Below are 56,061 nucleotides of genomic sequence, written 5' to 3' on the forward strand. Positions count from 1 at the left end.
ATTTTATTTATATTGTTATTATAATTCATTTATTGATTGTTTATTTAGTCATTAAGTGTGTTAAAATAATTCAATTTTATATAAGAATGAATTTAATAATTTTTAAATTAATATTTATATTAAAATTTATAAAGTGTCAATTAAAATAATAAATGTATATAAATTTCAATATAAATATTTAATTTAAAAGATATTAGACTCACTTTACACAAAATCAAATTTATTATAATTGCACCCTTAACCATTTACTTTAAACTTACATTTTAATTTTATAAATTAATTTGATTATATTGTGCTTATTATTTAAAAATAAAATAAAATTACATTCTTTTTTAACTCTACCAACCGAGGACCACTCTTTAAAAAGGGAAAACACGCATTTAGAAAGTGGACCTCAAATAAGTCCACTTGACATGAAGGCCATTGTTATTAATTGCAAAAAATATTAAAAAATATTTTAAATTAAATTTAATAAATTTTAATTATAATAATATTAAAATAATAAAACCATTTTTATGAAATTGTATTTTTAACATCATTTACAATATTTTTTCTTAAAAAATAATTTTAAATCCAAATTTTATAATTTTAAAAATAATTTTAATATAATTAATTTTAATTAAATTTTTATTTCGTGATTTTATAGTTTTAAAATAAAGGCAAGAAAGAGACAAGGGAAGGATGGACGGACCGACATTAACAAGGTGGTTGAAAGTTGTGTAAAATAAAAGGAAATAATAAAGTTTCATTTAGTATTGAGATTCTTTTTAAAATTACATTTAAAAAAAAATATATCATTATAGATGATATTAAAAAATTATTTTATATTTATGATATAATAAATTTAATTTTAACTTAATTTTTTATATTTTTTATTATTTTTTTTAACAAAAATTAAAAAAAAATACCAAACAAATCCCAAGGAGACAAGGTCAGTCCAGGGACAAGCACGTTATGTTGTTTCTTGTTTGAAAGTCTAGTAACAGTTACTTTTCACGAGCATCCTTTTCGAGGGGGCCAATGCCAATGGTGTAGCAGATTAGGTTGTGCTCATGCCCCGCGGTACCCGTACACTTGTGAAATTTACATTATACTTCAATTGTATTTATACTTATAAAATTTTAATTATTTTAGAAGATATAAAACATAAGTCTCATGTATATATATAAGAAATTAATTATTAATTAAATTAATAAGAAATTTTATACCTATTACCATTTACACAACAATTAATGAAAATCTCCACCTATAAGAAATTAATTTTCTTATATTAATATTAAGAGAAATTATTTTCTTTAATTGGTTTTATATATAGATGTGATTATTTAAAGATTATCTTATTTACTTTTTTTTAATTATTTTTCTTTTGTTAATATGAAGACAGACCAACTATTACTTGAAATGATATTCTCCTCTGCTTATATTATTTTTAAATAAAAATTTAAATTATCTATATTTATATTTTTTTTCTTATGAAAATATTATATTATACTTACCTTAAGATTTTTATTAATAATTGTCAAATTTTTTATAAAGAAGAAAATTAATTTCATGCATCTATAAGGATTATTATATATTAAAATTAACCTAAAATTAATTTAAAATTTAATCATTCCTTCTCAAAAGATTAATTTATAATTTTACTATTTTTATGATTATTTTTATAATATCTATATGCATTAATTAATAAAGTTAATTTCTAGTCCAAAGATCAAAGTCTTTAAAATTTTGGCGAGTAGTCAATTCAGTCTCTAATGTTCATATTCTTGAAAATTCAATTTTGGACTAAATTTCTATATGCATTAATCCATGTAGAATTCTTCTATTTTCTTCTTTCATGATTTTCCTTCATACTCTTAGTTTCATTCCTTCAATGTTGAAATCTAATAGGATAAAACAAATTTTGTTTTTTTTATTCCCTTCATTTCCCTCACTCAAATAAATGATAAAATCTTTTCACTTTTATTATACCTTTAAGTAGTTTGGTTTAGAGACGGCAATAGGTCAATTATTTTTTAGTACTAGTCCAATCAAATCTCCTCAGGACTGCTTCAAGTAATATATAATTAAGTTTAGTTTTGATAAAAAAAAAAAAAAAAAAAAAAAAAAAAAAAAAAAACTCACGTGGACCTTGAGTTTTATATATTAAATATTTATTACTTAAAATTATTTATATAAATATTTAATTAAATTTAATATATATTTATTTTTAATAATATTTTTAAATATATATATGTTACTCAAAATCATTTATATAAATATTTAATTAAATTTAATATATATTTATTTTTAATAATATTTTAAATTTATATATATTATATTTTAAACAAATAGAATTTAAATATTTATAGAAATATTAAAATTTTAAATTATAAATTATTAATTAAAAAATATATTTTATGCATATTATTAATTAAAATAAATAAAATTAAATGTGTTTATATATTATTTGGATAACAATAATCAGGTTTGGAACGAATTCAAATAATTTAATACAAATTTTAATTGAGTTAATATATTAAAAATAATAATTAGATTCGGATTTGAATTTTAATTTAAGATACGATGATTTTTCATGTATTCTATCCGTTTTCATTGATAGTTTGATTAAAATGATGCAGCATTTTATTGGTTGATCTTATAATCTAATTTCCTCTATTCTCTTATTAATTAAATATAACACCCCAAATGGGCCTTAGAGTTAGGTTAATGAACAGTTAGGCTTACTACGGGCATCGGGGGCTTTAGGCTGGCCCAGGTCCTAGTGCCGGTCTGGCCCATAGGTTGGGTCGTGACAAATGTGGTATCAGAGCTTAGGCTCCAGATTCTTAGGGAATGTTTGTGTAAAGTGTTGGGAAGAGTCTACTAGGAGTCACATGCGGAAAAATAGGGTCCACATTCGTCTTGCATTATCGTCTTTGCTTTTAGTTTCTGCTTCATATATTGTGTGTAAATATGAGTCTATAGAGCTGTGTAATGTGCAGTTTTGAATTTTGTGGGCTAATGCTGCTGAATTTCAGGAAAATGCGTAGAAGGTGAGAGCCGCATCGCACTAGAGCCGGATGTGCTGACGAGGTGTCAAGACAGATGAGGCGCCCGCCAGGAGGCGGGGTAGGAGGCCTAGAGCTGCTCAAGTAGAGGAGCAGCCACCCCCAGTACAGGATCAGTCCTTTATGGCACAGGGTCCCATGGACCCAATGGCAGCTACTCTAGCTGGGTTACAGAGAACCATCGACATGATGGCGTAGTATATGGTCCACCCTCCACAGCAGCAGCAGTCCACCGCACCAAGAGGGGAACCTTATAAATAGATAATTAATTTCAAGAAGTTAGTGCCTGGAACTTATGATGTGTCAGACGATGCATATCGGTTTTTAGATTCCTGCAGATAGGCAGGAACAGAATTACAGTTGACTGATAGAAGACTGATAGAGTGTATGCAGCATGTCATGGGGTCTATGCCTAGACAATGGATGAATGACTACGTGTTACCCCGGATGGAGGGTTTGTCGTGGGCTCAGTTTGTGGAACTGTTTATCAATCGGTTTGTGCCAGAAAGCTTCAGATATCAGAAACAGTGGGCCTTTGAGGCCTTAAGACAGAATGGCAGGTCTGTAGATGAATATGCTATAGAATTTCTGGAATTGAGCAGATATGCCCCTGCAGCAGTAGCTACAGAAACTATGAAGGTGAAGAGATTCCTAAAGGGGCTTGACAGGAGGTATGCAAACCTAGCCATGATGTCTGATCAGTCTTTTGACGTGGTGGTTGATCGAGCCAGACAGATTAAGATTAGCTATGCTGCGGATGACAACGGGAGAGCAAAGAAAAACAGAGCAGAGGGTTCCTCAGGTGTCCCTTCCATGGGTACTCCGGACAGTGGTGGCCAGAGTAATTACAGAAGAAAAAGTAGGAACAAGAAGAGTGGTTTTAGACACAAACCTCGAGGATTCAGACCAGGGTACGGATCCAGCAGTGGTCACAGTTCAGGGTACAGTAGTTCTGGGTCTGGTTCAGGATCCTCCTTGGCACCTTGTGCACAGTGTGGAAGAGGACATTCAGGACCTTGTTTGATGGGTTCAGGAGTATGTTTCAGGTGTGGCCAACCAGGTCACTTTGCTAGGGAATGCCCCGTGTTCAGTGAGCCATAGATGGGGTCACAGGGTTCTGTTGCAAATGTTCCTCGCCAGTTGTATCCGGGTGCTTCCAACATGGCAGGCAGTCAGTTCAGTGGCCAACAAGGCCGAGGACAAGGGGGACGTGGATTTGGAGGCAGATCAGGAGGTAGAAGTCAGTATCAGGGTTCTGCCACTCAGGGTAGGGGTCAAGCTCGGGTTTTCACCCTGACCCACTAGGATGCTCAGGCTTCCAATGCAGTTGTGGCAGGTATTCTTCTGGTCTGTTCTTATGAGGCTCGTGTTTTGATAGATCCGGGTGCTACGCACTCATTTGTCTCCCCTGTGTTTGCCATGAGGTTGGGTAGAAACCCTACAACCTTAGGATGTCCTTTGTCGGTAGCTACCCCACTTAGCGACGACATAGAGGTAGATATGGTTTTTCCGGGTAGTCCAGTAGTAGTGGATGGAAAGATCCTCCCAGCAGACTTGGTTCCTCTACCAGTAATGGATTTCGATGTAATCTTGGGGATGGATTGGTTGGTAACTCATTATGCTACCTTAGACTGCAGGAACAAAAAGGTGTATTTCCACATACCTGGTGTGGAAGAGTTTAGCTTTGATGGTGACAGGAGCGTGGCTCCATTTAATTTGGTGTCAGCAATTAGTGCTAGAAAAATGTTGAGGCGTGGATGCCAAGGGTATTTGGCATTGGTGAGAGATACATCTGTAGAAGGTGTCAGCATGAAAAATGTTCCTATTATCAGAGAATTTATGGATGTCTTCCCAGAGGAGCTTCCAGGGTTGCCACCAAAAAGGGGAATAGAGTTCTGCATTGATGTTGTTCCGGGTACAAACCCCATATCAATGCCACCTTACAGGATGGCACCAACAGAATTGAAAGAGCTGAAGGAGAAACTACAGGAGCTTTTGGACAAGGGTTTCATACGTCCGAGCACTTCACCTTGGGGCGCTCCTGTTCTATTTGTGAGAAAGAAGGATGGGTCATTGAGGTTGTGTATCGACTACAGACAGCTGAACATGGTGACTGTGAAGAACAAGTATCCACTTCCTCGGATCGATGATTTGTTTGATCAGCTCCAAGGAGCTAGATTCTTTTCCAAGATAGACCTGCGATCAGGCTACCATCAGTTGAGAATCAGGAATGAGGACGTGTCCAAAACGGCTTTCAGGACAAGATATGGTCATTATGAGTTCTTGGTGATGTCTTTTGGACTCACTAATGCACCAGCAGCCTTCATGGACTTGATGAACAGTGTGTTCAAGCCATTTTTGGACCGTTTTGTCATCGTATTCATAGATGACATTTTGGTGTACTCTCGGACCGAGGAAGAACACGTGTGGCACTTGAGGATGGTGTTGCAGACGTTGAGGGAGCACCAACTATATGCCAAATTTTCAAAATGTGAATTTTGGCTAGAAATAATCAGAATCTTTGTACACGTGGTTTCTAGTGACGGCATTCAATTGGATCCCAAGAAAAATGAAGTCAGAATCGATTGGCTTAGGCCTACAACAGTCACTGAGGTGCGAAGTTTTCTGGGTCTAGCTGGCTATTATAGGCGTTTTGTGCAAGATTTCTCCAGGATAGCGGCTCCCCTAACTAAGTTGACCAGGAAGAATGTTCCATTCATTTGGACAGATGACTGTGAGGAGAGTTTCCAGAAGCTTAAGGAGTGTCTAACCACTGCCCCTGTGTTGACACTACCTGTGAGTGGTGAAGGATACATCGTGTATTGTGACGCCTCCAGAGTTGGCCTAGGGTGTGTTTTGATGCAGAAGGGAAAGGTAGTGGCTTATGCTTCCAGGCAGCTGAAGAGGCATGAGCAGAACTACCCCACCCATGATTTGGAAATGGCGGCTGTAGTCTTTGCACTTAAAATCTAGAGACACTACCTGTATGGTGAAGTGTGCGAGATATACACCGACCACAAGAGTTTGAAGTATATCTTCCAACAGAAGGATTTAAACTTGAGACAGAGGAGATGGATGGAGCTTCTGAAAGACTATGATTGCACCATCCAGTACCACCCTGGGAAGGCCAATGTAGTAGCAGATGCTTTGAGCAGAAAATCTTCTGGTAGTTTGGCGCACATTTCAGCAGAGAAAAGACCGTTGATTTAGGAAGTACATGAGTTGATGGATCAAGGTTTAATCCTAGATCTTTCAGATGAGGGGGTTGTAACAACCCAGAAAACGAAAAAAAAAAAAAAAAAATTTGAAAACCAAAAACGTAGCAGACCCCCCCCCCCCATTTTCACCTCCCTCACTCTCTTTCTCTCACCTCTCCCTACCTCTTCCCTTCTTTTTCCGGCGAACCACCACTGCCGGCGACACCCACCAACACGGCACAACTCCGGCGACCCTCCGGCGACGTCCAGGACCACCAGAAACGGCGGCAAGAGAGGGAGAGGAGAGAGAAACGCGCACGCAAGGGGCGGCTTTCCGGCGATTCCGCCGTCCGACGTCCGATCGAGGTGATTCTCGTGGCGTTAGAAAGCTTGTTCCGAGCTTTCTTTTGCCAGCAATTTGGCAGCAATTGGAGGTCGGATGAGTGAGTTATGTAGGAGAGAAGTCTTGGGTTTTTCAAGCGTTTTCGTCAGATCACCGACGATCCGACAGTTGGATCGACGATCCGATAACACATATTGAATGAGGAAGAGGAGAGAAACATGGTGGTATGATCAGATTCGGCAAATGTCGCCGGCATCGCCGGCCACCACCGTGGCGGTGGTGCCGTGATGGTCTCCGTGAGCTATGGAGATGGTTCAACTTCCGAAGCTTCCTCATAAATTTTTGGAATTTTGAGACACAGATAAACTTCTGTAAGACAATTTTTATTATTTCTCCATCTGTGGAGCATAAATACGATGTTTCTTAAACAGGAAAAATTGGAGAAAAATTCTAAGAAAAATATATGATGAAAGTAAAATTATTTGGAGATATTCTATGGTGTTAGTTGAATTTTTGGGTGATCGTAGAATATTTTTGAGAAATATGGATGGATTTTAGTTATATTTTTAGCATGTGGGCATATAAGATTAATTGAAATTAAGATAATTAAATTTTATATAATTGGTTGAAGCTTGAGGATGGAGGTTTAAATATGTGAATATTTAATTGGGTTGAATTAGGAATATGTTAGCTGTTGGAAACTTATGGAATTGAGTAAAATTCTTGAATAAAATATTCATGGGTGACTAGAAAATTACAATTCATTTTGCAATAGCCTTATAATATTATTAAGGACCGCGGGGCAAAATTTTAGAATTTTTAGAGCTTGTTTGAGTGGATTTTTGAAAAATGTCAATTATAGGGACTAAAACGTAATTTTTAAGATTTTGAGTATTATCTGATTTGGAGGGCCTAGGAGGGGCCATGTGACATTGATGAGATGTGATTGTGAAAATTGAGAATCTAGAAGTGTTATTTGAGCCTTTTTGCAGGTTGGGTAGGTCCCAGGTATAGGGAAATTCACTGGATTTTCGGCATGAATTAGGCTGTCTATTGCCTCTTTAGAGTTTTATCTTAACTTAGTACTAATAAATTTATAATTTAATTATTAGGTGATTGAGGTCAGCTATTTTCTGCATCCAGCAGCCACAATAGTCATCGGTGTACTGTGAGTAGAATATTAATTTTAATTGTAATTTCGATATTATTATATGTTCAAGCATGCCCATGCATCACTTATATGCATATATTTATGTAGTTAAACTCTAGGCACGATTTATGTTGCATTCATAACTGTTGATGTGCCATGGATGTTGTTGTGGTAATTTGGAGCCGTTGGCGTGCGTGTGATGTGGTGTGGACTATGGATAGGGCCAGGCGACACGCTTGAGTAATTCTGGGACCCGATCCTTCGAGGGGTAGTCACGGCTTGAGTAATTTGGGACCTCGATTTGGTTATTAAGTGGAAGTCCGAGCTTGAGTAATTCACGGCACCAAAGTTGGATTTAAGAGAGCTGTATAGGGGATCAGCTCCCATATGTTATGATTGATACTACAGGGTGTGTGAGTGCTCCAAATTACCTTTTTGATGCTATGATGTGAATTTATTGCTGATGTTGCACTTCATTTCACATGTTGCATTAGTTTTAGATAGTTATAGAGATTATGGTTAAAATTGATATTTTACTCTCTGAGTCGAACGCTCACTCCTGTTCAAAAATTTTTTTCCAGGCCACAGGAGGAGTTATTTTACAGAACAACCTGTTTTCTTCCTCGCAGGTTTAATGTCAATTATTTAATTGTTTTACTATCTTTTATAAATTAAAAATCTAGAACTCCGCATGTGTTAGAAATAGTGTGGACCTTGGTAGAGGTTGTGTTAACTTAAATTTTTAAGATTAATAAATGAAGATTTGTATGGTATTTAAACAGTTTGTAAATGAGGTAACAGGGTTGAGCTGGGCTCCCCTGATTTTAGTTTCTAAAAATTTCTGGGCTAAGTTGGCCCGAAATGAAATTATAACAGTTTGATTTAAATTATTTTATATGCATATTGGGCCTAAATTGTGGGCCTGGTTATGGATTTGAGGAATAGTTAGGCTTACTACGGGCCTCGGGGGCTTTAAGCTGGCCCAGGTCCTAGTGCCAGTCCGGCCCATAGGTTGGGTCGTGACAAAGTTGGTATCAGAGCTTAGGCTCTAGATTCATGGGAAATAAAATACTTAGGAGTGTAAAAGGAGTCTTGTTAGGATGTTACATGCGGAGTATAGGATTCTGTTTTGTCTTTTTCTGTAATTCCTTGCTTCTAGATTCTGCGTTATACCTCGGGAAATATAAAAGTTCCTCATTTAGCGTCTTGATTTTCGTGGAGTACATAGAAATGTGAAATAGAGTTAGTAGACATGTGAGGTCTATCATGAGGATACGTACTCCAAGAAATGCTATGTTTCTGTCTGTATGGCTTTAAATAGTGTGCCCATTTCGTGCAAGGCACGAGTACATAAAAGTAAGTCCTGAAAGTACAGTTGCCCTAGATAAGGATGAGGATACCACTGCTGGCAATCATCAGTAGATGACCCAGTCAGAATAAGTTTTTGATAATAGAAGATTCAAGAGAGATAAGAAATTGGGAGACCTAGTCTGTCAGGACGTATCGTAGTAACTATACAATGTTCTCGATATCCTGCTCAGAAGTCGCAGACACAAAGACCGACATGGGATTATTGTGTAGAGCTGCGTACTTCCCTGTAGTGCTTATGATGAGGATGTTGCAGGCAGTCTTTCTTTTGGTACAGTAATACCAGAACAGAGTTCTATATCTGCAGAGGAGTTGGAAACTCTTGATTAGGGGTCTAGAGTTAGAATATTGAAAGGTCACAGTTGGGTGATAACTAGAGTCAGTGACTCAGTTGCCCTAGCATGAGCTAGAGTTACAGTAAGAGTTGCCATCAGACCAGAGGCTTCGGACTAGTTGCAAAGTAAAGGTGACACCTATAGAGTGAGATCATCTAGTCATCAGTATGGAATTTTGGATCATTTTTGTAGTACGACAGACGTTTTGCTTAGAGCTTAGTGAGAATAGTATATCTTGTGGGTATCAGTATGGAATAAAGTACAACCCTATTACTTAGAGAAGGTCGAAACTATGAATTGATGATTTACAGAGCTATGATATGATAAAGGAGACATTAATTTGACATGGTTTTGGGCAAGGTGGTAAATGTAGTACCTTTGTTGCAGCAAGTTAGGGTATAGTCCTATCTTTTCAGAAGGGATCGAAAGTTATTACTAATAATGGTGACCAACAAAATAGTGCCCCAGATAGGACTGTAGAGTGTGGTAGAGAATAGTTGGCTCGGGTATCCTGCAGAGGATACAAGTTTCATTATAGGAATCATATATAATCAGATCACAATGGATGTAAATCCTTTGAATTGGATGACGGGTTTGGGTGCCCGGAATCTTAAGTTTTGGCTAATTGAGTAAACATGGAAAATAATAATAATGATAATAACATTTACAAATAAATAAAATTGCTGCAGAATCAGTTCTCGAGGTAGTAAGGGTATTATGTAAGCTAAAGGATAAGAATAGAAATCATACAATAAAAGTATGACTGTAATTTCCTGAGTTCCCTTCTAACTTTATATTGTTCAAAACAATAGTATAATCTAATTATAACAGTGTTAAGAGAAATAAATTAGCGAAGATAAGTTATAGAAGGCCAATGGATAGAGGAAGTGCAGAATGAAGGTTTGGATAATTGATTACAGATGCAATATAATCTAAATGCCAGTGGAAGTACTAGCTAGAGTGGTCAAAGGACCAAATCTGAGTAGCACAGATATGTGATAACGTGGTAGAGATTCTGAAAGATATAGTTAGCAGGTACAGCTGTCATGTTAGGAAGAAGAATGGAACCAGGGATAGAATAGTTAAGTTCTATTTTGGATAAGAAAAAAGAAAATAAACGGAAGGACAACCTGAAGGGCGCATAATAAAAGGAACAAAGTTAAGATGTAGGGTAGGCTAAGTGTTATTCTTGGCAAGGTGAATGACAAGGATGGAAAACCCAAAATGGGACCACATTAGTGAGAATAGTGATGGAGGTATGGGATAACATAATAATGAGTAAATGCTAGAAGGTGTGCGATGGTATTGCGGACTACCTAATTAGGTAGAGAAGAAGAAGTTAGTAAGTAGTAAGTTTAATAAAAGTTAATCTAAGGGATCAAAAAGGTATGATGAGAGGAAAAGAATGATAGATAATGACACAGAGGCTTTAAGTTAGACTTTTGAGATAGTGACAAGGTAGTTAGAGGTTCATTATGAATGTCAGGCAAACATTTTTAGTGTGATCAACAGAATCACTTTGTAGTGAAGCAATAATGACATGACAACAGTAGGGGTAGAACGAGAAGTGACAAGTCTGGGTGGTTATAAATCACTAGAAAGTTCAAGGATCAAACTAATGACTATAGATAAGATTAGAATTAGTGTTGGAAGAATCTATTAGTAAGAGAAATCTTTCAGGAATCAACAAAAGTTAAGGCACAATATAAACGATGATGGATATGAATCAGAGGTCGAGTATAAGTAAAGTTAATAAATTATAAAATATTATGTCAGGAAGGACAATGGTTCGGTAAAGAGTTCATGCAGATGACATCTTATAGGTAGAGCACAATTGTGCTAGGAGATGATGAAATTTGAAGAGAAAGACTAAGAAACATAGGTTAAACGTTATTATATGGACAATTGGGCGTAGTTGAATATAAGAGGATATTTTTCTTTCTTTTCAAGTTTAGCTTGTGCTTTTGATTCTAAAAGGTTATATAAGGAACAGAGACTGAGTCAAGGAGACCTAGTTATTTGAGAGTTTAGTAGGCATCAATTCATATACAATTTCCTAATATGAGAATGACAGTAAGTGCATACCTAGTGTTAAGTATGAAAGGACGATCAGAGTAATGACAGGAGTTAAATTGAGTTAGCTACTAAGGCTTGCGACTGTTTTAAACCATGAGCTAGATAAAGTACTATTTATGGATGAGTTTCAATAGATGAAATTGTTGCTGATGGGTAATTTGAGGTTGAAGTTTAGAAAGCTATAGGCAGTATATGTGATTATATTAAGGAGAATGAACACATGAAGTATTTTGTTTAGAATTAAGGCATGGCACACATTTCCCATAGCCGTGTTAGTTTAGATGGAACTTATAGTTCTGGGGCTCATATCCATCCAGGATAAGTAATTTCCTACTAAGGCTGGTAGGGAATAATAATGTTCTGATAGTTAAGTTGGAAAAATGGGATACAAGGAAAATTTTCTATGGTTAATTACAAGTGTTACATAAGGTGAAGAATGTGCTGGTAGGAGTAAATCGTAAGGTTAGAATTCCTGAAGTAATAGAACTAGTAATCAAGATAAGACTAAGAAACAAAATGAAAGTTAAAGTTGATGATGGGATAGACATCCTTGAAGGAAAAATGTGTAAGGTTGAAATAGGATTAAGATTAAGGAATAAGTGCAGCGGGTTGAAAAGATATCAATAATAGCAGAAATAGGAAAAGGAAGAGGATAAGATCCAAAGAATAGGAAGAAAGCTTGTAAAGCTAGTTATAATGATGAGGATAAGGAGGAATAGGTATGCTAGGAACATACTAAGAGATGTTTAAAACAAGTTATTATGAGATGATAGATTAAAGGAGTAGTAGAGCCTCGATCTGAGTGCTAATGTGTCAGAAGTAGGCCACATACTAAGAAGCTATAGGAAGAAGTCTAGATATTTATATTCCAGAGAAGGAGTGAGAATTGATAAGTCGCATGGGTTGAGTTGTCAGAGAATATAAACACTTTTGTTACCTAGAAGGAGAGACCCAGTTTACTTTCCAATATTGATAAATGATACACTTGGCCCTTGGAGGGGACTCTACCTGACTAGTTACATAAGATGGACAGAGGTTGGTCTGAGTACCTTAGTAATGACACAAAAGAGATTAAAAATTTGAGGTATCATGAAGGTAAAAAGATGCATAGGTGTTGGCTATTAAGGTCATAAGACAAGTAAAGATTTCGAACAAGATGCCTAGATTAGGTGCTATAGGAAAGCTACTCATAGGATACCATAGAATAAGGAACATAAGTTATGTCATTGGGGAAAAAGAGATTATTGAAACAAAGGAGTGAGGACTGAAGTCACCAAGAGACACGTTAGGGCGTAATAAAAGTGGGGTAAGCCCCAAAGTTGATTGAGGTTATGAGATATCAAGTTAAGAACAGTGAGGTGTAGCGAATACTTGAAATGTCAGAAAAATGGTCAATGAATAGTTACAAGATAAAAGCCCTCTAAAAAGAGATAATGACAAATAGGACACTATAGTAGAATCAGAGAACAGTAGAATGTCATATATAATATACGAAGAGTTCGAAAAAATAAATGTTTTACCAATATCTGCATAGCTGGAGGAGTAATGATTGTGCTTGTTCTAATAATCTTCTTTTCCATATCTCTTGTTTATTCGAAAATTCGAGGACAAATTTTTCTTAAGGGGGGAAGAATGTAACAACCCAGAAAACGAAAAAAAAAAAAAAAAAAAAAATTTGAAAACCAAAAACGTAGCAGACCCCCCCCCCCCATTTTCACCTCCCTCACTCTCTTTCTCTCACCTCTCCCTACCTCTTCCCTTCTTTTTCCGGCGAACCACCACTGCCGGCGACACCCACCAACACGGCACAACTCCGGCGACGTCCAGGACCACCAGAAACGGCGGCAAGAGAGGGAGAGGAGAGAGAAAACGCGCGCACAGTGGGCAGCGGCTTTCCGGCGCGATTCCGGCTTCGTCCGACGTCCGATCGAGGTGATTCCTGTGGCGTTGGAAAGCTTGTTCCGAGAGCTTTCTTTTGACACCAATTTTGAAGCAAATGGAGGTCGGATGAGTGAGATATGGAGGAGAGAAATTTCGGGTTTTTCAAGCTTCTTCGTCAGATCTACAACGATCCGACCGTTGGATCGACGATCCGAGACCACATATGGACTGAGGAAGAGGAGAGAAACATGGTGGTATGATCAGATTCGGCAAATGTCGCCGGCGACCGGCGGCCGGCCACCGTGCGCGGTGGTGCCGGCGGTGGCTCCGGTGAGCTATGGAGATGGTTCAACTTCCAGAAGCTTCCTCATAAATTTTTGGAATTTTTGAGACACAGATAAACTTCGGGTAAGACAATTTTTATTATTTCTCTGTCTGTGGAGCATAAATACAGTGTTTCTTAAACAGGAAAAATTGGAGAAAAATTCTAAGAAAAATATATGATGAAAGTAAAATTATTTGGAGATATTCTATGGTGTTAGTTGAATTTTTGGGTGATCGTAGAATATTTTTGAGAAATATGGATGGATTTTAGTTATATTTTTAGCATGTGGGCATATAAGATTAATTGAAATTAAGATAATTAAATTTTATATAATTGGTTGAAGCTTGAGGATGGAGGTTTAAATATGTGAATATTTAATTGGGTTGAATTAGGAATATGTTAGCTGTTGGAAACTTATGGAATTGAGTAAAATTCTTGAATAAAATATTCATGGGTGACTAGAAAATTACAATTCATTTTGCAATAGCCTTATAATATTATTAAGGACCGCGGGGCAAAATTTTAGAATTTTTAGAGCTTGTTTGAGTGGATTTTTGAAAAATGTCAATTATAGGGACTAAAACGTAATTTTTAAGATTTTGAGTATTATCTGATTTGGAGGGCCTAGGAGGGGCCATGTGACATTGATGAGATGTGATTGTGAAAATTGAGAATCTAGAAGTGTTATTTGAGCTTTTGCGAGTTGGGTAGGTCCTGTATAGGGAAACTCACTGATTTTCTGCATGAATTAGGTTGTCTTTTGCCTTTTTAGAGTTTTATCTTAACTTAGTACTAATAAATTTATAATTTAATTATTAGGTGATTGAGGTCACTATTTTACGCATCCAAAGACCACATTAGTCATCGGTGTACTGTGAGTAGAATATTAATTTTAATTGTAATTTCGATATTATTATATGTTCAAGCATGCCCATGCATCACTTATATGCATATATTTATGTAGTTAAACTCTAGGCACGATTTATGTTGCATTCATAACTGTTGATGTGCCATGGATGTTGTTGTGGTAATTTGGAGCAAGCAGCGTGCGTTGGCGTGCGTGTGATGTGGTGTGGACTATGGATAGGACCAGGCGATCCACGCTTGAGTAATTCAGGGACCCGATCCTTCGAGGGGTAGTCACGGCTTGAGTAATTCATTGACCCTCGATTTGGTTATTAAGTGGAAGTCCGAGCTTGAGTAATTCACCGCACCAAAGTTGGATTTAAGAGAGCTGTATAGGGGATCAGCTCCCATATGTTATGATTGATACTACAGGGTGTGTGAGTGCTCCAAATTACCTTTTTGATGCTATGATGTGAATTTATTGCTGATGTTGCACTTCATTTCACATGTTGCATTAGTTTTAGATAGTTATAGAGATTATGGTTAAAATTGATATTTTACTCTCTGAGTCGAACGCTCACTCCTGTTCAAAAATTTTTTCCGTGCCACAGAGGAGTTATATTACAGAACAACCTGTTTTCTTCCTCGCAGGTTTAACGTCAATTATTTAATTGTTTTACTATCTTTTATAAATTAAAAATCTAGAACTCCGCATGTGTTAGAAATAGTGTGGACCTTGGTAGAGGTTGTGTTAACTTAAATTTTTAAGATTAATAAATGAAGATTTGTATGGTATTTAAACAGTTTGTAAATGAGGTAACAGGGTTGAGCTGGGCTCCCCTGATTTTAGTTTCTAAAAATTTCTGGGCTAAGTTGGCCCGAAATGAAATTATAACAGTTTGATTTAAATTATTTTATATGCATATTGGGCCTAAATTGTGGGCCTGGTTATGGATTTGAGGAATAGTTAGGCTTACTACGGGCCTCGGGGGCTTTAAGCTGGCCCAGGTCCTAGTGCCGGTCCGGCCCATAGGTTGGGTCGTGACAGGGGTATTGTTGGCTCATTTTTCAGTGAGGCCAGACTTGAGGGACAGAGTTAGAGTTTCCCAGCACAGAGACCAACAATTGATAAAGATCATAGAAAAAGTACAGCAAGGTGAAGGTGGTGAGTTTGGATTTTCCAATGATGGCGCCCTAGTGCAAGGTTCTAGGATATGTGTGCCCGATGTGGACAACCTCAGGAATGAAATCATGCGAGAGGCACACTACACACTGTACAATGTCCACCCAGGTTCCACCAAGATGTACCATGATGTGAAAGATAGCTATTGGTGGAATGGCATGAAGAGAGACATAGCAGACTTTGTGTCCAAGTGCTTGACTTGTCAGAAGGTGAAGTTTGAACACCGAGACCGTCGTGAAGCTGCAAGAGCTCCCTATCCCGTAATGGAAGTGGGAAATGATCACTATGGATTTTGTGGATCAAGTTACCTCGTACCACGCGAGGATATGATTCGATATGGGTAATTGTAGACCGCTTGACCAAATCACTCACTTCTTGCTCAGAAGACTACATACTCTGTGACACAGTATGCCCGGCTCTACATTCGAGAAATAGTCAGATTGCATGGAGTTCCGGCTTCCATAATATCTGACAGAGGGCCCCAGTTCACTTCTCGATTTTGGAGAAAGTTGCAGGAGGCACTTGGCACACAGTTGAACTTCAGTACGGCTTTCCACCCTCAGACAGACGGATAGTCCGAAAGGACAATCCAAACACTGGAAGACATGCTTCGCATGAGTGTCTTGGATTTTGGAGGTCAATGGGATGAGCAGCTAGCTTTGGTGGAGTTTGCCTACAACAACAGTTACCATTCCAGCATAGGGATGGCACCCTATGAGGCACTATATGGAAGAAAGTGTAGGTCTCCTCTGTGTTGGACAGAAATGGGGGAAGCAAAGGTGCATGATGTAGACCTAGTGCAGTACACTTCAGAGGTAGTTCCTTTAATCAGGGAACGACTGAGGACAAATTTTCAAGAGATGTAAGAGTTATGCAGACCCCAAACGGAGGGATGTGGAGTTTGCAGTAGGCGACTATGTATTCTTGAAGGTTTCTCCAATGAAGGGAGTCATGAGATTTGGAAAGAAGGGCAAGTTGGCACCTCGGTATATTGGACCTTTTGAGGTTACTGATAGAGTTGGAGCAGTTGCCTACCGGTTGGAGCTACCATCCAACCTTTCTCACGTTCATCCCGTGTTTCATATCTCCATGCTCAGGAAATACATTCTAGATCCTTCTCATGTACTACAGCCGGATGTGATAGAGCTAAAAGAGAACTTGACATTTGAGGAGCAGCCTGTAGCCATAGTGGACTACCAAGTGAGACAGCTGAGATCAAAACAGATCCCTATGGTTAAGGTTTTGTGGAGGAGTCAGTCAGTGGAAGAGTGCACCTGGGAGTCAGAACGAGACATGCGTAGCAAGTACCCTTATTTGTTCAATGTATAATCATGTGCTTTATTCTGCCTTGTGTAAAAATTCGAGGACGAATTTTCTGTAAGGGGGGAAGAATGTAACACCCCAAATGGGCCTTAGAGTTGGGTTAATGAACAGTTAGGCTTACTACGGGCCTCGGGGGCTTTAGGCTGGCCCAGGTCCTAGTGTCGGTCCGGCCCATAGGTTGGGTCGTGACAAAAACATATCAAATTAAATGTGTTTAGATATTATTCAAGTAATAATAATCAAATTTAAAACGAGTTTGAATAATTTAGTATAAATTTTAATTGAGTTAATGTATTAAAAATAATAATTAAATTCGAATTCAAATTTAAGATAGGATGGTTTTTGCATGCATTCTACCATTGTCATTGATAGTTTGATTAAAATATTGTCCACCTCACAATCTAATTTCCTCTATCTCCCTCCACCACCACCCCTCTCTTTTTCCTTCTATCATGTCAATTGCATTTAAATAAAACAATAATAAAAACAATTTAATTGACTTAAAAAATATTAACAATTAAATTTCTATTCACAACTTTATAAACTTTTTTTTTCTTATTATAAATCTTTTGACCCAAAAATTAAACTCAACTCTGTGTACTAATGAATGTAAAACCTCAAATTCAAGCTTTTACACACTAATCACATTTCCTAATTAAGCCCATGAATGGTTGGCATTCACTATTGAATAAGTGAGGCTCTTCCATTCTATGAAAACTGAAATGGACCCTTAACAAACTCGAAATGGACCCTTAACAAACTCCATCATCCAATAGAAAAAAGAGAAAAGACAATATGATTTCGTGCACTTTCTTATATACTACTAAGAGACAAATTTAAATCCACTATCTAAGGCTCATCTAACTCCATTGTATGGTAGGAATAGTCTTTGGGTGGGGCCACCTCTTTTTCTTTTTCTTTTTTTAGTTCTATTTTATAAATATTATATAGTAACGTCTCTTTTGCCTTTTTTTTTTTTAATGCAGTATTGCATTAAAAGCCTTTAAAGGCAGGAGATTACAATTTGGACTATTAAAAACGTGCAAATAAAAAGAAAGCCCACGCAAAGAGGTAGAAGCCAACCAACAACTCAACCCACAATACAAACCCATCCCTAACCTGAAAACCCTAGGAAATTAGGAAATTCAACTAACCTGCGTCGACCACTCAGTTTATTAATAGGGATATTAAGCTTAGCTTTTCATAGACAAGAATCTAGCACTAGCAGCCAAATGCGATGACCTTATTAGCCGTGGTGTAGAAGCAAATCCCGAAGATGTTGACTAGCTGGAGCAAATAGAGACCTCTTGGTGAGAAGCTTCAAAATAATGCCCTCTCACTAAATAAAAAACCTGCATGCAAGCTAAGCCAAGCATAACACACAAACCCGTATATAAACTAACTAGTTGGGTGAGGGCTAACCCTCAAAACCAAACCAAAGAAACACAAAGGAAAAATTAAAAGCTTTCAGGCAGAGGAAGGCAAGGATCAAAGGAAATGACCTCGGCAAGCCCGAGAGAAGTAAGTACAGTAGAACCTCTGAGTTGAGAGAAAAAGTCACTCAAAAGCAAGCTATCATCTCTTTTACATGGTGATATTGCTCAAATATGACAATCTCTCACCATGTCACTATTTTTTTTTTTTTAAGATAAAGGCAATTTAGATTAATCATTTATAAAGCATTATAGGCTGAAGCCTCCAAGATAACAATATTAAAAATTAAAAGGCCCAGCAATACCCAACTCATAAAACAAAGTCTAAACCACAAAATAAATGAAAGATTAGGGATCGAAGCTTGGTAGCACATTAGCAACACTCATCTAGCATGCTACTAAACTTCCACCATTGGAGCTGTAGCATTGATTGAGAAAGGGAAAGACAAAGGCACTTACAATCTAAAAGCTATATGTGAGTAAGTAAGCCTTTCCAAAATGAGCAACTGAAGTTCTTTTCTTAGCTAGCCATTAAAACTCAAGAAGACTAAACTTACAGAGCCATTAAAGGCAGTCAACAGAGGGTGATGAAAATAGAGCTCAATAGGCTTTCACTCTCTTACAGCCTTGGAGGTCGGCCACTTACAAACCAGCAGACACATATACCCTAGAGTTGCTTCCTACTACTACTTCACCCATAAATCCTTACAAAAACCCAAATACAAACCAACCATGTTTACTATACTATTTTGTTGACCATGATATGGAGCTATACCATAGGTCTTCTAGAGTTTATCCTCACCATTACCCATCTAGACCTATAGCCAAAAAAAAAAAAAAATCACATACAAAAATATTTACATTCCAACTTTGAGATGGGGAAGGCTCGTTCACTCTCTTGGCCAAGAGGGAACCTTCTCCTGCTCAGAAGAGTCAAGAGAAGGCTATTGCAACAGAAGTAAGGGACTAAGCCTCGAAAAAGCAAGAGCCAAAAGAAGAAAAAGTTTCTCACTCTCACTAGAATCCTAGAGAAACTATATATATATATATATATATATATATATATATATATATATATATTTTTTTTTTTGTCTTTTTTTTTTTGAATTCCTCAATATACTATTGTTCATTCTAAAGGTTTAATGACTTCTTATTCATAAAAAAAATACCATGTGTAATAATTGATTAATTAGGATTTTTTTTCATATTTTCTCTTATTCTTTTTCCTTTTTTTTCCTTAATTTATCTTTTGAGTGGTCACAGGTAAGTTTTTCATCGATGACTCCTCCCTTTTTTTGTGTGTGTGTTTTCTTCAAATAATTCTCATATATGTATTCATTTAGATTAGATCTTAACTTTAGTTCCTTTTATCTATCCTTATTGATATATCTAAAGTGTTTAGTTTCCCCTCAATGGAGCTTTGTTGGTGTTTTAATTCTTTCATTGAGGTTTCTCTCCTTTGTGGAGTTTGTTTTGTTTGGTCTCTTTACTAACTCTCAAATCTATTTCCGTTTAGAATGGATATTGGTTATCTCTTTGTTGTAGGGTTTCTTTGTAATTTTGGTTGTGTTATTTTATTAGTAAGACAGGATTGCAGTAAAAGGTGCATAACTTGTCTCCATTAGGAAATTTGATTTTGAAAGTCCTTTGATTAAACTTATAGAAAGACTTCAAAAAATATAAAATATCCTAAAGTGGTTTACCATTGAGTGGAATGCATTTCCCGCCGTTTGATCTAAGTAAAAGTTTTATGTTTTGTCAACTCAATCAAAATCATCAAATTATCTTCTATATTATTTTTTTAAGCAGTTAGTATTATTTATATAAAAATATAATATATCTATTTACAATTAATGAAATAGTCTTTTTTTTCTTAAAAAAAAAAATTGATTAACTACGATTGTTCATTTGTATGAATAAAATTTCATTGAATAAGGGAGAAACTTTTTCAAACAGGTTTGGGACACTCTATTCACTCTAATAAGTTTCCCATTTTAAATTAACAATATTTTGAAATATTTAATTTTACAAGTTGATAGAAATCTGAAGTTATTATAATATCCCTAATGATCAATTATTATTGACATATAATTTTATTTGAAAAATTTTAAATATCAAATTAAAATATCAATAAATAAGACTGTAATTGTGTATAATAAATTATATTTTTTTTAATTTCTAATTAAACAAAATTATTTTGATTCTGAAAATTTTCCTAATTTTAACTAACTAATTGTAATTTTATTTAATTAAATGAAATTGATGTAAAAAAATATGAAATGAAATATAAATTAATATAAAAAACAAAATCCATCTTTATCTATTTTTATGTCATTTTTATTATAATATATATATAAAGCAGGAAAATGTTTTTCAAAGACTGATATGTGGTATTGTCCTCCATGATATTGCCACATGACATTTTCTATAGTATTGCCACATAGATTTTGTATTTAACTAGTATAATGCCCATGCTTTGTATAGATAATTTATAATTTTTATTTTTTAATTTAATTTTTAATTACCTTTTAAATAAGATAAATTATTATTATTAAATTAATGCTCATGCTATACAAGAGCAATTTATAATTTTTATTTTTTAATTTAATTTATAATTACTTTTTAAATAAGATAAATTATTATTATTAAATTAAACTTAAATTACAAATTTTCTTTTATTTAATTTAATTTAATAAAATTTTAATTGTTATAATAATAAATTTTTAATTGGTTTATGATGTAATTAATTAAAATACCTATTTAATTTTTTTATGCATATATTAATAGTAGCCTCCATGATTATTTCATTAAAAATGTAATAAAAAAATTTTATTGAAAAAATAATTTAAATTTTATAAAATTTTTATATTTTATCTCATAATTTATGTAAATTTTTGTTATAAATTATAGAAAATACAATAAATTAATGAGAAAATAATAGTATTTTTAAAATATATAAATATAATTTTTTTGGTATTAATATAATAAAAAAATTAAATTACTAATAATGAATTAAATTATTTAATTTTAATAATAATAAAAATATATAATATTATTATTGATTAAAAATAACATTTTATTATATATATATTTTTGAAAATACTATATCTAAGTGTAATTTTTTTATTAATCTGATATATTTTTATAAAATAATTCTTTAACAAAATGATTATCACTTTATTTAAATTTATAATGTAAAATAAATACATTTCATAAAAATTAAAATTTTAAAATATCATTATTTTCTATTAATATAATAAATATTAAAAATACATTATATTTTTCAAAAGATGGATATTATAATTTTAATATTATAACTTTAATTATTTTTAATCATTTTTACTTGTAGCTAAATTTTTGATGCAATAATATTTATAATTTATTTTTCAAATTATACTTTCATATAAAAATATAGTTGAAAGGTAATTTATGAAAAAAATATAGATATTTAACTAAAATTTAAAAATAATTTTATTAAAAATTAATGATAATAAAATATAGATAATCAAAATGTTAGTTACCAGTGCATTTTATATATAATTATAATGAATAAAATATTCAAAATAATTAAATAAATATATTTAAATAAATAAATTTTAGAAATAATAATTAATAACTTTTGAAAGAAATAATAAAAAAATAGTGCAAATAAAAAAATAATAATATTTAGATAAAATAAAAATATTTAGTGAGAGCAGAGTGCTTAATGTGTATCAAATGTTTTATATAACGTATAATATGTAAACAAACAAATGAAAATCATTTAAATAAAAATTAATTTATAATTAAATATTATTTAATTAAAAAAGCTAATAAAAACATTTAAATTTAATTTTTATAATAGTAAAATATTTTTTATTTCTTTGACCATTTCAATTAAATCATCATAAGTTGGTCATAATGATGATAATAATAATAAATATCAATTAATTTTAGGAAAGTGAAATAAAAAGAATATAAAATTATTAATATAAAAAATAATATATACTAATTATAAATAAGTTAAATCTCTATATTTTATTTTTAAAACTTTTATATAGACAATACTTTTTGCTTCTCAAATTTTTTAACAAAGATTTCATAATAAAAATAATAAAAAATATAACAATATAATAAAAATATTTATTAAAGATATAAAATAATTGAAATTAATTAAATTATATGATAGTTGATTATGAGATCATAAAGTAATGATCAATTTTCTTTAAACTAATGGCCATAAATAACTTATTATTATTATTATTATTATTATTATTATTATTATTATTATTATCTTTTAAATTGTTTTTTTATTTTAAATTATTATTATTATTATTATTGTTATTATCTTTTAAATTGTTTTTTATTTTAAATTATTATTATTATTATTATTATTATTATTATTATTATTATTATTATTATTATTATTATAGAGGATAATATGTGGCAAATAATATGTTTGCATAAATGAATTTTTAAAAAAAATAATATAAATAATTTTTAAATATTACATTTAATAATAAAAGATCATAATTTTTAAAAATTAAATTTTATATAAAATAATAATTTAAATCATAAATGTTAAAATAGTATTATAAATAATAATAATAATAATAATAATAATAATTAAAAGATAAAAAAATTAAATAATAATTAGTATAAATAAAAGTATTTACGGAATGTGATACGTGATAAATTTTTGAAGGCAAGTGTCACGTGTCATTTTCTTATGAATACTTCTCTTCTTTATATATATGTAGATTCACCTATCTTCCTTTTTTTAAGTACATTGTTATTATCAATAGGGAATTGTTTGTGTGAATGCAAGTGACTATTAATAATTTGTATATTTTCTTTTAATTTCAATATATAAAATAACGTAATATTTTAAATTTTTTTATTAATTATTTTAATTTTTATTTTTATTACTTTTATCTCTCAAAAATTTTAATAAAAATTTCATAATAAAAATAATATATATATGTGTATGTGTGCGCGTGTGTAATTAATATATATTAATATATTATAAGTTAATTTATAATAATTACTACTTATTATAATATTAATATAGTAGCTATTAAATAATTTCTAATTTACATAAAATAGAGAATGTCACGTGATAATATTATGAAAGAGAATGTCACGTATTAGTCACATGATAATATTATAAAAGAAAATATCACATGTCATACTATTTTATTAATTATTTTAAATTTTATTTTTATTATTTTTATCTTTTAAACTTCTTAATAAAGATTTTCTAATAAAAATATATTGTAAGTTATACAAGAGAGAGAGCTACCTTTATAATGGTTATTTATTATAATATTAACAAAGCAATCATTAAATACTTCATAACTTATATATAATAAAATAATACCACATATTAGATTTTGTCAAGTTTCTTGTACCAATATCATGAAAGAGCATACCATATGTCATACTGTAGAGTGTATCTTCCTTTTTTATATATATATATATATATAATTATTTAATTTTATTATCTTTTTATTAATTAATTATTTAATTATTTTAAATTATAATTAAATTGTTATTTTTTTAATTATATATATAAATTATAAATTATTTAATTGTTACTCTTTTAATACTATAATAAATAATTATTATTATAAAGTAATATGTTTATTATATATCTCTATAAAGTTATATAGTACATGTGTATATATATACTTTATTTATGTTTTTCTATATTATTAGTAATATTTTTTAAAAGTAATATTAATAAATAAAAATAATATTTAAATATATTATATTTCTTTAATAGATTACAAAGATATAATAAAATTTTAATATTAAAAATAATAAAAATAATAATATGGTTAATTTGATTTTAAATAATTTTATATTTTTTATTAATATTTTTATTATATTATTACATTTTTATTACGAAATTCTCATTAAAAAATTTAAGAAATAAAAAATTAATAAATATATAAAATAATAATTAATTAATAAAAATAAAATTTAAAATAATTAATAACATATTTAAAAATTAAAAAATATTATTTTATTTTTTTATAAAATAATTATTTTGTAAAAAAATTTAATCTGAATGCCACGTCAGTGAAAACAGTGGAAACCGTCATCAACCTACAAGAGATATGCGCGGGCGAAGTTTCAGAAGTTTTCGGTTGAATTCATTCCGATTCATATATTCTCCTCCTCCTTCACTCCCTCTCTCGATTCTCAATTCGCACCAACAAAAAAACCCTAGAAAAATGGGCAACATTATGAACAAGGAGGAGCCACCACCGCCCATGGTGCTCGTTCCTCCTCTCTTCGATTTTCCGCCTCTTGCTGCTCGCACCAGGTTTGCATTAGTTTAGTGTGGTTTCTTCAATTGATTTGCTATTTTAATAATGACATTGAGCCTTTTCTTCTTATGGTTCATGAAACATTTGCTTGTGTTCTGCTATGAGGTGATGCAGGATGTTGGAATCGTCATATAACATGTTATTTGGGAAACTTGCTTTGAAATGCCTTTTTGAGGATTATTATGAAGAAGCGAGGCATTTTACTACCAGAATTATGTTGAAGCCAATTGATGATCCTCATGTAGATTTGATTGCTACAGTATCCATCAAATTTTTTGTTCTGTCTCCCTATTTCGTTTCTCTGTGGTTTGATTTATAGTTCAAAATTTGTTCTCATCATATTCCTTCATTTTTCTTCATCCACGTCCATTTTACTGAAAGAATAAGATTGAGCAACTGGACAAAGGAGCATTTTCCTTTTCTCCTTAACTTTATTAGGTGTCAGGTCCATTAGATCATAAGCCCGATGAGAAAATTACAGGAAATGCATTATTTCGGTGGCAAAGGTATTGCAAAATTCACTTTGTACTATCATCATTTGCCTCTGTATTTTTGTACAATTGGTGGGAATGGAATTATCAAATGATGATTTCTTTTTTTTTTTTTTTTTTTTTTTGTAATCAGCGATGTGGACGACCCTCATACATTCATGGACCTTTTTGTCTCAAACTTGGATCCGTAAGCCAAATAGTTTCTTCTATCTTACAAATTTTTCCCCAAATTTGTGGCATTTATCTTTGAAAATTTTTTTCTCTTGATGTTGATTTGCTTGTTCTCGCTTCAGTATTCTGCAAATGCGCTCATGTGCTTACTACCCTAGATATGGTTTTGGAGCGTTTGGTATTTTTCCACTCCTATTGAGAAAAAGGTAATATTTATATCTCTATCGCAGTCTCACATGGGTCCTTCAGTTGCTTGGTACATCATCTGTAAACATTTTCCTCTGATAAATCCCATTACTCTCACAGAATAGCTTCGGAAGATTATGGTGTCATGGGACTGAGGTATGGCTCAGGAAATTTATCCTTTGGAGCCACACTCATGCCTTTTGCTGGTATTGACATACAAATTACCTCTATAGTCTGCCATGGTTCTCTCAATTACAGTTTGCTGTGCTTCATAGTTTGAATTTCTCTTCATTAGTTGCAAGGGTGTATATTTGAAACTGACTTCATAGGATTACTTACATTACTAAGAAATCTAATGAAGAATATTGAATCTCTTTTGCATCATCCTCTCTGCTTTCCAAGTGAAACATAACTGGGCCAATTCTTATCTGGTCACCTTTATGAGGCCAACATTTTCATTACTTGCATTTTCTTGATCAAGATTTTGTAACTTTGAAATAGAACATATGATCTCTATATTTGTATTTTGGACACTATTACTCTTTCTTTCAGTGAAAGATGAGTTGCCTAAGAGTGCATGGCTTGTAAGCAAGTTTGGAAGGCTGACTGTTGGAGTACAGTATGAGGCACTAAGTAAGTATACACATGTTAGATTCATTTGACACATTCTCCACCTACTTAAAGTAGAGTTTATTCTGATTTTATATATCATTAACTTATTCATCAGCTGCTTCTTTAGCCTAGAAATAAGTTGGTTGTTATCTCTTTCTCTGTGCTTCTTTTGGAATTCTTCCATTTTGTTTTTTATTCTTGGAAATACTTATGATTGAGATTCTATTGCTTGAAGGAGTTGACATATGTTCTTCTGAGTGTATGTCTGTATGCTATTGATTTTCCAATATGTTTTCCTTGCATCTCTGACACATGAGTGGGTATATGTTTTAGAGTTCTTGTGTGTTTCTACTATGTATTGTACACTCATTGAAGGCTTGCATGTAGTAGCTATGCACTGAGAGATGAGAGAGAGAAACAGGTGCCCTGCAGGCAGCAGATTCAGAAAGAAGTATCCATCCTTGAGCATATAAATGAATCTTTTAGGTTTTCTTGATTCTAGCTTTACAGATGATAAATCACTGAGAAATGTTTTTAAGGGCATGGTGACATGGGGAGTTTTGAGTCATATTCTACTTCCACTGAAACGTTCTGTAAAGGACTAGCTTCCAATTATTAGGATGCTTCGCCTAACTATCTTCATGGTACATATGTTACTATACTAAGTGGTAATTCATTGTCACTTTTAAAAAATGTGTTGAGTCAGGAAGGCATAATGACATATTACTGAAAACTGATATTGTTCTGCTTGCTGATGCTGCTTCTGTTAGATGGAAGCAAAGCTGGTGCTAAATATAAGAATTTAACGAATTGGAGTGCTGCAATTGGCTATGGAGTAGGATCAGGAAGCCCCCTGAGTCCTTCTTTCAATTTTTGCCTTGAACTTGCAAATAGTTCTCAGGTTAGTTTATTTGGGTTGGAGTTATTATTTTAATACAGAAGTATTTTGTTTCAGAAGTATTTTGTTTCATTCTTTTAATTTTTTTAGATCTACATTTTCTCTTGGAAGTTTCTGTCTTAGGATCTTATATTGTAGGAAAGGTCTGTTATAGCTGGCACTAATTTTTATTTTTTTATTGGATATGATAGGAGCAATTTAATTATTTCATCAGTATCATCACTAGTTTCCAGATTTCGGCTATCAATTGAGAAAGCCGAAGTATCTGTTACAATTTGTTAAAGAAAGGATTCATAACATGCTAAATTCAATTATTGAAACCATATTATGCACTTTTCTGATACCCTCATTATTTTTACTGTAGTTCATTGCTTCATTTTACCAACATGCAGTGGTCCAAAGACGGGTATGCTTCTCTCTACTTCTTTTGTCATATTTATGGTCATTGGTTTCCATTTGATTATGTATGCAGATCCTTTGTTGCGAAATTATCTATTTGCAGTGTCTCTCTCCGTCTAGTGGGCCTTTGGGTCGAATGCATAGTTGCTGTCATATCATTAATCAGTTTCTGGCTTTTCATGTACAAGATTTAGTTTATCTGTTTACTTTTGGTAGATCAAATCGACTTTTTAGATGGGCTTGAACACATTATTTGCTAAGTAATGGTTTCATGTGAGTGGGTTAACATGAAAGAAAGCCTTGAACACAAACCTTCTGTTTTATGCCAATAAATCAAAACTTGAAAGACTAGGTATCATCTCTACCTGTTTAACCTAACGATGTGGATAAGTATATTTTACAGATGGATAATTTTATTGCATTAATTATGAATTGTATAAAATCCACAACATGAGCATTCAAACTCATAAGTTATCCTATGGAAGTGGAACAAAGATAAATATGCAGAAATGAAATGATGGGTTGGATAAGGCATGAATGCATTTGTATGAAGGTGGAAATAGCACCCAGTGAGGAAAATTTTAGAGATGAAAGATTGAGATGCTTTGTATATATGCATTGTATATTAGTGATATCACCAGTATCAGTATGAAAGGTTGGACATATTGAAATTGCAGGAGAAAAAATTGAGAGGGAGATTTTGCATATGGTGGTCAATAATCCGATCCTAGATCTTTTGTTGTTAGGTTTATCAATGTAGAAGAAGATAGAGACTAGTTACATTGTGTTCTGACTCATTGTAGCAGTGAAAATGTTGAATGAAATCAATGAATCTTTCAAGAAGGAAAATGTATATGTAATGCTGTAAATCAGCTTATTAAATTGACATTGAAGTCTTAATTACAAGTTGGTATTATTACTAGCTTTTTATTTAGAATTGTCAAGCACTATCAAAATTTGGATGTGACTGTATTTCATTTGGGATTCTGGTTTGGTTATAAAGTTCTCTTTAAATTTTAGCTGCCAATGAGGAATATGTTTTCCTGAATCCTGACAAGCTTTGAACTGCTTAAACTACACAGGTCAAGAATCCGTTTGAAGAAAATGAAATAGTTGGAATTACAAATTATATTGACTTTGGGTTTGAGTTGCAGACAAGGTATTCAAAGCGAGAATTTAGTCTATAACTGAAGCAATTATATCTGATTTTAATATTATCATATTTTAAAGGGTTGATGATGCCAACACATCAAAGAATATCCCAGAATCCACCTTTCAAGTTGCTGCATCCTGGCAGGCCAATAAAAATTTCTTATTGAAGGTAGCACTCCTGATACATTATCATGCTTAAAATTATAAATTGAATCCTGCTTCTAATTATAATACTTATTGTATATTTCCATCCTATACTTGCAGGGAAAGCTGGGACCTCTCAGCTCATCATTGACATTAGCATTCAAGTCATGGTGGAAACCATCATTTACTTTCAATATTTCAGGTGCTCCTTTTTTTTTTATAAAAAAAACTCCTTTCCCTATGATTAGGTTTTGACGCCCCATTTTTTAAAAAATTTTAATGATAGGTGACTTAGGACTTTGTTATTACAGTATCCTTTATGTGGCATGGTTTAAAAAGTTATTCTAAGGTGTCTGGGTTTCAAATGATTAGTCTAGTTAACGGATAGTGTGGCTGTCATTTGAGTGTGCGCTTTGCTTGATAGACTGATTAACGATGGTTGCAGAACAAAATTTTACTAATTTGCATCAGTGGCTATGCATGAATTTGGTGGTGGTGGGTGGGTTGGGGGTATGTTTGCACATATAAAATGCCTTTAGCTTCCGGTGGCACGTGTCACTTGGCTGTCTGTAGTCATCATAGAGTGTGATAAAATTTGTGGATGATCCGGCCTTTAAAATGAGAAATGCAATTCAGCCATATTATGGAAGACAGAAGGCCTTTAAAATGAGAAATGCAAGTCACCCATATTATGGAAGACAGAAGGGCATGGCTCAACACTGGCTAAAGTGTGATGAATTATTTAATTTTGGTTGGTTTTCTTGATGTAGGACAGCTGCAAGGTGAGTATTTGAACTATATTTTGGAATTATTTGAAAGCTAGTATGTACAAATTTAGGAGGTCAATTAGGAGTTGTAATTGGATAGCTTTAAGAAGCAAAAGTAAACAAGAAAGAAAAAGGATTTGGGAGCTGTTTGCAGTACAGGCCAGGTAGAAGAGTTTGGGTTTCAAACCTGAACTTTCTTAGGCATGAAATCCATGGTTCCGAAGGCATCATACCTAGGATTGAGCAACAATTGCAAGATTTTTATTGACTGAAAAAACTGAATAACTGCCATTACAATCATTACTGTTTGGACAGCTTTCAAGACATCGGACTCCTGAATTAGTCTAATCCTCTAAGGATGTGGACTCCCAAAGAATGAGTTATCCCAAACCCATAAGTTTTCAAAAAAAAAAAAAAAAAGAAAAAAGAAAGACTCCTAAATTACTCTAATCCTCTAAGGTTGTGGACTTCCAAAGAGGAATTATCCTAAACCTATAAGTTTTCAAAATTAAAAATAAAGACTCCTAAAGGCGTCCAAACAACAGCTTTAATATGTTTCCTACTAAGCTTCTCATTCAGACATATGCCAGTCTCCCCAAATAAGTGCTTGGGCATTGGAAGCATGCTTTTAGTACGCAATCCTAGCCAAGCTCCATCTTCTCTCATCCATGCATTAATTAGAAGATTGGAACTAGTGACTTTGGTAATGAGAAATATGCTAAATGTGTGAGAGTTGTCATGGTACATGTAGGCATATTGATCTATATGGATGATTTAATGAAAACTTTTGGAGAGAATATTAATGACAAGTGTTGGTCCAGTTTATGGTTTTTGAGTGTAATTTATCTCACTAACATTGGTTTGTCCTTATCAGAGGTGAACTGTTTTAAATATATTGTTGAATGCTGTAATCAATTAAATAGTCCCATTGCTATGCAGCTACCAGAGACCGCATTATTGGAAAGACAGCATATGGATTTGGCATCCGCGTAGAGAATCTTAGAGAAGCCAGGTATTTGTTTATTTCCGCAACACAACCAACCCGCGCCGCCCACCTCTCTGTTTAACCTAGTATTTCTGTGTGATAAGTGATTGACAATTCTCAGGAAGTGTTCAAATTTTGTTGTTTCAAATTCTGGATAACTGGTTATTGACGAGTTAATTGTACAAATGGTTATTTAACTATAATTTAGTTTTATTTTTATCATATAACTTTTACTTCTTGTAATTAGGCCATGCATGCAACTTTAGTTTTGTTTCAATTTGGTACAACATCCAGATTCTTGTAAAAGTCTCACGGGAATGCTGTCATGAACCATGAAGCATTCATTTACACATTTAGTTTTGATAAATTGCATACAATTAGGATATGTGAGAGTACCGAAGTTGAAACAAAATTTAAGTTTTTTGATCTAATTCTTTGCCAATCACATGACTAATATAAAATTAATCTTTGAGTTTGGTAGCCATTAGTATAATTAACCTGAATACTGACATATTAACAAGCTTGTATGAGCTCAAACTCATATTTTACATGATCAAGCTTTCCAAATTTCTGTGTCCTGTGTAAATGCAGTTATCAAAGAGCTGACCCAAATTTCGTGATGTTGACACCAAACAAGGAGCACCTGGCAGAGGGCATCCTTTGGAAAAGTGGAAAGCAACCGATGCTACAATCTGATGTAAATGCGGGAAATTTTGATGGTTTGCCAAGAGAATTAAGACCACTGGGAAAGATGTTGTAAAATTTTGTTTCTCTTTTTCTTGGATTAGATGAGGGTTCCATTAGTAAAGTTAATGTTTTATTTTGTGTTGTAACACGGGGAGTGTGTTGCAAAATGTCTACAAAAAATTTTGCACAGGTTAACATTTGTAGGGTGGTATATATGAAATTTTGGTTTACGTTATAGTAGGTTCAGATCCTACTTGTGATTATTTCATAACTAGTGATTTTGGATTTTTCCATGATCAACATTTGCAGAGCATGAGTTTCACAAATAATAGATTAATAAATACAATTAATAAATTATATAATTTGTTGTTGCATTTTGTTATATGGTGGCTACATTGGATGAATAATTGCTTCACAATTGTAATTCAAGTACAATACAATAATATTTTTTCCAATGAAAAACGAACGCATACATATGGGTAGGCTAGAGCCGGAGGCTCGAGGTCAAGGCACTCTTCTTTTGTCAAAAACTAAAAGAAACGAAGAAAAGCCACTAAGAAAGAAATGGCCGCTGCTGCTTCACTCATTTCCACATTCTTCCACTATTCCTCTCCACTTTCTCGCTCGCCAAACAGAAGACCACCGCTTTCTGTCTCTAAACTTAAATGCCTATCTCTCCACAGAAACCAATACCAAAATGATAACTCTGGCATCCTCTGTTTCCTTGATCAAGTCCTCCACTCTCATTCTCACTCTCTAACCCCACACAACCTCTTATTTACCAAAAAGCCCCCCTCCGCCTCCTCCTCCTCTTCTGCTTTAGACTCGCTGCTTCTCCTTTGCACCTCAATTGCCTTATCCGTCTCTCTATTCGTCGCCGATGTGGACCCGGCCTCCGCTTTCGTCGTTACCACGCCTCGTAAATTGCAGACCGATGAGCTTGCTACTGTTCGCCTCTTTCAAGCGAACACTCCCTCCGTTGTCTACATCACCAATCTCGCCGTCAAGTATTTCCTCTTCGCTGTTGTTGAGATTATTAGCTTTGCAATTTCTCTCCGATTTAAGCTTCTGATTTTCTTCCTTTCTTTGTTTTTATTTATATTTGCTTATTTTTATTTTTAATAAATGTAGGCAGGATGCCTTTACTTTGGATGTGTTGGAGGTGCCGCAGGGGTCAGGTTCAGGGTTCGTGTGGGACAAAGAAGGTCACATTGTCACCAATTATCATGTGATTCGCGGTGCTTCTGATCTCAAGTTAGTCAAATTTTGTATCTTCCTATTATATATGGAAGCAGTATTAGTTACTAGCTCTGCGGTATGTTGCTTGGAATTCTGCTTTCTCTGTTTGCAAATACTTAAAATGTATAGTACATGGAAATTCTATTGATCATGGAGCTTAGATTGGAGGGGAAAAAGATGTGAATTACTGCTAAATATTTTTGGCATGTTTGTACTTGCTCAATTTTTGTTTCTTATTACTTTAATTAAGGGCATATGAAGGACAGCTTGGTTATTGACTTTGATGTCATTGTCCGCTTGCACTTCCGTTAGTACATTACCTCGAATGTGGATGCCTTTATAGTATTTGAAGCTGCATCGTGCCAGTTTGAACTCTATGCATTAATTGACTTTTTAATAATTTTAAGAGTTACTCGATGCAGCTCAGCTAGGTTTTAAACAAAGGAATCAACCTTCACTTGGGAGGTCATTAACTATGCTGTCTTTTATGAAGAATGAGATTATTTTGAATTGTCAAAACAGCATCCCTGTTATATATATAGTTTATATAATTTTTTACAAACAAATAATTTAATAAAGAGATGAGTAGATATTGTAAGGATTATCTTCCTCTAGATAATAAATAACAATAATAATAATAATAATAATAATAATAATAATAATAATAATAAGTTATATCTAGCTAATATAAATCAAAGAGAAGACAATATTGACAAAATAAAGTTCTCCAATATATTGGATATTTGGCTCAGGGCATTGCTTTGGCTTTGAGATGCCAAAAGTTTCAATGACATATGGAAGCTAGGATGAAAATTTTCCATTTCTTCATTTCTTCCAGAATCCCTGAATTTATTCATTAGGAATTTTTCTGTAGATTCTGCTTGAACTCAATGCTTGCTAGAAAAAACAAAAAGCTTGTTCCAAATACTGTTATACAAAATGAGCTAGAGCAATGTTATGAGGTGCATTACTATGCTAACATACAATCATTACATCAATAGTTAATGCCCTTACTAATCGTCATTGCTTGCCATAAATTCTTGTTATTAATCCCAAATGAAGACCACAAGCTAAACAAAACTCTTGAATTTAGCAGGATCTTTACCTTCCATGTGTGATTTGTTAAAGAAAATGGAATAGCATTAGGAAAAATGAGACAAATGAACAAAAATGATTTCTTACTAGTGTGTTTGGGATTTTTTTGCACTTCAATTTGGTTGGCTGCTAATAGTTCATGAGAACTATGACTTTTTTCCAGTGTTAGAGCCTATAAGTGTGGGCAAATTATAAACTGATAAGTTCTTGTTATTTCCATTTAATGTTGCTTGTTAGCATTTGATTGCCCTGTTCTTGTTATTTCCATTTAATGTTGCTTGTTGGCATTTGATTGCCCTAACATCATGAGAAAAGATAACGAAAGGCACAGAAAGTAAGGTGCTAAAATTTGCTATTAGTATGGATGAGGATGCTATTATTGGATTTTGATTGTAGTTTATGGTTGCCAATTGACACTAAATCCACAAGGGTTTATCTTTTCCTGTAAATTCTTGTTTTATACATTGTGGATCAATACAATACAAGTTATTCTGTTACCCTTGGTGAATTCCACTCATTTAGTCCTTACTCCTGTCCTGTCTTCTTCTACATCATGCAAGATTCCTTTGTGGCTACACATATTTAACTAACAATAGAATGTTGGAAATATTCTGTTTGATTCTGGTAAGCAACTTATTGTTCACATTTAAATAGGTGCTCGTTTGTGTACAGGGTCACTCTGGCCGACCAGTCAACTTTTGATGCACAAGTTGTTGGATTTGACCAAGACAAGGATGTTGCTCTACTACGAGTTGATGCACCCAAGGACAAACTAAGACCGATACCTATTGGTGTTTCCGCTGACTTGCTTGTTGGTCAGAAAGTATATGCCATAGGCAATCCTGTGAGTTTGATATACACCCTCCTTCTTCTTTCCCGTGTCCTGGTCTGTCAATATATTAACTATCAATATATGCTAACACTGTACAACATAAAAATTATGAAAATAACATGAAATTTTGGCTAGCAATGTGATGGCAGTTTCTATTGATCTCCCTTCTTTCCTATTTCCTGGTATGTCAAGACTAAATTAGCCATCACTGTACAACATAGAATTACGAAAATAACATGAAATTTTGGTTAGCAATGTGATGGCGGTTTCTATAGATCTCCTAGAAAATGCTTGCAGCATTGTTTAAAAGGTGAATGTGTGTGAATCTCTTTATTTGTACATATTGCATATCAGGATAGCTGTCCAATGTTGGAGCAATGGCTTTGTAGTTTGTAACCATTAGTGCTCAATTTTGTCTCAACCTGGTTGTCATAAGTTGTTTCTTGTTAATGGAGGATGATGCATTTTGGTCATTGTCAAATTTATCTTAATTGATAATCTGATTTCCTGAGTTAAAGTTATGTCTTTTGCAGTTTGGACTTGATCACACTCTAACAACTGGTGTCATCAGGTATAAAATTCTGCAAAGTTTTCCTTTATTTGTCTGCATAATCTTCATTGAAGATTATGGGCTTTGGTCATGAGCCCATTGTACAGGAATACTTATGGAATTGGCTACAGTGATCTTGTTTTCCCATTATTTGTTTTTTGGGAGCTGTGCAGAGATTTTTTTGCAATAGCACGTGATTAATGTTAATGATGTAAATTTCTTTCTATTTGGTGCTTTATGGAAATAGATACATCAAAAGTTAATCAATTATCTTGGCATTAAGTAATAAAAGCTCATAATTTCAAATATTGTCCCACTGAAGCTATGTCGTGGTAGAGAGAATTCAGTGTAGAAAGTCTTCAGATTTATTTTTATGAAGGGCTTCTTTTCAAGACTTGAATCTGCATTTTGCTGATTGTATGCCTGAGACTCACCACAACAGGGATAACCTTTAACATAAAATACTGATGTTTACATTTTCATATTTATCTTCATATATATGATACAATGTTTCTCTCTCTCTCTCTCTCTCTCTCTCTCTCTCTCTCTCTCTCTCTTCCTTCTTAAGTGGGCTTCGTAGAGAAATCAGTTCTGCTGCTACTGGCCGTCCTATTCAGGATGTTATACAAACAGATGCTGCCATTAATCCTGGTAATAGTGGAGGGCCACTTCTTGATAGTTCAGGAAGCCTTATTGGGATAAATACAGCCATTTACTCCCCATCTGGTGCATCCTCTGGCGTTGGATTTTCAATTCCTGTTGATACTGTGAGTTAGCGGTAGCACCTTACTTTGCAGTTTCTTTTCACAATAAGCATGAGCACAGGCATTGCAATTTAAGCAAAAACACAGAAACTGATTTGTTCTTGCTTATAATAATTTATTTTCTTCATTTGTGCAAAACCAGGTAGGTGGCATTGTTGAACAGTTAGTGAAGTTTGGAAAAGTTACGAGACCTATTTTAGGTATTAAGTTTGCACCTGATCAATCTGTGGAGCAGTTAGGAGTAAGTGGGGTGCTTGTCTTAGATGCCCCTTCAAATGGTCCAGCAGGCAAAGCAGTATGCTCTATTACTTCTTTTGAACGTCTTGCATTCAATATTGAATTAAGATTCTATTTACTGGGATTATTGATAAAGATACTCGGATGGATTTACAATGGGGGAAATGGGGGCAAGTCCATTTAAATTATGTAGTGAAAAAATTTTTTTTCCATTAATTATTGAAGTCTGCTCCCCACAATAGAGAATATATTTTTATCAAATGCATTTTTTTTTCACTTAATAATTTTAATTTGTCTACAAACTTAAAAATTTAATTATTCATTGATTATATTTTATATACGATTACTTAAAATTATACAATATATTTTTAATTAAATAAAACTTAGTATTTGAATGTTTAAACTAAAACAAAACTATCTATTTCTCATTGTTTGTTAATTTATTTTTACTTTGATCTTTAATTTTTTGATCTTAGCAATTAAAATAAATAATACTATCTAATTTTTTATACATGTTAAGTTTAGATTTAAATTGTTTATTAATATTTTTATTTTTTTCCCTACATCCATCATAATCTTAATTTGCAATATTTTTTTTGTATCACTATTTTTATAAAAAAATTCTTAGATGATCACTTAATAGTTTACATTAAAATACCTTGGAGGGAGCGGGGACAGAATTCAAATCTCACTATAATAATTAATTATTATATAATACTATATTAAAAGGTAATACTTTTAATAATACTTATTAAGAAAATATTGCCTTTATCTAATAAGTAAAAGTGATATTAAATTTGAGCAAGCACTTGAGTTAAATTTTGGCCTCATTCAATATTTAAGAGCAAAATAATAAAAAAAAATTTAATAATAGATTCAAAATATAAAAATATTGAAAAATTGTGACAAATAACAAAAGAATATTATTTTAGACTTGCTTTTATCTTTGAATATAAAATAATTATGAATGTTTTGTGTATATATACAAGTGTTTATGCCCATGAGTGTGCACATATATATTGCCCCACTAACATAAATTTCTAGATCCGTCCCTGATGATACTCTCTGAGTTTAGGAGGTTTTCTTCTTATAAAGCATGAATCTCTATTCTGCAGGGTTTGCTACCCACCAAGCGTGATGCCTATGGTAGACTTATTTTGGGTGATATCATAACATCGGTGAATGGAAAAAAGGTTACAAATGGCAGTGACTTGTACAGAGTTCTTGACCAATGTAAAGTAGGCGATCAGGTATCTTGTTGATACACTTCATTTTTCTGATATTTTGTTTTCCTTTGCCTTGAATTTTTGATCTATTTTATTATTTCATGCAATGGAAGGAGGGAAGGAAAGGATAGCCGTGTTTTTGGATTCTGGTTTAGTACTTTCAAAGGTGCCACATTTATCAGATGTGTAGAATGAAGCACAAACATTTGATTTTTTGAACCATTTGTCTGAACAATTTATTTAGCAGGCGTTTGGCAACAACACAATTCCTGATTTCCCGTTGCTAAAAAGTTGGCCCAATTAAATATGGGTGGAAATAGTGAAATAATATTGTCTGTCTGTGTGCATTACCATTATCAGCAAGGATAACCTCCACAAACCTGCTTTATTTATTTATTTATTTATTTATTGTTTTTTTAAAACTCTGGTGTCCATACACCCATAGGATATGTGAACTTTTCATTCAGATGAGTTCGGATTTTTCTGAATGTTATCACCATTAGAATCTTGACCTTAGATATTACTTTTGCTTGCTTACAACACAACGCTTGGACTGGATGAAGTATTCATGCGATGAACAATTCTTTGAAGTTAGTTACATAATGAATTATTTTGATACTCAGGTGATTGTGGAGGTGTTGCGTGGGGATCACAAGGAGAAGATTCCAGTAATACTTGAGCCAAAGCCTGATGAGTCGTGAAAGGTATGGCAAGTAGAAATAGTTGGGTACATATACAAGGGAATGCCATTATTTTGTGTATGGATTGTTACAAGACAAAGGGTCTTGTTGTACATATATCAACTACTGAATTGTCTCCAAGAGCAATTATTACACTGATAAAGCAAAAGTCATCTGAATTTAATCTCAATGTCCTTATGAAATGTGCCCTTGGGCTCTTGAAAGGCTGCAACCTTCTGCAAGTTTTCGTTCTGGACATTGAAGCATCGACACCCAAGTGTAGATGAAATGTCAAATGAAATTACCATGTTTATGGTTTAAGCAGGCAAGAAATTGTTCTCAAAGCCACTAGACAATGAGTGTTGATAGTTGAGTTGGCTATTTTGGTGGGGCTCTACATCAGTTATTGAGTTATGAAGGCTTGTATTGCCAAGTCATAATTTAATTGATCAATTTCCCTTTTAAGGATAGGTTTAGTTTGAATCCCCCTTCTCACTTGCCCCTCGTGACTCTAGCCAGCAAGATTGTGATTGTTATCGCTTGGAATTTGCTATAGCTACTCTAGGCTCTAACTCATACCTATAAAAGCAATAAAATTATTAGGGAACTTATTCAGCAAGTACATACATACTGTTCACACATTAATAACCGTTTGATAAAGTAAATGCGCTTGGTCGGATATTAACTCGCGTGCACGGTGCATATGTTTGCACCAAATCATTTTCTAACTGACGGTCAATTAAATTTACCCACAAATTTATAGTGAATTGGAATCAATATTGTCATTGTTTTGTTTGTACATAATTGATTTAGTGCTAGGAGAGGCATCATAGTTTTGTTGAGTGCTACTCTCAAAGGAAACTGTCACTGCAGAGGCTGTACAGGTTCAAATTTGTTGGAAAAATTAATTAACCGATAGAGTAAATGATCAGCGAATGAAAAGAACAAATCATGCGATGAGAGGGTTGCTATCCTTTGGCATTTAATGTTAAACGGTGACTTACAGCTTCCGATCCATTCTGTTGAGTAGGCTAATCACCTCAGCCGTGCTTCAATTTATTAAAAAATTATTAAAATATCACCACTGAATCCGTTCTCATAATAGGATATAATTGCACTCAACTCAACTCAACTAAGCCTTTATCCCAAAAATTTGGGGTCGGCTATATGGATTCGCTTTTTCCACTCTGAACGATTTTGGGTTAAATCCTTAGAAATGTTTAATGCTTCTAAGTCATGTTGTACTACTCTCCTCCAAGTTAATTTAGGTCTACCCCTTTTTTTCTTTCTATCCTCTAACCTAATGTGCTCTACTTGTCTAACTGGAGCCTCCGTATGTCTACGCTTCACATGACCAAACCACCTCAATCTCCCTTCTCTCAACTTATCTTCAATTGGCACCACTCCTACCTTTTCTCTAATACTCTCATTACGGACTTTATCGAGTCTAGTATGGCCACTCATCCACCTTAACATTCTCATCTCTGCAACTCTTATCTTAGATGCATACGACTCTTTCAGTGCCCAACACTCACTACCATATAACATAGCCATCGTATGGTCAGACGGTAAAATTTTCCTTTTAATTTATTGGGAATCTTACGATCACATAAAACTCCCGTGGCACGCCTCCACTTCAACCATCCCGCTTTAATCCTATGACTAACATCCTCCTCACATCCCCATCTACTTGAAGGATCGAGCCTAGATATTTAAAGTGATTACTTTGGGACAAGATCACTCCATTCAAACTAACTCATTCCCTATCACCGCTTGGCCTTCACCGAACTTGCAATGCATGTATTCTGCCTTCGTTCTACTTAACTTAAAACCCTTTGACACTAGAGTACTTCTCCAAAGTTCTAGCTTCCTATTGACTCCTTCACGTGTCTCATCTATCAGAACAATATCATCCGCAAACATCATGCACCAAGGAATACTCTCTTGTATATGTTTCACGGTTCATCTAAAACTAATGTAAAAAGGTAAGGGCTTATGGCTGATCCTTGGTGTAATCCAATTGAGATCGGAAAATCACTTGTGTCCCCTCCCACTGTGCGCACAATAGTAGTTGTTCCTTCATACATATCTTTCAATACTTGTATGTACCTAATAGATACCCTCTTTTGTTCTAACACATTCCATATGACCTCTCTTGGAACACTATCATAAGCCTTCTCCAAATCAATAAAAACCATGTGTAGATCTTTCTTCACATCTCTATATTTCTCCATCAAGCTTCTAATGAGAAAGATCGCTTCCATAGTTGAACGACCGGGCATGAAACCAAATTGATTGAGAGAGATAGAAGTATCATGACGTAGTCGATGCTCCACAACTCTCTCCTACAACTTCATAGTATGGCTCATGAGTTTAATTCCCCTATAGTTTGAGCAACTCTGTATGTCTCCCTTATTTTTAAAAATAGGTACTAAAATACTCTTCCTCCATTCATCAGGCATTTTCTTTGAGTTTAGAATCTTATTAAATAATTTAGTTAACCATGCCACTCCCATATCTCCCAAACACTTCCACACTTCAATTGGTATTTCATCGGGTCCACAGGCTTTACCCACTTTCATTCTCTTAAGTGCTTCCTTTACTTCTAAAGATCGAATCCTTCCGTATAATTTACATTCTTTTCTATTGTTCTATAATCTATATTCACGCTATTACCATTTTGACTATTATTAAAGAGATCATTAAAATAATTTCTCCATCTTTCTTTAATGTCCTCATCTTTTACCAACACTTTTCCTTCTTTATCCTTAATGCACCTAACTTGATTGAGATCTTGACATTTCCTTTCTCTACTCCTTGCTAATCTATAAATATCTTTCTCCCCTTCTTTAGTTCCAAGTTTCTTATATAACTTTTCAAAGGCCTGTGCTCTTGCTTGACTAACTGCCTTTTTTGCTTCTTTCTTTGCTATCTTGTACTGTTCATATGCCTCATTATTATCACATTTAGGTAATTTCTTATACCATTCTCTTTTTCTCTTCAACGCCTTTTGTACTTCCTCATTCCACCACCATCTCTCTTTTGAGGGTGGTCCATGTCCTTAGACTCTCCAAGTACTTTTCTAGCTACTTCTCTAATCTTTGATGCCATCTGTATCCACATATCATTGGCCTCCATATCTAGCTTCCATACTTGGACTCGAAGCTTATTTTTGAACTTCACTTGCTTTACTCCTTTGAACTCCCACCACTTTGTTCGAGCTACACTATTTCTTCTAACCTTACTTGAATTGTTCCTAAACTTGACATCCAAGACCACCAACCTATGTTGACTTGTTAAAGCCTCTCCTGGAATGACCTTGCAATCCTTGCATAGAGCTCTATTTGTCTTTCTGGTTAAGAGGAAGTCGATTTGGCTTCTATGTTGCCCACTTTTGAAAGTCACTAAATCTGACTCTCTTTTTATAAAGTAGGTATTTGCTAGTATTAGGTCGTATGCCATAGCAAAATCCAGGATGCTTTTTCCCTCCTCATTTCGACTGCCAAAACCAAAACCTCCATGAACATTCTCATAACCTTGCCTATCACTTCCTACATGTCCATTCAAATCTCCACCAATGAAAACATTCTCTTCATTCGGTATGCTTTGCATTAAATCATCCATATCTTCCCAAAACCTTTGTTTACTCTCACTGTCTAGTCCTATTTGTGGGGCATAAGCACTAACTATATTTATTGTTTCTCCTTCTAGTACTAGCTTTACTAGTATAATTCTATCTCCTACTCTTTTCACAGCTACTACTGCGTCTTTCAATGTTCTGTCTATGATTATACCCACTCCGTTCTTATTTCTCTCCTTTCCGGTAAACCACAGTTTGTACCCTGAATTACCCACTTTCTTACTTTTCTCTCCTACCCATTTAGTCTCCTGAATGCAAGCAATATTCACCCTTCTCCTTTCCAAGGTATCCACAAGCTCCATCAATTTTCCTGTAAGTGATCCAACATTCCAAGTACCAACATTGATCCTCCTCCTATCCTGCTCCTTCCTAATTGGTCTCCTTCTATGATATCTTCTATTGTTTTCTATATCTATCTTGTGTTCTGTTCCACTATTTGTTCTATTATCTGTCCTATGGACTAACTTCTTTACCCACACCCGTCCATGATGTGGGAACCCTTGCTCACTTAACACCACACCCGGGCGCCGGCATGGCGCGTCGCTTTCGGTGAACGCCCTACACCCTTGCATATTTATCACTACACCCGGGCTCCGATGTAGCGCGTCGTTAGTAGAGGACGCCCCAACGTTTATATCATTTGAATCCATATCATAGGGTGTGACGAAATTTTTACGCTGGTTGTCATCTACCGCAACCCTCCTCCTTTATCCGGGCTTGGGACCGGCTAAGCGCAAACTACTTAGGCGGAGTTAATAGGATATAATTGCACTATTAAAAAAAAATTAAAGATATAATTATAAAAATAGTAAAGTTTGAAATTCTTTTACCCATTATCTCCATTATAAATAACAAAGTTGTTTGTGGATGGCTTCAAATTTTTTTGTTTAGTAAGATATTTTGTGAAGGGCTATAATTAAATAAGCTTTTATTTTTAAATTAGATATATTAGATTTTATCGATTTAATTCATAATTAATTTGTCTCAATTAATTCATAGAGTTGTTTAAAATGCTTTTGATTTATATATATGATAGTTTTGTGGAGTTCAAGAGGGATCCTTATCTTTCAAATCTATAAATTTTATTGATATTCAATGTACATGTCACCACTACATCACTAATAATGTACATCTTTGATTTATTGTATACACTTTGAATGACATACTGTATATACTTTAAATGATATATATATATATATATTCACATAAATTTTAATATTTATATAATCATTACTTTTCTTTTTTACTTCACAAAAAATTTAAACTTGAGGCGGACACTTGACTATTAAACTATTGGTCCAATAATATCATTATATTTTATAGGAAAATTTATAATTTGGTTCCTAAATTTTACCTTATATTACATTTTAATCTCTAGATTTTGGGATATTAATTATTTTGTTCTTGAGTTTTGCACTATATTTGTCACGACCCAACCTATGGGCCGGACCGGCACTAGGACCTGGGTCAGCCTAAAGCCCTCGAGACCCGTAGTAAGCCTAACTATTCACTTAACCCAACTCTAAGGCCCATTTGGGCCCAATTTCAAGAAATCAACCGGACAGAGTCCGGCCATAAAATGGACCTACCAACGGAGAGTTTTGACTCACCCGACCTGTAAACACAATAAATACTCAATTGGGGAGCTCAGCTCACCCTCCATATACTCATCAGCATAAAAATAAACGGGAGCTCAGCTCCCTCATCCAATCCATCAAACATACATAGGATATTAAGTTACAGGTCCAAAATAACAATTTAGTTTACAGACTCAAATCAGATCAATATTTCTAACACATGCGGAAATTCTAGGAGTAAATAAAATTACACAAATATTGATAAACAACCTGCGAAGGAGAAAAGCAGGTTAACCACAATAAAATCCTCCTGTAGCCTGAAAAAATATTGAATAGGAGTGAGCGTTCGACTCAGAGAGTAAAATATCAATTTTAACCATAATCTCTATAACTATCTAAAACTAATGCACCCTGTAGAGTGAAATGCAACATCAACAACATTTTCACATCATAATATCAAAAAGGTAATTTCGAGCACTCACACACCCTGTAGTATCAGTCATAATATATGGGAGCTGATCCCCTATACAGCTCTCTTAAATCCAACCTGGTGCCAGCAAAAAACTCAAGCCGGACTTTCGCTTAATAAATCAAATCGAGGGTCCCAGCGAAGAACTCAAGCCGTGACTACCCCTCGAAGGATCGGGTCCCAGCGAAGAACTCAAGCCGTGACTACCCGTCCTATCCATAGTCCACATCACATCACACGCACGCCAACGCACGCACACTGCTCCAAATTACCACAACAACATCCATGGCACTTTAACAGTTATCAATGCAACATAAATCGTGCCTTGAGTTTAACTACATAAATATATGCATATAAGTGATGCATGGGTATACTTGAACATATAATAATAGTGAAATTACAATTAAAATTAATATTTTACTCACAGACTTGACAACGGTCACTGTGGCGGCTGGGCGGAGGAAGAAGGTTGTCCCGGCTCACCTGACAATTACATTAGAATTTTTAATATAAATGACTCAATACAATCAAGAAAAGACCAAATACGTCCTAAGTCGTGCCGAAAATCCGGCAGAGTCTCTCCTATACCTAGGACCTACCCAACCTGCAAAAGGGCTCAAAACACACTTCTACATTCACAATCCATATATCCACAAGTCAATCACATCCCACAGCCCCTCCTGGGCCCATCAAATCAGTCATCCATCACAATATGTAAAATTTCAATTTAGTCCTTATAATTGATCATTTTTGCAAAAACTACCCAAACAAACTCTAAAAATTCTAAAACTTTGCCCCGCGGTCCTTAGCAATAATACTAGGCTATTGCAAAAAGAATAATAATTTTCTGAGCTACCACAAATATTTTATGGATTTTTAATCCTATTTAAGCACTAGAAAATTACGAAAAAGCAAGGTTCGGGTTTACCTTTGCTGATTCCGACTTCAGGGACGCGCTCGGGACGTCTGACAATGAGGGGGTAGCCAAAACCTCAGTCCAATTCGGAGATTTTTCCGGTAACGGGTCTGTCTAGCCCGAAATTTGCCGACCCGGTCAACTGTCGAATTTCCGCGAATTGAGGATACCTACACGAAGCCCACAACACGGGGGTTAGTACATAAATTTTTCAGAATTTTCTAAGCTCATTTAATGCTCGAAAAGACACTGCGAAGTTCCGTGGGACCCACCGAAAAACGATGTTGGAAAAATTTGAAATTTATGTCTCCGCGAAGCTCTCGACGAGTGGAGCGCTCTGGTACTCTCGGTTTTCTCGTGGGATTCACGGTTTGTGAGAAATCTAGTCCGAAAGTCAAAATGGGCTAAAACTTCCCGGGCAAAAATTGGACAAACCGCTAGATAAATTTTGGTGTTCTTGGTGTCTATGAAAAGCTCTCGCCGAGTAGATAATTTTAGACACAAGACTCGGTCCGATTGGTGGCCGGATCGGCCGGATTTGGGCCGGGAAGTTGAAACATCGCGCGCGCGCTGCGCGTCCCTTCAGAGGTCGTTTTCCGGCGTTCCAGGCGGCGGCCGGCCGTGGGGGAGGACTGAGGTGAGGCGCCGGCGAGGTGGGAAGGCAGGGGAGGCAGCGGTGCGGCAAAGGGAGGAGGGAGGAGAGAGAAAAGAGAGAGAGAAGGGAGAGAGGTCGACGCGCGCGGGAGGAAGAAGGAAGAAAAAGAAAAGGCCGGTCCGATTCGATCGGTCCGATTTGGTCCGGTTCGATTTGGTAGGTCCGATTCAGGATACAAAATTTTGAATTTTTACTCTGCCTCGGGACTGAAAACGAGGTCCAAAAATTCCGAAAAAATTTCAGAAAACTCAGAAAAATACGTAGACTCCAAATATATTTTTAGTGTTGCCACGTGGTCTTTAAATTAATTTTTAAAAATCATCAAAGTTTATATTTTCGGAAAATCGAACCCGATTTTTAAAATCCGAAAAATCTCAAAAAAATTCCTAAAATTTAAATAAAATTAAAATACCAAAAATGCTCATAAAATAATAAAATTTAAAATTTTGGGGTGTTACAATATTATACTTTAGTCCTTGAATTTTAAGAAATTATGTAGTGTTTTTAATTTTAATATGTATAGCAATTGAGTACTTGTAATTTTAATGTTTGCAATAATTTTATCCATTGATAGAAGGATTAAATTGTTCTATATATTAAAATTTCATGGACTAAAGTGTGATATATTACAAAATTTAGAGACTAAATAATTAATTTTCAAAAGTATGGGACTAAAGTGTAATATAATGTAAAGTTCAATGACTAAATAATTAATTTTTCAAAATTTAGGGACTAAAATTTAATATAGGATAAAATTGTAGGATCAAATTATAAATTTTTCCTATTTTATATAAATATAATTTGTCAAGAATCATAATCTACTACCATCCTTATATCACATTATGCTTGATTCATCTAATTATATAATACTAAACCAGTTTGCACAAAAAAAAAACCTCTCTTGATCTAACTGGGTATGAAGATGACAGTATGAAGATGTGCGCCAATATCAAATTTATCCTAAGGGTAGGCAAAGAATACATTATTTTTCAGGCCATTTAAGACCTTATAAGGCCTTTGCACCGCGTGTGAAATTGAAACATTTCATCACTCTCCTATCTTCTAGCATATCTGATACTTTCTTTAGTCTCCAACAGCCTCAAGCTGCAAAAGTGAATAAAATCAAAGAACATTAGAACACAATGCAACCAGGGAATCAATACAAGAAAGGGTTATGGACAGAGGAAGAAGACATGATTCTCATGGATTATATATAGGTCCATGGGGAAGGACGACAATATCACATTGCTAAGAAGACGGGTACTGATCAAGATCTATTCATTCTTTCTTTTCTTCACTCTTTCTTTTTCGTCCTTGTGTTGTTTAACTTGCAGAATGGCTGAACAAATAGGCTTGAGGAGATGTGGGAAGAGCTGTAGGTTAAGGTGGCTGAATTATCTAAGCCCAGACGTGAAGCGAGGCAATTTTACTGAGGAAGAAGAACATCTTATCATTAGACTCCATAATTTCCTTGGAAACAGGTTTTTCTTCTATTGCTGCACATCTACTACTCTTTTGTGAGTAATATGATCTTGAAGGAATCAGCAATTTATTCCCTCCAAAATGGAATTATGAAACCTTTGTATTGAATTAATAACTTTCTATTTAGACTCTGCCATTCATTCAAGGGTTCATTCTCTTTTCTACTCTTCTTGATTCTTTTTTTTTCCGTTTTAGGTGGTCATTGATTGCCAAGAGGGTGCCTGGAAGAACTGACAATCAAGCAAAGAATTATTGGAATACCCATCTGACCAAAAATCTAGCTGGTAAAGATGAAAATGGCAGGCTTAGCATCAAACATCAAAGTAGCAGGGTTGCTGTTTCTAGCTCAGCAATCTCCAAGGCTGCTACAACTTCAGGATTTAGTGAAGGCACAACAATCACTGATCAAAATTACAGTTGACATTGGGTTTCAGAAAGCCATTCAAGTCTCAGATGCACATGAACTGGCCTTCAAGGATAGTTATGCAAGTTCTTTCTGGTTTTATGATGATTCTCCAGAGCTCACTGCAATTGGGAATGAGGTCGGGTGGGTATCCTTTTAATCTTGCTTGACATTATTCTATAATCTTCATTACCAAAGAATTCAGTTTGTGAAATCATGTGAAATTTATGACCATGTAAGTGGGATGATAATTGTTATAAATGGTTGAAGGCATCTTATCAAAGGCTTTGTCCTGAATGTTTTCAAGATTGTTTGGGCAATATGAAAATGTGAAGTGAATTTTCTGCTCTTAAATGCAAAAGGAACAAAATAGGACACATGCATAAAGATAAGAAAGGTATTAATGGTGGCTCTACATTTCTCTAGTATTATCAGTCTCTTGATAAATTATGACTATGATAGTTAATTAAAAGATTAGTTAAGGATTAACATGTGATAAATCATTAGTTTGTACTAGGTTGCATACTGAAGAAGAAAAAATGGCCTGAGAAATTCCAGTTCTTGATATAAGGGTGTTAATCAATCTACACAACCCACTTCATATATTATTTCAAGAAAGAAAAGTGAAGAGATTGTCCTCATCTTAGCGGGAATGACCTCTATGCAATGGACTAGAGCTTCCAATGTAGTATGGTGGCCACATCTTTTACCTAACAAGGAAGAAAGAAGGAAAATGCAGTAGTGAATAAAGTCTATTAGAGTAGCTTGTGATTAATCATGACACAGAAAACAAAAAAATCTAGTCTGCTAGTGCATATTTATAAGAAAAAGGAGTAGCTGATGATCTCCATTTAATGTTTATTGGCAAATTATAGCTCATTTAGGCATATGTTACATAGTACATGATGATCTGGTGGGAAAGAGAATTGTTAAAGATGGGGTCACACAGATAATGGTTGATATGTTCATACAGAGAGAGGGGGAGAAAGGCCGAACTCAAGCCCCCAGAGCTCAAAACTTCCCGTAATGAAATCATAGTAGCCACCCTTTAGTGCAAGAGTTTTCTTCACCAAGCCTTCTCTCACAAATGGATAGGTCAGCAAGTTTCCAAGGGATACATTCACTGCTTCCTGCATTATAGTTTAAACATTATATATATGACTGGCAAGAAACAAATAAAATCCACCTCTATAGCCTAATTAAGAGCAAGCCATGATTGGTCAATAAACTGGGAAGGAAACCCACTTGCCAGCTAAGCTAACTCTTAAGAGTTACATAAGGGTAGCCCAATGCAGGAAACATCCCATACTTGTGGGCTCTCTGAGGATGATTAATGTACTTAGCCTTATCCTTATTTTGCAAAGAGTCTGCGTCTACTCAAATTTGTGACCTTTAGATCACAAATAGAGTAACTTTACCGTTACACCAAAGTCACCCTTAACTCTCAGAGTTACGTATGGCTTACAAATCATGCCAAAGAGGCATAGGAAGAGGGTTTTACCTTTTCGCAGTGTGTGCATAGTTCTGGCAAATCTGCACCTCCATGTTCTGCTAGGACCTTGGACTTGGCAGGCAACCCAATACTGACCCATTCTTCTATGAAGTCACTGCAATTTTCAATCAATCAAGAGAAACTTTTTATCCTTTTCTTTCATTTCTTGCACACATTTGTGGCAAATGTAAAAGATTAAAGCCTTACGTAGAATATTTTCCATCAAATGGGAAAGTCATGAGACCCTTGATTCCACCACAGGCACTGTGACCAATCACCACAATGTTCTCCACCTGTAGAAGATTAATTGATTAATTAACACTTTTGCTGAATAAAATTCCAAAGTTAATAATTAAGACATAGAAGTCAATATGTGGATTCACCTTGAGGTGCAGAACTGCATATTCAACAGCAGAACCAATCCCTGAGTATTTAACCTGTTGGAGAGTAAAAGGACTTGACGCAATTGATTAGTTAAATATGTAGATAATCACTAATAATTAATTAAATGTAACAACTTACCTAAATTATATACTAAAACATTGAAAAGATATGTTCGATGAATTAAACGGTGACCTTATCATATGGTGGGACCATATTAGCAACATTGCGGACCACAAAAGCCTCTCCAGGTTGAAAATCCAGCACATGTGATGGGCAAACCCTGGAATCTGAGCACGCAAACACCATAAACTGCAAGAGATTGGAAGAAAAAATGGTACCAAGAAATTAATAAATCAGAGAAATCCCATAACAAATGTATGTTGTAAATGAAATGAGCATGTATATACCTTGGGGCTTTGGCCTCTGGCGAGTTCACTGTACAATCCTGGACTCTTACTGCAGAAAAGAGTATTAAACTTCTTTTAAGCAGTGATAATATAATATGCTACACAGCTAACACATAAGTGTACTTAAAACTTCATTGAATTGTGAGTGAGCAAATGATATTATAAGAAAGAAATGAATAAAATTACTAACTCATATTTCTCTTTCTTGAAGTGAATGTAGCCTTCTTTAATCCTCTCAACTGGATTGAAGGATTTGGTGTCAGATGAGGCAGTTTGTAACTCAGCTGTTATCTGCTCTACTTTGGCAGCAGCAGCAGGTTTCAGTTCTCCCTTCTCACTGCAACCAACCCAAGATCACATAAAGTTCAGTAAAAAAGAACAAGAATTGGTGAAGGTGTGCATGAAGTGTAAGCTTAGTTAAATGTTAGATAAATAGAGATTTTTTTTTCCCTTACTTGAGGAGTTTCTTGAGGGCTTCAATTGCCTCTTCGTACGAATTCTTTCCCATTTCTTCTCTCTGCCAATTCCCCATCAAAAACACTTCTCAGGTTTCACAAATTTTGTATCATTTATATATCACCATAAATAAAGTTTAATTCTTTACCTTGTTGCAATCAAGCATAGAGGCATAAGAGAAAGGAATGAGAGATACTTATTATCACTTCTAAATTCTTTAACTATGACGAGGAAAATAAAGAATTAATTAATAAAATATGGATTTAATTATATTAAACCTGATTTGCTTAAAATAACATATTTTAACCGAGCTTAATGATTCTTGTTAGAATCTTTGCTTCCATATTCGGCCATGCAAATTTCCTTCGGTTTATATTAAAGTTGATTCTATGCAACTGTTGTGTATAAAATAGATAAATTTTAACGATCGATTATAATGGAATTTATAAGAGATACCCATTTTAATAATTATAATAAAATCATTTTATAGAATTACAAATTTCAAGTTTAAATCTCAATTGAAACTTTAATTCAAATCCTAATCTAAGCTGATTATAAAAAAATAATAATAATCATAATAATAATTAACAGAATGGGAAAAAGAGTATTAATATAGTTTTGAGAAATTTTTATTTATACTCGTTCTACTATAAATTCTTGTTTAAAAAGTTAATCTCATCATATATATATTATATTTTAAATATATGATTATTAAATTTAAATAAGAAAAATTCTTTTTTTTTTTTTAACAGGAGAATAAGGCTATACACGCGTCGCGAACGGGCACAACATATAGTAGTAAGTAGCAGGGCAGAGCAGCGATAGTGGTTAGCGTTTGCCACGTAGAAATTGATACATCGTTTAGTTAGTTTTTTCAGTTGTGTAGTCAAAAGCAACTTGAGTATGGAACCCCAAAAATTTTGCAACTCTTTGTAAAGGTGGCACCCATTACAGCCACAGCTCACTGCTATAATCTCCAAGAATATTGGAAATGATTTTATTTGGACAACACATTTAACAAAAAAAAAATTAAGTAGTTCTAAATTTTCAAGCCACGCCATGTAGTATATATTCTTCTTTATAATTAGCATTGAAAGAAAATATAGCTCATTCTATATAATTATACAAAGTCTTCATTAAATAATAAAATTAATTTATTATAACAAAATTTTCTTAGCCGTCAAATATTATTTTATTTTATTTTATTTATTGATAAAATTATTATTATTATTATTATTATTATAGAAGTTACATTACACATTTATAAGAGATTAACCCAAAATCGTTTAGAATGGAGAAAGTGAATTTATATAGCTGACTTAAATTCTTAAAATAAAAACTCAGTCGAGTTGAGTATTATTATAGAAGTTAAATATAATAATAAAATTATATAGTTAAATTCTAATACAATATGAAGAAAATAAATTGAATTTAACTTCACCTCAAAAATTAGTTGAAAGTTAAAAGAAATGACATTTATTCAAATCTTATATATAGCCCAAATACGTGGGACAACAAATAAAGCATAATCCTCTCCATTAACTTACAATCGATATTTATAGTAAAAAGTTTAGTATAAAGCACTAACATTATATAACATCAAAGTAAATAAATAGGCAATAAGAAAATAACGTACATGTTGTTGTAGAGTACTCGTTGCTAGTGAAATTAACGCGCATAACATATATATAATTTATATATTATATGAAATGATGCATTGGAATGCATGTAAAAATTAAGGAGGTAGAGATATAGAGTACCCAAGTAGGATTGATGATTGGAGCAGGGGCTGCAAAAACAGGCTGGTTTCTGATAAGGGTAGGGATAGAAGAAGAAGAAACAGGAGAAGAGTTGAGGCTTGCAAAGATAGAGGGACGTAATGTGGCTTTCTGGAGAGAAGATTGAGAAGGAGAGAGGGAGGTGAGACACCAGCCGTTAATCGAAGACGTCGACATTGTGCAAGGTACCCTAGAGCTGAGTGGGTTTATACCATTTTTCAATCACCACATCATCCACACTCTTGCTGCGCACAAGCTAGCTAGATTGCTATTGAGATAATGAAAACGAAAGCTAGGTGAATCAAAACTTCTGCCCTTGTAGATTAGGTTTGTATGTTGGAGATTCAATATTGAAATTACTATCTACCAGCTATTTATATGTGTTTATGTCACCATGTCTTGGAATTTTCCCGCATGCATGCAATGGGTGATCTCCACGTCACAAATTAAATTAATGCTTCTGCTTAACCATTCGTTTAACTTGTTGGATGAAATGGTTAACTTTGAGAAGATATTTTTGGATAACGATAAAATTGCTCTATTTGCGACCTGAAAGTCATGAGTTCAAGCTACAAAAATAATCTCTCTACAAGTCTTTAAATCATTACTCTTATTCTTTGCTCATGCATGAATAATTACTAAAGTATTTAGGAATATAATTATATATTATAATTAATTTCAACTTATTTTCATCATATTTTGTGAACCAATACAGTAATGATTATGATTATTAATCATAAGTAATTTAATTAATCAATCAGTGAATCCCAAATTAATTAATTAAAATTAAATTGCTGCAATATGCAAGACAACTTCCATCTCAGCAGCATGTAGGAGGGCTGACAAGTTCTAGTATTACAGAGAATGATGCTGAAAGAATGTACGGCTACTGAGATATATGCGGATGGATGGATATCTACCATAGAATATGGAAATCAATGGTGGGAATATGACAAAAATGATGGTGATGGATCTTGGAGATAAGGTCCTATCTCTAAAACATGGCTCTGGTGCTAACTCTAAAACTAAAGAACAAGCCTCCTTATCTTTAATATATACAGTCTGTGCATGAGAGGTTCAGGTTGTGAATATGATATATCATATTGATATCGATGTATATGGGCTTGCCTTGTATGGTCACTATTGCACAGTGTACTACCACTTATTTTCTCTGACCTAAGAGCTACTGATGCTAATCGCTTGCTTCATATTAGAAACCAAGCCCAACTTTAAAGAGGTACCAAGATCTATAAGCAGACGATATAGAATAAAAGCTAAGAAGAATTTTTGACAGCCTACCTTCACATAAGCCTGTAAGAAACGATCTAATTAGACCCTAATACCATATTAGAAATCCAAGCCCCACTTTAAAAGATGTCTCAAGATCTATAAGCAGGTGATGTGTATAAGAGGTCAAGAAAAAATTTTTTTAACACTATATATTTCAATCTGAAAAGGAAATTTAAACAAACTGCCAAAAATGATCGAACCTAGCCATTTTGCTTGCATGGTTTGATATTTCTATCTCTGAAAAAGAAATTTGAACACTACTGCAAGCAATCTAATCTAGCTAATCTGTTAGCCATATGTAAATAATTACGAAAAGAAAGAATTAGGGAAAGATAAAGGGAAAATAATGGGTCCAATATGAACAATAATAACTGCATATATAGAAAGTGTTATGATAATAATAATAATAATTGCACACCAACTGAACATATCTCAGCCAGTGAAAGAAAAACATCGACATTGTGCAAGGGAGCAGAGAAACAAACCAGGCACTGATCAGAAAGACTAGCCTGAAGTAGTACTTAATAAAGGCACAATAAACACAAATGAATAGAGAATTCCATTGTGCCTTTACGATCCGCCAAATTAAAATGAGGAAATTTTCTCGGTAGAAATGCTTCTTTTCCATCTGCTTGTGTTTGCTAGCAACCTCAAGGAAAGTGATCGAAATAGAGGTTCACTTCATATAGTTCTTAAGCTTTCGTTTTTATATAGTCAGTTAAGGAAAGTATGTCGACATTATTAGGCCTAAGTGTCAACATTCTTTGTCATTTTTGTATGCTTTTATGTAGTACAAAGCCAGACACTCTATACAAAGTCACAAATGAAGTGACTTAATTTTACTGATATTGTACGTTGTGATCAAGGATCAGTAATCATTATCCCTTGTCTAAAAATTAGAATTTTCTAAAAATTTAGTTTAATTAATTTTTTTTATCAATTCTTGTATTTAAAAATCTAATGGTTCATTTGAAATAAATCATTTGTAAGAAAAGAATTCGAATGAATTTTCATGTAATCATAGTTAATTTCTATTTCTTTGAAAATAATTTTTCTTAAATTTTAAAAAAAAAATTGAATTCTTTTATTCCAAACATTAAAATGACTAAAAAGAAATTAATTAAATTGAATTCTTTTAAAATTTCAAATTCCAAAAGGAGGAATAGATTAAAGAATTCAATTTGTTTAAATTAAAAAAAATTATTTTAAAGGAAATAGAAATCATACCAAAAAAATGATTGTGTGAAAATTTAATTAAATTCTTTTCTTGTAAATAATTTTTTTCAAAACGAAATTATAACCTAGTAAAAAAGGATTTATGTATTTCAATAATACTCGGCGTTTAACGCATTATATGAAAGGGCCTTTAAAATTAAATACATGGTAATCAAGTGAGTCTCATTATACATCTTATATTTTGAGTTTATGATGTATCAAGTTTAAACAAGAAAAATTCTAAATTCAATTTTCATGTTCCCGGATGAAGTAATTTGATGGTTTCTCAAATAATTAAAAAAAAATGAAATTGCAGGTGAGAGGAAGACATTTCTCTAAAAGGCAATCTAAGAACAAGGTAGGCGAAGGATATTTTACATTTTCACATGTTCAGATCCTCAAAGGATTTGAGGGGTTTTATTAAGGAGCTTCAAGTTTGTGCGAATCATTGGACAATCCGTTACTTCCTCTCATTGCGTTTCTAAGCGGAGACAATATTTAACCATCATACTGGTGATGTTGAGAGTCAAACTAATACGAGATAAAGCCATTTCATTAAGTTAAACACTAGACTATCACGCTCGGTAGTGTTTTTTAATTTGGCCTTGTTACTTGGAGAGGAGGAGAATGTGATTTTGTAGGGAGGGACTGCGTTTGCACAAAGAAGGTGGTGTGCAAGGACAGAAAGAGAGTGGAAATTTTATTATATATTTATTTTTACTGTCATTAAATGACTAAATCAATTTTATGTTTTATTAAATCAGTTAAAATTCGGGTTTTATTTCGGGCTAGAAATGCTGGCTTGGCGGGCTTCATGATTTGGATTGATTTTAGTTCGAAATGGTTTGATATGATTTTGGTCCGATTTTGATTTGATCCTTCATTATTTGAGCAAATTATAATAAATTTAAACATTATTTATTCAGTCTCTAATTTAAAAATATTAAAGGGACCCAAATATAAATTTAATATAATTTTTTTATAGGAAGAGAAAATGAAAAAAAATAAAAAATAGATAAATAAATCAGGCTGCAGGTTCCAATTCAAAACCACCAATTCGGGTCAGTGAATGTTGGACTAGTTCCGATTTATGTTGCAGAAATGTGGGACTATAAGCAGCCCTCAATACTCATTATAATAATAACTTGAGAGTTGAACGACTCAGATATGCACTTTACCAAGAAACAATAAGAATTACAGGTTCTAAACAGATCGTCACAAAATTTTACCCCTCGAGAATCTTGAAGGACGACTCTCTCTCATAGATAAAGCTGGTGAAATTTTTCTCCAAAGATCCTTGAATGCGGGAAACATAAAACTCCCTACTTGGAACCCACCTTTTATTCAAAATCAAAGAGACCAGAAGAAAGGGCATGCAGGTTCTTACGGAGAGCACACAGCACAAGTTGGAATTAAATGATCAAACGATATACAATTACACCATTTTATTCATCATTACCAAGAAGTACCAAGCAGTTCATTTGCTGCAAACCCTTTTGTATATGTATATATATATATATATATATATATATATATATATATATATATATATATATATTCCAATGGAGAGAGATAAAATTATGAATTTCGAATGATGATTCCAACAACAGAAGAGCAAAAGTGTATCCGCCGAACAAATTTTTATCAGATGAAGGAGACTCTCATTGGACTGACAAAAAAATTGAAAAAATCTACAGCGATGACGGGCTACTAATGGATATAGAAACGGCCTAGCATTCTTATATATGGATTAATTTTCTTTTCTTTTTTTTTTTTACTAATGATCATAATTATGATTCTAATACTATTGTGTTAAACCCCGTTGATGTTAATAGAGCAATAATGAAGCTCTTAAAATATGAAATAACTTGGATAATAATTAAAACATATTCTGTAGTATTTATGTTATTAATTAAGGTATTGTTTGCTTTAAGATACTCTATTTTTTTAAAAGTATA

The 56,061-nt window shown here is 33.7% G+C and overlaps 3 protein-coding genes and 1 pseudogene across 6 annotated transcripts; 3 read left to right on the forward strand and 1 right to left on the reverse strand.

Annotated features, from left to right (window-relative positions):
* Positions 1–24,618: 24,618 nt before the first annotated feature.
* Positions 24,619–31,616, forward strand: LOC110643381 (uncharacterized). The gene is made up of 14 exons (XM_058140447.1): positions 24,619–24,820; positions 24,939–25,083; positions 25,263–25,330; positions 25,449–25,502; positions 25,609–25,692; positions 25,793–25,878; positions 26,225–26,305; positions 27,055–27,185; positions 27,547–27,588; positions 28,664–28,740; positions 28,812–28,902; positions 28,998–29,079; positions 30,584–30,656; positions 31,221–31,616. The coding sequence occupies exons 1-14, from the start codon at positions 24,729–24,731 to the stop codon at positions 31,387–31,389; spliced, it is 1,275 nt and encodes a 424-aa protein (XP_057996430.1). The 5' UTR covers positions 24,619–24,728; the 3' UTR covers positions 31,390–31,616.
* Positions 31,617–31,807: 191 nt separating this feature from the next.
* On the forward strand, positions 31,808–38,129 carry LOC110643380 (protease Do-like 1, chloroplastic). Its single transcript, XM_021795733.2, has 8 exons — positions 31,808–32,323; positions 32,448–32,570; positions 34,323–34,494; positions 35,016–35,053; positions 35,601–35,799; positions 35,939–36,091; positions 37,149–37,283; positions 37,883–38,129. The coding sequence occupies exons 1-8, from the start codon at positions 31,881–31,883 to the stop codon at positions 37,958–37,960; spliced, it is 1,341 nt and encodes a 446-aa protein (XP_021651425.2). The 5' UTR covers positions 31,808–31,880; the 3' UTR covers positions 37,961–38,129.
* Positions 38,130–43,208: 5,079 nt separating this feature from the next.
* Positions 43,209–51,938, reverse strand: LOC110643385 (beta carbonic anhydrase 1, chloroplastic). Of its 4 annotated transcripts, none has more exons than XM_058140842.1 (11): positions 51,581–51,938; positions 49,820–49,881; positions 49,555–49,701; positions 49,365–49,413; positions 49,150–49,266; positions 48,957–49,010; positions 48,781–48,866; positions 48,583–48,688; positions 48,053–48,211; positions 47,739–47,791; positions 43,209–43,473 (listed from the first exon to the last, which is right to left on the reverse strand). In XM_058140842.1, the coding sequence occupies exons 1-10, from the start codon at positions 51,773–51,775 to the stop codon at positions 47,753–47,755; spliced, it is 1,014 nt and encodes a 337-aa protein (XP_057996825.1). In that variant the 5' UTR covers positions 51,776–51,938; the 3' UTR covers positions 43,209–43,473; positions 47,739–47,752. The 4 variants fall into 4 exon arrangements, with proteins under 4 accessions (XP_057996825.1, XP_021651432.1, XP_021651430.1 ...); XM_021795740.2 differs by lacking the exon at positions 43,209–43,473 and adding an exon at positions 45,952–46,300; XM_021795738.2 differs by lacking the exon at positions 43,209–43,473 and having other exon boundaries at positions 47,622–47,791.
* LOC110643386 (transcription factor WER-like) lies at positions 46,299–47,435 on the forward strand (annotated as a pseudogene).
* Positions 51,939–56,061: the final 4,123 nt, after the last annotated feature.

This window comes from Hevea brasiliensis, chromosome 18 (genome assembly GCF_030052815.1).
Source record: "Hevea brasiliensis isolate MT/VB/25A 57/8 chromosome 18, ASM3005281v1, whole genome shotgun sequence".
NCBI classification, from domain to species: Eukaryota; Viridiplantae; Streptophyta; class Magnoliopsida; order Malpighiales; family Euphorbiaceae; genus Hevea; species Hevea brasiliensis.

Coding starts and splice junctions, on each gene's coding strand:
- LOC110643381 (XM_058140447.1), top strand. CDS start 24,729: ATGGGCAACATTATGAACAAGGAGGAGCCACCACCGCCCATGGTGCTC. Junction 27,186..27,546: donor AACTTGCAAATAGTTCTCAG/GTTAGTTTATTT, acceptor TTTTTACTGTAG/TTCATTGCTTCATTTTACCA. Junction 27,589..28,663: donor ATGCAGTGGTCCAAAGACGG/GTATGCTTCTCT, acceptor TAAACTACACAG/GTCAAGAATCCGTTTGAAGA.
- LOC110643380 (XM_021795733.2), top strand. CDS start 31,881: ATGGCCGCTGCTGCTTCACTCATTTCCACATTCTTCCACTATTCCTCT. Junction 35,054..35,600: donor CTAACAACTGGTGTCATCAG/GTATAAAATTCT, acceptor TTCCTTCTTAAG/TGGGCTTCGTAGAGAAATCA. Junction 37,284..37,882: donor AATGTAAAGTAGGCGATCAG/GTATCTTGTTGA, acceptor TTTGATACTCAG/GTGATTGTGGAGGTGTTGCG.
- LOC110643385 (XM_058140842.1), bottom strand. CDS start 51,775: ATGTCGACGTCTTCGATTAACGGCTGGTGTCTCACCTCCCTCTCTCCT. Junction 49,414..49,554: donor TTCAAGAAAGAGAAATATGA/GTTAGTAATTTT, acceptor TCTTTTCTGCAG/TAAGAGTCCAGGATTGTACA. Junction 49,011..49,149: donor TGGTCCCACCATATGATAAG/GTCACCGTTTAA, acceptor ACTCTCCAACAG/GTTAAATACTCAGGGATTGG.